This window comes from Limanda limanda, chromosome 14 (assembly GCF_963576545.1).
Source record: "Limanda limanda chromosome 14, fLimLim1.1, whole genome shotgun sequence".
NCBI classification, from domain to species: domain Eukaryota; kingdom Metazoa; phylum Chordata; class Actinopteri; order Pleuronectiformes; family Pleuronectidae; genus Limanda; species Limanda limanda.
This window is the reverse complement of record NC_083649.1, coordinates 13,106,419-13,178,507: the sequence shown is the minus strand read 5'-3', so window position 1 is coordinate 13,178,507 and position 72,089 is coordinate 13,106,419. Positions and strand designations below refer to the sequence as shown.

General features: G+C 41.2%; 3 protein-coding genes across 3 annotated transcripts in view; 1 reads left to right on the top strand and 2 right to left on the bottom strand.

Annotated features, from left to right (window-relative positions):
• LOC133020000 (15-hydroxyprostaglandin dehydrogenase [NAD(+)]-like) overlaps positions 1 to 2,374 on the bottom strand; it is a 5,133-nt gene extending 2,759 nt beyond the window's left edge. Inside the window, exons 1-3 of the mRNA XM_061086599.1 lie at positions 2,223 to 2,374; positions 1,261 to 1,399; positions 164 to 287 (exon numbers count right to left, since the gene is read on the bottom strand). Coding sequence (XP_060942582.1) covers positions 164 to 287; positions 1,261 to 1,399; positions 2,223 to 2,335 — 376 coding nt within the window. The 5' untranslated portion in view covers positions 2,336 to 2,374. The remainder of the gene's footprint in view (positions 1 to 163; positions 288 to 1,260; positions 1,400 to 2,222) is intronic.
• A 10,857-nt stretch (positions 2,375 to 13,231) lies between these two features.
• Positions 13,232 to 56,943, top strand: larp1 (La ribonucleoprotein 1, translational regulator). The gene is made up of 21 exons (XM_061085276.1): positions 13,232 to 13,880; positions 30,667 to 30,731; positions 32,749 to 32,814; positions 36,978 to 37,049; positions 40,047 to 40,191; positions 41,920 to 42,054; positions 42,442 to 42,594; positions 45,396 to 45,558; positions 45,967 to 46,111; positions 46,243 to 46,417; positions 46,633 to 46,811; positions 47,654 to 47,752; positions 48,119 to 48,445; positions 50,121 to 50,244; positions 50,449 to 50,654; positions 50,789 to 50,895; positions 51,577 to 51,734; positions 51,937 to 52,081; positions 52,269 to 52,378; positions 52,592 to 52,719; positions 53,455 to 56,943. Exons 1-21 carry the CDS (start codon positions 13,493 to 13,495, stop codon positions 53,662 to 53,664), a joined length of 3,300 nt encoding a protein of 1,099 aa, XP_060941259.1. The 5' UTR covers positions 13,232 to 13,492; the 3' UTR covers positions 53,665 to 56,943.
• Positions 56,944 to 58,013: 1,070 nt separating this feature from the next.
• Positions 58,014 to 69,265, bottom strand: faxdc2 (fatty acid hydroxylase domain containing 2). Its single transcript, XM_061086598.1, has 9 exons — positions 69,176 to 69,265; positions 67,430 to 67,470; positions 64,360 to 64,457; positions 63,967 to 64,070; positions 63,403 to 63,524; positions 60,661 to 60,866; positions 59,799 to 59,904; positions 59,440 to 59,606; positions 58,014 to 58,927 (listed from the first exon to the last, which is right to left on the bottom strand). Exons 1-9 carry the CDS (start codon positions 69,195 to 69,197, stop codon positions 58,771 to 58,773), a joined length of 1,023 nt encoding a protein of 340 aa, XP_060942581.1. The 5' UTR covers positions 69,198 to 69,265; the 3' UTR covers positions 58,014 to 58,770.
• Positions 69,266 to 72,089: the final 2,824 nt, after the last annotated feature.

Below are 72,089 nucleotides of genomic sequence, written 5' to 3'. Positions count from 1 at the left end.
AAAACAAATCACAAATTGTGGGTGGGATGAGTCAGCTCATGTGTTTCTAGGTATGTATTTGATTCAGTGAGTCCAGCTGCTTTCAGGACCACAAGTTTGGAAAAATCCTAAACTGTGCGTATGCGTGTGCGCGCGTGTGTGTTTGTGTGTGTGTGTGTGTTACCTTTGATATCCTCCTCTGATTCCACGTCGCAGTTGACGAAGAAAACTTTATCTTCTCCATACTGTTTGATGAGAGTTTTCATTAAACCCTTTGCTGCTGTTTCATTCACGTCCAGGAGAGCGACCTGCAGGTGAGGGTGAGTCAGTTTACAACCTCCACTGATCTAAAACTGCTGTTTTCTTATCCAGACACAACAACAAAGATGCAAGTTTCTGTTAAAATATGTTTTGATTCATCGTCATGATTCTTCTGGAGGCTGTAGTTTATGGTGCTGTTGAATTGCACTGTGTTGTATTGACATGTCATATTAAAGCAACCTCCACTGATATAAATGAGGTGGACACATTTTTTAACTCCCCTCAGTACCTCAAAAGAACCCTCCCCCCTCTCAGTCTGCAGACTAATTGAGGCAATGACAAAGATTCACATAGTTGCATAGCTCAAGTGCATGTGTGCTGGTACTGGTTCAGTGTAGAGCCACCTCCCCTTGCCATCATGAAGCCAGATGCCACAGGCGTTTGTCAATAACCTTGTATCTGTCGTGCATAGGCATGTTGTCCCAAGGAAGCATCTGGGACATGCACGACCCAGGCACTGGTCCCACACACAGACCCAACAGGTTAATTGCTATCTGTGGGTTGAAGCAAGTTGGGTCATTGACTTCTGTAGAGCCAGGAATCTTTCATGTGCAGTTTAAGCCACAGCTAGGGGACAGTCTTCTTCCATATTTTATCTTCCATATAGGCTTAATTGAATCGCTTCATTCTCAAAAAGGATCAGGGGTTTCCATGTCAGAGACAATTGTGTAACCATGCTCTTTACCCAACACTGTTTGTTGGCCACACAGTAACAGAGATATGTCCTCAAGCCACCGAAACGCATGCCCTCATTCTGTGAGTTATCAGAAAAGTTAATCTGTTATGTATCTGAACTGTTGCCACAGCATGCCCACTGGCTGAAACACCACAAAAAATGTAAACACATGGTGGCTGAGGGTAAATATTTCTCTACAGGATTTGGTCTCTTTACATTACAGATCATGCAGAAAACCGACAGTTTGGATTAGAACCTCACTTTATAAATTGACAAAACTTTACCTTGGCCCCATTTTGCAGAAGAATCTCCGTTATTGCTTTTCCTATTCCCATCACTGCCCCGGTCACCACCGCGTTTTTACCATTAAGAGCCATTTCAGCTGTTGGGTACTGACAGAGAAGGACGTCAGCTGTGGGATCCCTGCAGGAAAAGGGGTGAAGTCAGACGAGCCAGTGTGGCTTTAAACTCACTCTGAGTCCGCCCATCTGGAGGGGGAGTGTGTAACATATCTGAACAAGCTGCCAAGGAGGGATAAAGAAAGGCCATTAAAACAATTGCTCAATATTCTGTGGTGCAGCTTATAGGAAACAGCTTTGCATGACAGGTTGCTCTTCCGGATAAAATTCAAGAGAAATGTTTTTCCCAAAATAATGTGAGAGGTCAGCGTTCACTGCAACAAAGGGAAAGGCTGTGAAAACTCAAAGTTTCGAGGCAACTTACTGCAGAGTCTTCTTGGCGCTGCACCTGCACAGATCTTAATGACATTTGTGTGCTGATTTGGTCACATGAAAACAAAAGAACAAATATGTGTGTGTGTGTGTGTGTGTGTGTGTGTGTGTGTGTGTGTGTGTGTGTGTGTGTGTGTGTAACATATCTTATATGCAAAGTAATATATTAAGATATACTGTACACTTCAGATTTACATTTATTATATATTCTCTATATGTAATATAGAGGAGATATACTAGCTTATACAAAAACTATACCTATTTAATATAAAAAAGAATGTTATACCATGATATATAATGTAATATCCAAAATACAATAGTATCTATTTATTAGTGATGCTGTATTAGGACCCTTTCAATAGATGAAAGTACAATGTATGGATCAGGCTGTGTCTTTATATGTGTACAATTTGTTCCAACCCCAGGACGTCTGATGTCACCAGATGGATCTGAAGGGTTACCAGATGAGAACTAGGAACAGCATCAAACCTGTTTTGCCACACAAACTGTCTCACATGATTCCTGTTGTCCTCCAGTCCCTGCAGCACTTTATGTCCGGACATGTAAAGAATATGTGTCCCTGTTTGGTGGGAAGAGGCACCTTGCCTGAAGGGGTCTGATAAAACATAGTTGACAAGACTGTGCACGCTGCTGTAACTTTCGTGCTCACCTGGGATAAAAATCTGTGTGTGAGAAGAGGAGTGCGAGTTATATCACAACCAAATAAAACCTGCACAAGTGTTGCAACAGAAGAAAGCATGTAGTCGATTTATGAGGTTGATGCTCGAAATATTGTACTTTTTTGCTCGGCCTGTTGGAGTTCAAAGGTCAGCACACTCTGGGGCGCTTCTGAATTGGCACAACTTTTGTTTGCTTTTACAAGAGCCTGAACTGGTTTGTTTTAGGGGAGTTGTGCATGTGGTCTTCAGCATATTCAACATACAAATACAAACTCTTCTTTTGTTTTTAACAAGAAAACTCATGCAGAGTGATCGCAGACTCTCAGGGCTGACTGCTGCCCAAAGACCCAACTGATCAATTTAGTTCCAGGCTACCTTATCATAATTGATTTCTGATTCTAATAACAATTGATTTGGAAGTTTTGATATGCTCTGCGTGTCTATTTGACAACTAGGATCTTCCACTTTTAAGACAGTGCAAGCTTTATGACAGAGAAAGTGCTTTAATGGCCTTCATCAGTGCACAGAACGTATTCCATATAAGCCACACAGACGTTTGTGGGCTTGATGAATGAACCAAGGAATATTTTTTATCGATTTAACCTGTACTCAAAGAGTCATCTCCAACACACACATTTAAAAAGGCAATGTTGTCGAGACCAAGGCTAGCTGGTGTCTCCATATACTTGTAGGAATCAGGGTGGAGTAGAGCAGAGTAACTTTTTTTTTACTACTCATACATAGTAAACACACAGTCAGCATTCTATGTAAACGAGAATCAGATGAGTTGATCAAGAAGGATGGATTACATCATCGATTGAGCAAGTGCCACTCTGGTCAAGAGCTCACTCAACTTGTCTTCTGGGAAACTGTGCTCAACTCCCTGCACGATGACTTGGGAAACCTTGTAAAGTAAAGAACTACTGATCTACTGAGGAGCAGATTTATCTGGCCCAGAATTGCTAGAGATAGACTAGACTTGTATTTTTCGAACATCTCCAGAGCCACTCGCAATACGTGGTGAAGCTGAAGGAAGATTTGCAGAGAGCCTCCCAGCTGGCACCAGAATCCACTGGTGAGACTCACCAAAGAAACAAGAGAGCGTATGACAAAAGACTTTGTTTTTCAGTCCCTAAAGTTGTTGACAGAGGACTGCTCATGTGACAGCTTGATGGGAAAATGTAGGCCCTGTGAAAGGGGACGTAGCACTCCTCGTCTTCTCTAGATTAAAAATGTCCCGACAGTGTACAGACAGGACAACAAATCCAAAAAGTCCCTCTGGCCCTCTCTGATCTCACTCCTGTAATATCATTCAGCATGTTGCATCTGTTCCAGGACTGACCAATCACAACCAAGTTGATCAGAATCTGAACCTCAAGTAGGCTATGAACATACAAGTGTTAAGTGAATAAAAAAAACACATTTAGTTGAAAATCGGGGAAGATAAAGCAAATTTCAGAGTGAGTAATGAGAAAGATGAAGTGCAAGAGCAATGTGGTGAATAGCGCATAATAAAAATTTATAAAAAGAAATGTAAAAATGTTTAAAGATTTGTGCATCATGAAATGTGTGTGCATTATAATAGAGGCTTTGAAGACGACGTGCAAAGTTTGAAGGTCCCAGTGGGTTAATGTGACAAGTGCATATTGTCCTTTAGGGGTCAGTGTTGACAAGCATAGCTGCAGAGGGACAGAAACTGTTCTCATGGCATGAGCTCCATGGCCCCACAGGCTTCTGGCAAATGGGCGGGTCTCAAACAGGTTGGGTCGGGCAGGATGGGAGGCGTCGACGAAAAAATATGCAGAGAAAAAGAACCCTGTCACCCCAATATCCATCTGTATTCTGTTAAAGGTCCAGTGTGTACGATTTCAGTGAAAGGGATCTATTGGCAGAAATTAAATATAAAGTAATCCTTGTGATGTTTCACTACTGTGTATTAATCCTCTACATTGTACGAGTTTGTTTCCTTTACCCTAGAATGCGCCCCTTATATTTAATTATACCCGGACTGGACAGACTAAAAACCTTTTGAGTTGTTATGACAACTGAAGGCTACCACAGGTTTTCCTTTGTGTTTGGGAGAGAGTGAGATGAGGGGTGCTCAGCTGCAACAGGCAACTTCACCACTAGATGTCACTATATTCTACACACTGAACATATAACTACTACACTGACGTTACACATAGTGAGAAAATGATACCAGGGTTGGCTTGTTTGCTTAAAGCGTCATTAAACATCCAATATCAGTTTCTCTTTATTATTTACTTTCTTTAACATAACCAGCCACAAAATGCTTTATAAAAAATAGTATTAATAATTACTATTGAAAAAATATCAGTAAAATGAGAGAATTAAAGATAAGCAAAAAAAAAAGCCCCAACAAGATTAGGGTGGAACAGAAACTGAAAACCAGAGAAAAATTATCAAAAGATTTAAATAATAACCATGACAATATCTTGAAAGTTACAAAACAGTAATAAATAAAGTTATATTAGTTTGAGAATTATCAGCTTTTGTTTAAGAGACATATTGAAAAACAAACTATTACATCGAAATAAAGTCACAACACTGGGTTTCTGTGGATGGAGGTGTATAATCAACTTCATTGCCCGAGCTCTGGACAGGAAGTATATAATGATCACTGTGCTCATGTGAAATTCCTCACTAACTAAATGTGGGAAATAATTATTTCTGTACAGTTGCATTCACCACAAATTACAGCAACATCCAGTTCTTATATGGCTGTGCTGTATATGGAGCTGCCACTAGATGGAGCAAACTGTTGCCACATGGTGACTTATTGCCTGTTGGACTTGGTCTGTTACGTCATAGTTTATCAGATAGAGCATGTTTAAACAGCTTCTATATACAGTCATGGCTTAAACCCATACACCTATAGAAACTGTAAGGTTCCAACAATTGGTTTCAATACATGAACACAGACAAAGGTGTTCTTTATCGTGTTATAATGTGTAATAAGTTTCAATGTGGAAGATTGTTTCACGTCTCTATCATGTGGTGTGTCTTCGTCTTGTAACCAGTGATCATATCTTTGTGAGGCAAGAATAAAACACATTGCAAAAGAAGCATTATAAAGAAAGCATTGCCTTGATGATAGCTCTAGTTACTTTTGCACTTTGGTTTGTTTCCATCCTTAAACTCCTATAATAAACTTAATTCATAGAGCACATTTCTTAACTAGGTTACAAATTTCTTAATCTGAAAAAAATATGGATAAATATGAGAACAGTTTGGATTCAGATATTAATTAATAGCACGTATTTAAAAATTTAACACATTTAAAATCTAAGGTTTCTCCTCATCATATAGGGGGTTAAGTACAGAGAATGTCGCACCCCTGCTCATATTAAATAAAAGATTTGAGGCAAATTGTCAGTTGTGAATTTGGGCTATACGAAATAAAATTTGAAACTTTTTATCTACCAAGGACATATGCTGTGTAAAATTACAACAAATGTATAATCAAGAGGACTTTTTTAGCTGACATGTATGTGGTCACAAAAAGGTCTGTCCCTCTAACTCTGTGCCCTCTCACAGACCAGGTCCACAAAGGGCCCCCTAGCTCATCTTGCTTACGGTGCAAATCGACCATTTAACAGCTTTGAACTGTGATTTGCTGACCAGCTGCTGACTTGTGTTTTTATCCCAGTGGCCCATTGCCATTTCACTGGTGATTACACTGCTAAAGAGCCCGAGAGAGCTGGACAATGCCTGAGAGCTTTACGTGTCACCAGTGTCATCGACTGCAAAGAATAGGACGAATATCTGCCTATTTACAGTGTGTGTGTGTGTGTGTGTGTGTGTGTGTGTGTGTGTGTGTGTGTGTGTGTGTGTGTGTGTGTGTGTGTGTGTGTGTGTGTGTGTGTGTGTGTGTGTGTGTGTGCGTGAAGACTTCAACTGGGAATGCAGTGGCTTTGGTGCATGTGTGACACTTTGTGGTCTCAGGGTGTTTGACAGTTGCTACAACTAGACAGAAGAAGCTATTTGTTGGTTGGCCAACGATGACTGTGATACACCTCACGTCTCCCACACACACACTCACACACACTTGATGGTGTTTGCCTGAGTTTTTTAGAGCTACAAACTCTGGTCTGTTTCCATTGAACACCCTGCAACAACTATGAGTCAAGTACAAGACAAATTAGAGTCATTCAGTATGTGGTGTGTCATCTGGGGGAATCTGTGTGTGCTGCAGGGACTCACACTGTAACATCAGAGGTCACATGTGTCCCATCAGTCGTGTTTGATGATTAGAATAAAAGATCAACCATCAAACAATCACAACTCTCACAAAAGGGGTTTTTGAAAGAAATAAACAGCTTAAGTATTTGTCACAGAGTTTATAAATGTGATGTTTGTTTGGCCGCTGAGTCCAAACACTCAGATCTCAGAGCCTCTCAGGAGATTTCAAAGCACCAGCAAGACTCCTTTTTAAAAGTAGGTCCTAAATGCATAACAAGCCATTTTCAAACATGATTTTTGTCTTTCACATTTGAAAAACAATGGACAAAGGAAAACATCCTGAACATCCAGGCGAGGGGTGCCATGTGGGTGGAGCATGCATGAGCAGGTCATGACGTAGAAATTCAAAGCCTTCGTCCAATATTCTCGAGTCTTGTTGCCTTTCCAAGTTGAAATCTTTACCTGCGTTTTCTACATGTATGACAACTCCTGAAATTTTTGTATTCCTCCAGTTTTGCATGTTTGAAAGTCATCAACACTCCCACTCGCTGACTTGGATTTCTTCAGACATTTCCATGCTGAATTCTCACATGGGTTCAATTTCAGAATGTCAAGAGTGACCGACACACAAGTGGTTCAGTACATTTGCCCTAAACATTTTAATTTAAAGGAAAATTTTAAACACAATGAGAATTACACTAATTCGTCAAGACTTACATGGAAAGGTTGAGAAATGGTTTTGCAGACAGTTACATTCTGGTGTAAAAAGCAAACAGATCTATAGTTAAAAATCCTGAGAATGAATTGGTGAGGAGACTGCCATGTCAAAAAGTATGTTGTATAATTCATCCTCCTGCATCCTTCTGAATAAATAGACATCTTCAGCAGCAACCTGCGAACAGTTTCAATCAGACAAGAGGAATCTGGTAAGGTCAAAGTAACACAGACTTAAGCTTCATATTGTGTGTAATTGTGTGTGTGTGTTGTCAGCCGTGTGTTATGGTGATGTTGTTATGAACAGAACCAAACAGTAGCCTGGCAGGGACAAAAGAGAGCGACGTAGAGAGAAGGATGCAGAATAGAGGGATTAGGAGGGAATTGTCACCACAGGATGGACACTGATGTGTCATGACTTGTTTTTCATACAAAACTGAAAACACACAAACACCACTGTGTGACAAAACACACTGACCGTATTTCCCTGTTGAACCCTGACTGTTAAATTGGAAATAATAATCAGAAAATGATAATAAAATGAGAGATGCAATCTTGAGACAGCGCCTCTTCATTGTATAAATTGCTGGTCACCTTTGCTCTGGTCCTAAATTAATACAATATTTGAAATAAGCACAGGGATAGAACAGCTGCAAAGGATTTACCCAAATCCTTGTATCCACCCTCTTCAGAGTGGTGCAGGTCGCAGGTTAAGTGTTCAAAGCAGCTTGGAGAAGTGTTCTAACTTCACTTTCTGTCCCCTGAGGTACCACAAGTACCCATGCTTGGTCCCATTCTCTTCTCAGTAAACATCAAAAAGCCATTGGTCTGTCCAAATAACTTCTCAAAAATGTTTTCTCCACAATGATGCACAACTCTACCTTCAGATCCAAGGGACACCACTTTAATATCTCAAAATGGAGGCTTGTGTGCCAGCCTTGTTAGTCTCTCAGACCCAACTCCTGGTGATACCAACCAGTCTTAGATCACAAGTTCCTCCTCCCTCTTTCCTTAGAAGTGTACAAGAAAGTGTCAAACACTTGATTATTGTGGAAAATGTTGGATTTTCTGTCTGCATGCTGGGATTAGGCAAAATACTAACAAAAGTTAAAATTGTAAAATATTGAAGATGTGGCCATTACGAATGATGAGTCTCGACAAATGACTGTACATCTCATAGTGTTAAAATGTTTCCTCTTAGGCACCATTACACGTGTTATTTTTGGCTGTCCCACACAAAAGTTGAAAATAGTGAGAGATACATTGCACATTCTTTGGCTTTCAGATAATAAAACAAATCTATGAGTGGGAGTGTGATGAGACTCGTCCACTGACAGACCATTTGGGCCTTTAAGAGACCAAGACAGACGGCGTCGGCAGATAAATGACTGCATATAAAGGTAGATGACAACTCCCCAAAACTGAAGCCAAAACAGTTTGTCCAGCCCTCGATCGTGAATGTGATATCTCAGGGAAACCGTGAGAAAATTGGTTAGGGTTGAAGGTCAAGTTCACTGTGATCATTGTAGTGAGAGAAAGTGATGACTTTTTATATCCCAAGGACACTGTGAAAATCATAGTGTTCAGTAATAACACTTTTCTTACGAGAAATGACTCAGGAGATTGTGACATTATCTTCTGCAGCTTTACTGGTCGCCGGAGGCATAAAACCACAAGGCAGTCATTATTTTCCAATGTTGTTTTTCCATACCTGAACACTTCTCTTTTTGTGTAACATGTGTTTAGGCAGGATAATGACACTTGACTATTTGTATTTCTCACCTGGAGGACTGAATGTGTAACAGTCACGTGATCAGAATGTCAGTAACAGCCGGAGGCTTCACAGCAGCCAGGGGAGAGTGGCCGGTCCAGTCTTGCCCACCACACCCCACTCAGTCAGAGGATTATGGTCGTTATCTGTGGGGTTTGGGTGGTGTGTGGGTGGGTGGGGGCCACTGCTTCTACAGTAGGAAGCAAATTGTGGGTTGGACTGTGCTGCAGTGAATTTTGCAAGTAGTGCATTGACTCAAAATTATATATACCTACCTTAGAAGTTAATACTGAACTACAATTAAAATATAGTTCTGGAGTTCCTTTAACATTAGAAATAAGTGAATGGGTTTCTCTGACGATAAGGCTTCTGGATGACTTTAATAACAGGATGTCAGACATACGTACTCATTTATGGAAAAATCTTTTTTTACAGACACAGTGTTGGTATGGTTGAGGGCAGGCTTTATTTCTTATGGGATTCATGAATCAGCACCACCCAGGAGAGATGAAGAGGTTTGATAGAAGACTTTGCATCAATGGATGTTCATTTTTTCCCCTTCCACTTTCTGCAGCCTCCCTCCAGCATTTTCTGCCGCCCCTCCCTTGACATTTCAATCATGCAAACACTCTCAACTGCACGCTGCACCTTTCACAATAATGCAGCCATTTACAACACGCTATAAAAAAAATACACACGTATCATGATCGGCATCTACTAGTGGCATATTCAAGGCTTTAGTCATTAAGCCACGAGGAATCCTGCCAGCCGTGTGCAGCAGTGGAAGCTACTGTGCAGATCCTTTTAACATTTTCAGTATATGTCTGACATTTTTCATTCAGACACAAGTTTAAAATGTGTGTTGATATGGCAATAAACTTAGTTTTACACTTGATATTGAACTTACTTAACAATCTGAGAAAAATAATGTCTTAACACTGTTCCTAAATCTGTTTCTCACACAAACAAACATTAAATGCCTCCATACTGCTCCAGCCCAAATGTCATTTGTTGACTCAAACACTTCACCCACCCCTCCATCGGCATAGTGGTGTGTAGAAAACGAGATAGTTTTCATTTTTGGATGGACTATCCCTTTAAAACTCCCCCAGAGTCGGTACTTTACTCTGCTACCCTGTCTTAATGTTCCATTATACTCTGCTTATTGAGACTCTGTATTGGAATCTGAAGTTTGTAGTATGTGCATTAACTGGGGTTATTCTTTCATAGCATCACTGTATTGTGTTGGTTTAACCTGGGTCAGGAACAGAGCCTGGATCATGTTGATCCATTCATACTAACAGAAAACAGGTTGTTCCGGGCCACTGCCAGTTCATAGAAACCTCATTTGAATTATGAATACAGGCTGAATATCTGAATTCAGGCTCTGAAAGTGTGGAGTATGTGAGATTGTCTGAAAATATGTGCTCTTTTCTCAATTTGTAGGATCCATAATGTCTAACTTGTCACCAGCTGCTCCACCATTCAGAACAGGCTATATCACCTCTGCCTTAAGCCCAGTGGGCACATAAAACCTTCATGAACGACTTTGTCTGAAGTAAACCGAGGCCTCATAGCGCTTTAGATAGTTGTGACCAGCCGCCCTGAGGCCAAATCCGCTCTTCAAATAATCAAGCAGTCGTCCAATCAGCACCTGCCAAGTCCAATGAGGAAAAACTTGGAAGTTACTGTGCATGTACAAACACGATCTCTATGATTTTATCTGAATTAAAGAGGAGTTAAAGGTTTTGACACACTTACAGGTTTGCACAGCTATCCTTATCAAGACTTTGCATTGACTTCCATTAATTGTGGACGGCCTAACCTTAACCTAATCACAATTCTCAACTTACTACTAACCTTAACTAGGAACTCAGAAATAACATTTCGCCCCATTAGGACCAGGCTTTGGTCTACTGGTCCTGATAAGGTCAGTGTTTACATTGGAAAATGTCTTATAGGGGTAACAAAAACAAGCACACACACACACACACACACAAACAAACACACACACACACACATACACACACACACAGACACACACGGGGGTATTTATAACCACTGATGTAATATAATATGCATGTACTTACACAAGTACAAATTCAATGCAGGTTTTTACTCTCCTAATGACTCCAAGAATCAAGAATATGGAAACTTCTGTCATCACCAAACTTATATGATAATTTGGCACAAACCAAATCCTAAATCATAGGATCATAAATCATAAACCTATTTATGTTTCTCTCATTCACAAGTTTAATTTAGGTTCAGTGCTCTTTAAAGTCTGGATTCCCAGTAACAACTCTCCACTGGTTTTGTTCTGGGTTGAAATCTTAGAATTTGAAAATTTCTCCCACGTCTTATCTGATGAAATGATTCTACATAAACCGGTGACTGTTACTAAACCAGGCTGAGCTGAGTTCTTGTAACATGTCTTCACGGGTCTGTGTGAAGAAAACTGAAGTTTGTTTTAAGAACACAGAAAGCAGTAGTCTCTGGAGGAACAGTTACTTCATGTGAAGCCTTTTTTTCTTATGCAACTATGAGACAGAACTCCTCACTCTGAAAACACACACACACACACACAGTAGCAAATGGGACAAATCCGACCTGAACTCCGGTCTATTATATAATCAACCTCAAAGACTAAAAAAAGCTGGTTGAGCCACACGTGTGTTGTGACTGCAGAGACACAACACACCGGATCACACACTGATGACGAGCACACGACACGGACACACACTCTTACAACTCCTGCGTGTGTTGTGGGGAAACTTTAAGAAATTAATGTTTAACATTTAAAAGGAAACCTGGGCTCGGAGCGTGAGCGCACACGTGTAGCTCCGGTGTGGACACGTGGGTGGAGTAAAGGCGACGGTGAATAGCGCTTTACGTAAATGTTACTAACGTCTTTTACGCAAGTTAGAAAGCAGCAGCACGTTGAATGTGCAGCTGATGGATGAGTTAACGGGACGTGAGCTGCATCGTGTTTATTTGAAGACTAATTACAGAGAAACATTATGTTCTGTGACAGACATTTAACGAGGTAACGTGATTTGATGCGTTCAGAGGGCGAGACCGACGTCATCGAGGGTTCCGTGAGGCGTTCAATATGATCAGAAAAAAGGAGAAACCCAGGAAATATAGTAACCCACGTTTCTAGCTAACGTTAGCCTACATTTACTGTATTTTTAATCAAAATTAAATGTCTTTTTGTTGATCCACTTCAAATTCCTCTGCATCTCTGAAATGTTTTGCTCACAGGCATCTGGAAAATGTGAACCACAATTTGAATACATATCCCTATATAATTTAAACTTGTCAGTTGTAGTTTTCTGGTATGGTATTGTATTGGACTTTTTATACTGAGCTCTTTTTTACGTTTTTCTACGGTTGACCCTTGTGTTAATTCGTGATAAATAAAACTGGAAAATGTGTTGCTTTTATTCATCTTTTCCTCTGACTTAATATAAACCCAACTATTGCAACAAACTGGTCTTAAATATTAAAATATATTGAAGTAACTGTTGAGGAATATTTTTGACCTCCTGGTTCCCCGAATGCTGTAATTTGATATGTGGGGGGAGAATGGAAGTTGAAGCTACACTTATGATTTGGCACTATACAAATAAGATTGAATTGAATTGTTTGTTGTTTTTCAGGATTACACAAAGAGACACATGAGGTTACCCCTTGATGAAATCATTATTCTCAGATAATAAGCAAAGGATATTGATGAAAACTCAAAGGCATGTTTAATGGACTGATATTTATGAGTGTGTGCTATTTTGCGCTGATCCAATTGAAAAAACAGATCTAGTGAATATAAATGTGGCTTCATCAGGGTGCGTTTGGGCCTTGGTGGAGGTAAGGTCCTTGTTTACTTCTGCTTCAGTAGAAAACTAGATTTGTCAAATTGGTAATTTATCTTTCAACACTATCAAACAGCAAACTTAAAAATTCCATCTGGATATATTAGGTAACTGAGAGCACTTGAGTGTGTTCATCCAAGGGGCCACTTTGAGCTTGAGAGGATTTATGATCAGGCAGCACTTGAACGCAGCATCTCGATCTGGCCCAAAAGCGCGCTCCCGGCTTTACGTGGCTACGCCCCCTCTACGCTGTACGTGCGCGCACCCTGGTATCGCGTGGTGGGGATCATCCATGTTGCTGCTGGTGCTGGAGATAAGGTTGTAATCCTGAGGCCCTCGGACACGTTTCTCTCCTTTTCTACATGTTTCAGCGCAGCGCCGACTGCCCCGCGTCTTAGGCTGAAGCTCTGCGGCGAAGGAGCGACCGAGGAGCGGCCAACTCACCGCCGAGCGACTCCACGTTCCCCGGAATTGAAGGCGAATTTCGGGCCGGGGGGGGAGGAGGACTGGTAATCCTGAGGGGGGAAGAAAGACGGCGGTGGGAAATGGCCACTCAGGTGGAGGCTCTCCTGCCTGGCAATCCGCTCGCCCAAGCCGAGGAGCACGGGAAGGTGGCCCGAGTGGAGCCCGAGGAGGAGGAGGGCGGCCGGGGCGACGGGGCCAAGCGGCAGGCGGGTGTCGACGACCCGGGGAGCAGCTCCGGCGGCCCCGGCCAGGGAGGCTCCCCCGGCGCGGAGGAGCAGACCTCCAGGCAGAAGACCGAGGAGGACCAGGGGGGCTGTGACAGCGAGGACAGGCAGCCCGAGGAGGAGGAGGAGGGGGGGACGGGCAGCAGGAAGGAGTTTACTGAAGCCCCCCCGCCCAAGGTGAACCCGTGGACTAGGAAAATGAACGCGGTGACCGTGGTCAACGTGAATGGACAAGCACACCACGGTGCGTACCCCCCCCCCCCCTACATGTTGCTTGCTTGGCTGTCAGTGTTGTGTCGGTGTGTGTGCGTCCAGGTGTGGTCCTCCGGGGGGCTGTCACGGGGGGGGGGGGGGGGGGGTCACATTGTGTTTAATGTCGGGAGGTAAGAGGTGCGGGGTAAACAATCCCTGTCTGTGCTCCCTGCACGCTGGTTATATTTGGAGTGCATGCACCCCCCACTTCTCCTCCACCTCCTTTTGGTGAGGGCTATTCCTGAAGTTCAGGGTGGCGGTGGGGACCCATGGGGGGGGGGGGGGTCTGGCTGCACAGGAGATCACTCCCTTTAAAAAGCACTTAAAAACCCTCCGCATCGCTCACATGATTCCCTTTAACTTAAAGTTAAACCCCTCTGGGTTGTTTGAGACCCTTTGTTGCCAGTAAGGAAAACGTCCTGCACCAGTATGGACGTGCTGTAGTGCAATGGTTGTTAAGTAGCTGCACTACATCCCAGCAGAGAAGCTGAATGCATTCGGAAGCAGAAAGCCTTTTACTGAATTCCAGGGTGGCTGGTTTCACAAGGGATCACACCCTGAAAAAACACGTACAATGCTCCACATAGCTTTTTATAAACCGCTTTTTTTTTTTGCTTTATGCTTTAAACTCAGGGTTAAATAACAAGATAACTGGTATTGACTGACACTTCTGCTCTGCTTGAGACTCTCAGGAGGAAGTAGGGGAATTGTCCTGCACAAATATGGACATGTGTTGTGTGAAGATGCTGCAGTCGTGTCATCACATGGATGGTTTCGTACTGTGGTCACTGGTTGCATTCCTCTGCTTCTTGACACGTCTCTCTGTCGTGCATCCCCCCCTCCTGCAGTGTCCTTTAAACACTGGGAGACAACAGGACATGTGGCTTGAATACAGTCCCCATGTTTAGCTTGTGTCCCATCTCCTGGCACCCCCACCCCCCACTCCTCATCCACCCAGCCAGTCAGACCTGACCTCACACACACACACACACTACACTCCCTGTGTTACCCAATGTTTAAACTGGTCTTTACTGTTGCTAACACGTTTGTTTTCAGGGCAGGTTTCAACACACACTAATGAGACAACCACCTTAATGTATCAATAAGCTGTAAACACACGATCTTGTCTAGTTGTGTGTGTGTGTAGCAGCTAAGCCAGCTAACAATAGCGCATGCACACACTTCTATGGCCTAGTGTTTCGTCCAGCCCTTCGCACACATACACACAGACACAGACAGAGGGATGTTAGCTTAGCTTCCACGCTGCTACATCCCACCTCCACCCACCCTGTTTTAAACGCACCCCACCCTCTGTACGTCCTCCCAGCATCGATTCCAGACACTACAACGCCATCGATCATTAAAACACAACATTGTTAAATCGCTTTTAACGAAAACGAGCTGGTTTGTTGTGGGGCGTCACGTGTGCACTCCACGTGTTCCCCTGGAGAAAGGCATGGCCGCTGCTAGCTTGTTAGCATCATCTATGGTTAGCATCGTGTGCGCCGCATCCGCGTCCACACACAGAGCGGATCGAGGCTGGGTGTTGTTGTTGTTTGTGGGCCAGGCGGATTGTTTCGTCGGTAGTAACACGGTTGTCACGGTGTGTGGACGTCGGCAGAACAAACCGGGCCCCTTGCTGCCTCCCTTGTCCAACCCATGCTAGCTAACGTTAGCATGGGGAGCTAGCAGGCAGCGTCATCATGGCTCCTCGATGATCTCATTGATCCCAGAGCAGACGATGTGTAGATGGTTATGATTTGTAATTAAAATGCATATCGAGGGAGGTGTTTTAAATCAAGGGCTCATCGATCGATTGTTAGGACTGATTGTTGGTGAAACACGTGGGTTCCCTCGCCTCCTGCTGCTCTGTCAGTGCATGGGGGGGGCTTCACGTCTCCTGAGCCGTGTGTGGTTTTTTTGTATGTCCTGGACATTGTCAGGCTCTGCGGCTCGTCAGCGGTTTGCGCTGCCTTTTTGTTTGCAGGCTGGTTTGTTGACTGTGCTGCGTGGACTTCAGGGAACAGCCTGTACCCTGAATCCGGACCAGTCTGGGTGGATGTGGTCCAAAAGCTGTCACATCAGCAAAGCAAGCCTGGCTGGGGGCCAGAGGTTGAGATAACCAAAGCTCCAGTGGTTCAATTCAAACACCAAAAATGTACTATTGTCAAAATTGGAAGTTTAAATGAAACAACCTTGAATCTCAAAGTTTTTTTTTTTCATAGTGGATCATTACCCCCTTATATGGCACCACTGGCTGAGAGCAAACAGCCTTTCTAGTGAACATGGTTCAGCCAATGATTTTGGAGAAATGTGAACATTTCATCTGAAAGTTATGATAATTTTTTATAATGTTTTTATCTTTTCAGTTACTTGAGTCATTCAACATAATGTCTCAAGTCTGAAAAATCCCCCTAAAGCCCAAGTAGCTTGGCTCAAAGAACAGACTCTTTATTTGGTAATGAAAAAGAACAAAAACCTCCCGAAGCTGAAATTAAAGACATGTTTTTTTCTTGAATATTACCTTAAACCATTATTTAATTATCAACACAATTGAAGATTAATTCTATACTGATTACTTAAGCTAATATTGACTAATTGATACAGCTCAGAAAAACGGCTTGATACTGTAATGGGAGTGTAGACTGAGGTGTAGCGACACTCACGTTTTATCAGTGTTTTAAAGTTATTTCCTAAACAGATCACAGCATTTTCTGTAAAACTCAGTCTTGCGACATTTATTTTTAGATAGAAAGATTCAAGCTCTCCAGCAAATATGAAAAAAAGCTTTCTTTTTGTCAGGTAGGCTGCTCTCTAATCAGTATTGTGTACCCAGCTTGTCCTTGAACAAGATCCCGGACTCCTGCCCTGGATTTAAAAAAACAACAGTTGAAAGAAGGAAAACGTATTTCCACAGTCCAGGCAGCTTGTTTTAGCCCCACAGGCGGAAGGTATCGCAATATGGGACCTCAGTTTCTGCAAAGAGTAGGAAGTAATCAGTTTGTCTGTTCCCTATTGTTCTTTAAGTGATTACCAATCTGTAAACATGCTGATGAAACTCATTTCCTTCTGGGCCAGTGAAGAATTTATCTATTTTTTAGAGACTGAGTTTATTACTTATGTCTCTTGTTTTGTAAAACCAAAAATGATATTGGTGTGTAGTAATAACTGTCTTGGTTTATTGTTAGTGGTTTGGCAGTTAATCAACAGGACACAGTAACTAGCATGTCAATAGTTAGCAATAATTTTGTATATTGTTCCAGCCCTTGTGTCCAGAGTTGGTGTTGTGTTTTGTTTTTCATGCTGTAAATAAAAACAAGCTCTGACACACCGGCATCCTACGGCAGTATTCCTCTGGCACGTCTGTAAAACGTCCCGGTCACATATTAAAAGGTGCCCTGCGGAGTTTTCATATGAACAAACAGAAGTTCTGTTTACATTCAGAGTTTCTCGCCCAGCCACTTATCCACGAATGCTCGAGGCTTAACGAACGTGCTATATAGATATGCTTCCTCGTTTGTCTGATATCTTATGCAGCGTTTCCATCCATGCTTGCTTGGTAGCAGTATGCCTCTTTGCTGCTGTGGTTGGAGAATAGTTATGTTATTGTTATGACCATTTGGAATGTGCATGGTTGCCTGCATCCTCCTGTGCATGCATGGTCTGCTTTCTAAAAACATTAGTCCAGAGTGATGGGAGAGCCCACAGGGCAACTTTAATGTGCGTTTCCACCGGATTTTGTGGGAAAGGATGCTTTAGCTCTTGGTCTTGAGTTGACTCTGCCTTTGTTACTTCATGCAAAGGGCAGTCTGATTGAACTTTGACTGGGAAAATGGGGTGAGAGAGGGGGTCAACTCTACCCACTGGTTACAGAGGTCATTGATGGTTTAGTGTTTTGATAAGAGAACGTGGGACTTCTCACTTTGTTACTTTTGTCCACACTTTCGTGGACATGTTTGGCATTGACAGCATCACTACTGGCTCAGTTTTCCAGTCATGATATTGCAACCATCATTCAGAAGGTTTATGGGATGCACAGTTTCCTCACTCTTAAAATAATTATCTTAATTCGTCTTTTGCCTTTTGTATCTGTAATTTGTTTTGGTGCTTTTTTTTGTCTTGTCACAAATCATCAAGTAGCTGGTTCCAGGCTGAAAACCTTTTCAATCTTTAAGTGTCAATAAACAAATGAATGGTAATTTACTTTCTGAAACTTAAATTGTCGTGAATATGGGAGACAACTGTTAGGCTTCATTGAGACTCATTTTTTGTTCCCCGGATCAACAGTATGGTGTTGTGTATGTCTACCCTGAATATTAAAATTGTTGCAGAACTGACACCAAAATCAAAGTGGAGCAGTCAAACAATTACAAGGCAAATACAAATGATGTAGTCACAGCCTTAAGTTCTTACGACTTTCCTCGGTCATGTGTCTTCATTGGGGCTCAGTTAAACATCTTAGTGGGTTTTTAAATATGTATGATGCTGAATTTGAATGGTGGGCTCAGTGTTTCTGAGAACAGCTTGAAGTCCTGATTCGTAAATGGATTTTGGCCCCTGAGGAAGTTAATGGTGGGTTAGTGATAAATGAGAGCAGTTGTGCGACAGGCCTTCCTCTGAGGGGTCACCATTAAACAAGAGCAGCACTGTGTTTACATAAGCAGACCTTCTCTACTTAAAGTTTTGTCCCAACTTCTTTAACATTTAACAGAATTTCGGGTGCTAATGAGAACTCGCTGGGTAAAACATGACATAAGTCACCAGACTGTCCTGTAAACAAAATGAACTTTAACAAGGCTTGACTGCTTCAAAATGCTGCCATTTTGGCTCAGCAGGTTAGTTTCCTGTCTGCCTGTGGCACCAGTTCTGGCAAACTGAATGTAAAGAAAGGTTCCAACCGTAAACTGTAAAGTGCCAGTGCTGGTGTGTTTCTGCAAGTGCTGGTGAGAAGAAGAAACATGGACCAACAGGTCAAGCTTAGTTAGAGATCTAAGATGCTGTGGTGTTCACAGTAGAAACGGCCAAATAGTTTTAGGCTGAAATATGGTGAAATTAGGACACACAGATCAACTTGACCCCTTTGGTTTCCCGTCAGCAGTCTTGCCTTAACACACATTGGCCTTTTTTCCTAGAATATGCTGGGATCTTTTTTTTAATATTAAAAAAATATGATGAGTTTGGGGATAAAAATGTACGTGCTTTGTCAGTATCATCACAAGTGAAGTGTAATCACACCTGAACAGTTGGTTCTCTCCACCCTTGTCATCAAGTGTGTGTGAGTGTGTTTGTGCATGTGTGAGCTCTATTGGTGCGCCAGCATGTTAGATACAGTTATCGGCCTCTGGCCTTCGCACACAGTTTCTGTGAGAAAGATTACATTTTTAAAATGTATTTATGCTCTACTATGAGAGTAGAACTGAGTCTGGCTTTATTGACACTATGGTCCGAAGGCTGTTAAATACTGCGTTTGGTCTCCAAGGAACCCCAGCCTCAGCTTGACAGTTGTCAGGATGTCTCAGTTCTTGGTTGTGTATGTTCATCTTCACTTTCAATTGTGAACAATGCAGACTATTCAAGGACTAAGGATTGACCAACAGGTTTACCAGATGAATAATTGCAGGTTTGGGTCCATGCATTAGCATTTCCTTACAATGTGTCTTACGGCGCGGCAGCTCTAAACAAAGTTGTGATTTCTAAGTACTCTAAGGTGTGTGTGTGTGTGTGTGTGTGTGTGTGTGTGTTTCGAGCAGCTTGGGACTCTTGCTGCAGTCTTTTCTCTATTGGCGCTTCACAGAAGTAGTGTTTGGCTGTTTCAAAATTAGCATGGACACCTTCCTTGTCTCCTACATTTGTCCCTGTCCTGTGAATCTCTTCCTCTTTGCTGTGCAGGATCAAAACCACACCCTCTGTCACCAGATCCCCTCAAGGGTGTTTGTAGGATTTTATGAGGTGTCAGGCCTCGACAAAGGTCGGGAAGCTGGAGGGGAGTGCTGATGTGTGAAGAGGTATGGTATGTCTTTAGCCGTTTTCAAACATGACCTGCGGGTATAATTCGAAGAATCGGCTACGTAGTTTACCCACAGTTTGTGTTTTACACATGCACACCGCATCAGGGAGTGGCACAGGCGTGTTCACAACAGCAACAAATCCTATGCATTATTCAGTTGAGAGGTGGAGCAGTCGGGTGCAGCAGACAGAGACAGGAAGTGACATATTAACTCCGCTGCGGAAATCATGTGAATTTCTCAACGCCACACTACCATTAACTCTCAAGACATCATCGTCAGGGTCTGCGATTTGTATGACACCGCATTTCTCCCCAGGATATATTTGTTTACTTTATTTTCATTTTTGCATCTGTCACTTGTTAGAAGCGTCATAAACCCCCTACTAGATTGCGTTGAATCCAACTTCACCTGGATTACTACAGACTTTATACTAGGAGCCTAGGCAGAGAAAATCACCAGTATTTGCGCAGAGTCTCATTCTGGCATTTGCGTTCACAAGCTGCGGAGTTCAGTGCATGTCTGAAAGCAGCTTTTATGTTCCATGGGTATTTAAAGTTAATATCTAATGGCCATGGTTGTCTTTTTTTAAATTGTCCGTACTCCTGAGCTGTAAAACTTCAAATATTTGTTCTTTTGTAAATTTATCATTTGTCAATAATTCAGTTTTTGATTCATATTTTGGTTGTTTAAACTTGTACAGACGTTGAGTTAATGTTTGGATATCACTTTAGATGAAACGATTGGTTTATACGTCTTTCAACAGAACGTTAAACTGATCGATTATTAATCAAGCCAATATGTAAATAGTTTTGTTTTCAGCTTCTTTTTTTATATCTTTGTAAATTCATTATTTGAAGGTTTTTGACTGTTGGTCAGAAAAAACTAAACCTGAAGCTTTTCACTCTCAGGTCAGAACCTCAGAGCAGATTATCACACACACACACATACTGTCAGCTGTTTCTAATTAGCCCTCTACTTAAGCTGTCAAGTCCGACTTGCTTTATCTGTGTCAGTGTTGTGTCTGGACTTGGCGATAGAGGCACATCTCTCAGACTCTGCAGCACGGCTGTTCGCTCAGGGTGTGGATTGTCTGCATCAAGGAGGTGTCCCCTTCACTGGTGATTTAATAAGTGTGACTATAGCCAAACGCTCAATGCACATTAAATATGTCACATTTAATTTGCATAATGTCCTGTTTCTGCAACTAACTCGGACTGTTTAGTTTTCTTGTCCTTTTTTATAAGGGATGGAGATTTAGTTGAGTTGGTTTAAGTTTCAAGGTAGGACACAAGTCATTGCAATTTCAAACCGGCTGTTCCCATAAGAAGATGTTTTTGTTAACCTCAGCCATTTTTCTATGGTTATGAATTAGTTTGCTTCTCTCACACTTGGCTGTGCCAAAACTTTTGGCTCTGCTGGAGCCTCACAGCCACGGATACAGCAGCCAGTACTTTATGCTTCGTCAGTTTGTCCAGTTGCTTCAGAAACCCTTCCTCACGACAAGTTAGTTGTTCGACTTGTTGTTCATATTTGCCACAGTGAGAAATTAATCTGGGTTTGACCTCTTCTCTTGAGCTCTTTTTTTATTAACTTTTTAAATAAATAATGAAGTGACAATTATATTGATTATTTTATATATCATATCAGCAGATGTTTTTGTTTTGATGTGATATAATTTTTTATCATATGGCCCAGTCCTAAGTTCTGCTTGGTAGCCATGTTGACCCTGACCCACCTATGACCCCTGTCAGACCAAGCTTCGACTTTATCTAAACTGTTCAGTTTATCATGTAAATGCCTGTGCTGGTGTATATATGTGTGTGTATATCTTTAAATTAATATCTGTGGGTCTGCTTTTTTTATGTAGCAGCTACAGGAAATGCAGTGTAGTTTTCATGTTTGATTTGAAGAGCTGTAGTCAAGTGGTTTGTGAGACATGTCATCAAGGTCAACAGTGTTGTTTACCTCACCTGTGAATTCAGCACTATGCCAGCAATACCTCAGCCAGCGGCAAATATGTCCAACCTACTGAACAACATTAGAACAGACATGAAATGTGGCACAACTTAATATCCTAGGGAAATTATTTTTGAAAGTACTTATTTAAATTTAAAGTTAAAATCATGAGTCATTGACATCACGCAGTCTTCATTATGATTTACTTTGGAGGAGTTGGGGATGAACAGTTAGCGTTCAGCGGGAATGTCCATGATGTTAAGAGAGATTTGATATTTCGTTTGGTCACATGTTGCATGAACTCTGTAAAGCATTCTTGCCATGTGTGTGTTGTAACTGTTGCTCAGCAGACGTGGGGAGAAAACCTCCCAGCCTACTGCTGTGTGATCTTTTGACTCCGCAAGAAGTGATGTCACCAGGCTGAGCATGTGACGCCGGGGAGAATATTCGACGCGTGTATGTGTGGAGCAGGGAGGCAGACGGTCTGTGGCGTGCACCCTGACTGTCGTTTCCTCCATATTTGGATCTTAAAGGCTTCCCTCCTCTGTCGTCACTCTGCTCTGCTGGGGATGTGAGACTGACAGGAAGCAAGCAGCTTGTGAATCAAACTGCAGAGCAACCCTTCACATCAGAAGTTATTTGAGATTTGATTGTGATTATGTCAAACCATTTATACGTAGATGTCAACATGATTATCGTGCCTCCTCATTTAGACATATTTCCCCCTCTCAGCTCTCTTCAGTGCCTTTTAAGGAACTTTGTGTGTCCCATGTTGAGCATTTAAAGAAGTCCTGGCAATGTTTATCATTCCGTTTATCGAAAGAGAATTTAAAATATGTTTTGAAATTTAAATGCATGTTTATCTAATAAGGGGTTGTTTTAATTGGACCCTGACTTCTGTGGATTTTGTTAATCATCATGTGAGGAAGTTGTCAGACTGCTGCTTTTTCCACTACAGTCACAGGGAAATCCCAGAATCCAAAACGTACCTAAATAAATCAATCTTTCGAGTATGATCTGACTTACAATACATGTGGGAGTATGAAGAAAACCCGCTTGACAAAGCCAAAAAAAAAGTCCCAGCATCTGGTGGAGGACTGGGCCGGTTTCCCAACACCACCACTGTGTTTATCTAAGCCTGCAGAGCCGACGTGGCACAAGGTTTATTTAAAGGTTTCAACAGTGATAAAGCCTTCTGGGTTTGGAGCAGGTATCTGCCCAGCTGTGTGCTGTAACACCCATGGGAAATTGAATGTGGACTTCACCTGAGCTGTGAGCTTGTTTGTGAGTTGTGGGAAGATGAGATGGGACTGTGTGTGTTGGGGGTTGGAGATATCCGAGATGGTATTTAATGGAAAGAGAGGAAATATCTGACAGAGCATTTAACTAAATTAGGTGTATGCAAGTCGAGAAAATATCCATCAGTTTCCCTTTTTAGATTTTGTTTAGTTTTGATATAAATGTAAAAAAAAAAGGATAGATGTGTAGGTCATCTGATATGGACCCTCCACAGCAGTATGAAGTGAAGTCACTTAAATTGAAGTGTATTATGAGAAAGAGGAAGAGGTCATATTAATGGGAACTGGCAGGGGTTGGTGGCAGTTAATGTTAAGGGTTGCCTCTGGCTATGACTACTGAAACAGAATGCTGTGAAGAAAGATGATGGGGGGGGAAACACAAGATTAGGAGAGAGAGACTGGGAGAGAGTTGATACTGGTGGAAGTCACAGAGATGAGAGGGTTACGATGGACGTAAGTGAGAGGAGTCTCCACAAGACGGGTCAGCAAGGCAAGCAGTCCCTGACCAGTCACAGCCAAAAATAGACCGCGATACAGAAGTAGAAGTGATATTTCTCATTAGGTCTCAGAAATATTGCAAAGGGAAGTGAACAAAGTTCAGACCAGAGAAGTTGGTGGAGGGTTATCCTTGATATGCTGGTGGTCCTTATCCTTACCTCTAACCTGGTTAGGCCTGAGTTTCAGGTAACTTAAAGGGGATTTTCATCGAAACTAATGTTTCTTTCAAGCTAACTTTGTGGGTGTGCTATCCTGAGTGCGTTATCTGAAACATATGCTTCGATGGCCTCTTTTTCCCCCTCATGTTTGCCACTAAATAAATAACCCACCAATATCTGGCTTCAATGCAATGGGAATGGATCCATCAGCACTTATTCCTAGGTCAAATGACTCTGCAATACAGATGGATTTTGTATTGCTCTTGATCTGATTGGCAGTGATGGAAACGTGTCACCTGGTTGAACAAACTAATCTTGCAAGACATGGAGGTGAGAGAGAACCTTAGATTTCGGTGTCCTTTGACTGTGGGGAAAATAGGGGAAACTGGTTTGATGAAACAAAGTTTCCCTGTTAATGCAAATGATCACTACTTTTCTTGCCCCCTTCTCTTTCTTTACTCATTCCTTCTCCTCTGTGTTCTGTCATGTGTCCATGTAACACACACTGACACATGACCTGTCCTTGAGTTTTGAAGAATACAACACTCTTATCGTCGCTCTTGCAGAATTGAGAACATAACGCCCAGATAACACTCAGCTGCCTTCACTTGTACCTGTTAAGTTACACAGTTCTCAACCTGCTGTCACAGTCAGAGCTCTGTTTTGAGCAAAAATAACTGAAGCTGTAAATCCCACAAATGACAGATCTTTAGTTAAACTTTGACGACAACAAGTTGATTTAGAGTATTCTCGGGTGTTATTGCACCTTAAGGTTTGTGAAAATTTGTTAAATGTCTTAAGTTGGAGATCGGTTACGCAACCTGCGACAGCCACAGTTTGAACATTTAGATTAGACCAGTCACCCACCCATGTATTTTGTGGTTGGGTTGGCAGGAAGTACTCTGTCTGAAAAAAAAATAATATTGAGGTAGATTTCTGTGGATGCCAAGTTCCTGCACATCCTTTTTAATTACACAACAGCATTTATAAGCATAGTAGCAAGTTATACTACGACTTTTATAGTTTCTCAAAAAACATGGCATTTAAAAAATCTGTGCCAAAGTAATAAAACTGCTATACTCCAACAGAAAATTGAAATTAAGTCATTGCTTGTGACTTAATTGTGCTGCTTCAGGAAAAACATGTTAAACAATGTGGCTTGATTGAATGTGCTGCTGCCTGTGACTGGCTGGGGCACAGTAGCCTATAGTTTGGCAGACGTCCCGGCCCTGGGAGGCGCTCGTCTGACCTTAAACTATCATCTGATATGCAGCGAACACTGAGCAGCCCTGTAAGCAACCGTGAGCGATGCCCTACATGCCCCGATTGGAGGGATCATAGCGCATGGCTCAGCTGATCATGAGCTCGAAAAACATTGTCATTGAACAACCGTTGATTGTCCACTGGCTGCAGCTCGATGCACCACAAAATGAAATTATCAGTAACATACAGTTTAAGGAGTCACACACTTGTCAAGCCCAATTATTGGCTCATGACCGCTGGTGATCCATGTTAGACTCCCACATGCCTGGTTCAAAAGATCTGTCAACAATTCTAATGATTAACCCACCAAACATCATAACTGTCACAGAAAATCACAATTAGGATACCACCGCGGTGTGGTGCAGACCGGTCACGTCCAGTTTGGATCAATTCCACACATTAACCTTGACATTTTGGGAACTGAGTTTCATGTTTATCTCAATCCTAAAAAAATGTATTTATCTTTACGTCAGGACCAAAGTAGTGAATCAAATCCCTAAAAGAAAGTGTCACTGTTAAGTTCACATGAGTAGAGCAGTAAGACAAACTGTTTCTTGCCAGTGAATCCCTGTTAAGCCCTGGTATTAAGAGATGCTACAATCACAAATGGTCATCTGTGTTCAGGTGTCAATGCATCCAAGATGCACTGAGGATACATCTTGAGAGACGCGATCACTCAGAGGACATCCATTAAGGGTCTTGCCCGAACATGTTAAGACATAGACACAGTTTCTAACTGTAGGGAACAAAACTTTCACATATCTCTGCATTGAAATGATCTGGGAAAAGAGAGAGAGAGAGCTGTAGTATTGAATTACTTTGCGGCAAAGATCTGACGGCTGCACCACAGCTTTGTTACCCGGGATATGTTCTTGCCTGTAAAATATGTTCTGTCATGAACTGTAGGTAGCAGCATGAATTTTGAAACCTTCAGTAGACTATTAACACCTTGTGCTCAAACTAAGCAGATAACGGGGGATAAATACTCAAGGAAATCAGGTTGAATCCATGATTTGATTTAGCACAAAGCTGCTGCATCGTTCGAAGTTTCTACATGAGAAACTTGTGCTGAGCTCAGGATTTTTTGTCGTTGTACGAAATGTGTGTTTTCATGGCCCAAATACTGCTGTGCATTCACACGCAAACCAAAGGGTGACATCACTAATTGCAGCGATTCCATTACAATTGATTAATTGGACTGTGACCATGCATTTTGGATTGAAAAGTTGAACAATACTTAGACGTATCAGTTCCCAGTAGTCTACTACATTGTTACATGAGTTATCAGTTCTCAACAGTTCAAAAACAAGTTATATGAAGGTCATTCTCATTTTGTATGTAGCTTGAAATTAAATTTAATAGTGGTGAGATACTTTGTGCCGTTATTGATCTTTGGGATTGTTTGGGTCAACTGCACCACGATGGGCTGCGTAATGGTCAATAGATTTAAGTTCACTTCACCAGGTTTTAGGTGTGACTGAAACAATGTGTCTTACAAATGCAGCTTATCTTAATCTAGGTGGTGAAACAGTTGCACGAGAAGTGGTATTTGGATTCCATCAGCCACTAGAAGACATTCCTTGTTTAGCTTGAGTGTTGCTGCTCTTAAACACCCAGAAAGACGTTTATGCTGGAGACTTGATCCACAATCTAAAGATGTAGCCTTGAATAAGATCCTGGACCAAGAAAGTCTTGAATTTTGGTGAACATCAAGCTTTGATACTTCCTTTCATTCCCATCTGTCATTAGTATTTTTTGGCTGAATGGCAGGATGATGTGATGCCAGCAGCTCTGATTAAGATGAGCAGCGTTGAAGCAACATTATGAGTGTGAGAGGCCGGGTTAGCGACTGGAGGGTGCAGCAGGGTTTAAGAAGCTTGTATTTAAAATGTAGGCAGGTTAAGAAGTTAAGCTGCCGACGTCACAAAGCAAACATTTTAGTGTTGAATTAGTTCACATGGTCTTTTTATCCCCCTGAAATATAATGTGGGGGTTACAATGATCAAGATGTCGGTCATTTCCACTCTAATCATTTTGCTTTCGGAGCAGAACTCATTGGAGTTCTTTCATGGAACTTTTTATGAGGTATTGAAGTGTTGCCTTTTGATATTTTTTAGTTTCATGTTATTAAGTATTCTAACGTCGGGTAACTGCAATAGCACCAAATTATCTGCTCTTTTAATTTTATGGCTGTCGAGGGATACATTCTCTCCTAATGGCTCTTTTGCATTGAACCAAAAATATTGGCCTCTAGCAAGATGATGGAACGTGTACACAAATGTTAGTTGACCTTAAGGCATAATCAAAATAAAATTTGACGTGCCTTTTGGGGATTTTCTTTCCTGAAATGGATGAGGCTCTAATGATCCAATTTCACAGTTGTTTCAATGTCCTCCTCTTATTCAGACGCAGTCAACACTGTTTGAGCTGCAGCTGAGGGGAAAAAAGAGACTTTATATCCAGTTACATTTCACAGTGTGTTTTGTGCTCATTCTTTTGTATTTTGACTGATAAAGATGCCCCACTTATTGCCCTATTGGTCGATTTTATCTCCTCGATACTTAATGCTGGGCAGCCTTGAACACAAAAAAGTTTTTGGATTTCTGCTGACAAAATTCCTGCAGACATGACTGTAAAACTTTTGAGCAAAGGGCAGAGTTGTTGGTGTCGGGAAGTTTGAGTCAAATCTTACTATTTCTCAAACTAAATTCATAAAATAAATTGTAGAATGCGATGTCCGTAAAGAGTTTCATCCTGCGAAGGAAGGTCTGGTATAAAGTTCTTCTAAATTGGAGCTGATTGTGAGCAAAGATCAATATGGTGCTGTTCATGTGTTTTGACTCCATTGTGTGTTCATGTTGAACATCTCCATCCACTGGATTCTGTGACAGTGCTTCTTTCTGCCTTACAGCATAGTTGTACAGTCATGCTCTCTGCAAATATGAACTGTGGTGTATCCTTGTGCCTAAAGGATTGTTAAACTGTAAAACCGCTTTCAGACATGCACTGAACCTCTGTCATTTTTCTGAAATTATCCGGCTGTACATGAGAACACCAATATCTGAATCCTGTGTTCTGGCATCCCCTAGTAAATTGTCCAGAGGATGTCTGAGTGAGTTGGCGCGTTGATGATGTTTCTAACATGCGACGGAAGCAAAACTAAAAAAAAAATGCCCAAAATCTCAGGATATAAAAAAGGTGTCATACACTTAGAAGATGCCAGCTTAGGAAGATGAGATTCAGGAGCTTTTGGAGATAAGGGCCGCAGCCGTCACAAACATGTGATTTTTACAGTGGAATGTATGTCATGTCTTGCCGCCTACATACTCAACTCATGCACCACCCCTTGTCTTAATGCTCTAGACATTCTCCTGTTGTAATAATCTCCTTCTCTGGTTCCTGCGCAATCACTGGACCTTCAGCAGGCCTGAAAAAGAAAAGGGTGATTTTCTGTCTATATAAAGTTCCCGATTCTGCTAAAAAGTTTGACAGGAACCGTGCAAGTTCCCCCACAGTTTGTGTAAACTCTTGGTCAGTAGTGGCTCCTCGGTTCAGACAAGATATTCATGTTCACTTGTATTCCCTGCCAGGCAGTTGCAGCATCGTTACCCAGCCTGCCCTTCAGTTATTTATGATTCTGTTCTTCTTCTCTCGGTGTCTCGTCATGGGAATGTGAAGAGGGGTTGTGCACCAATATAACCTGACCTGAACACACTACAGTGGAGTTCAGCTCCAGATATAAAGTTCTGTGTGTGGTGCAAAAAGGTGCTGGATAGCTTGCTGTGTGTGTCACACTGGTGCACAGACCTTATCTGGATATTAAACCCTGCATTTAATACAACTCAGACATAACATCATGTGTTCTTTTCTTTCATGTGTCAGCTCCCTCCTCATATTTGTTTTGATTGATGTTTGATCAGTTAAAGGTTCAGGACCCCTGGACCAGACTTATGTCTGACTGGTTTGTTGTCAGGTTAGAAATCAGTCCCCTTAATATGCCTGATTTCTTGTCCCACCAAAAATCCATAAATGTTCCTTTTGAAATGACGACAATGTCAATTAAATAGTCAATATTACAATGTTAAACCTCACTCTTATCCATGCCAATCAAACCAACCAATGGACAGGGGTGAAAACACAACGTCCTTGGTGAAGGTAAAATCTGACATTAAAATAATTATTTTAAATTAAGAAAATAATAGTTTCAGCTAAAGTCAGTTGAATACCTGGTTAGTGGTTGTTCCTGGAAGAATTCTATGTAAATCAGACCATCTATATGAATAAATTACATTTTAGTTTGCCAACCCATTCATATTCCTGTTATGTCGAACAACATTCTTCCCAAATCTCTTTTCTAATAATATTTTGCACATAAGACTACATATGTTCTCCCAACTCTGTAATTGCACCCTGGGACGTTGCTGCTCTTGGTGTTGTTAGAAACGTAGTGTGCCAAAGGATTTTGTTCCCTGCTCCCTCTCTCTCAGGCATTTTCCCTTGACATGATCATCCTTAAGGAGCTTACTGAACACTGCTCCTTGGTGTAAATGGCTCGGCAGAGACTCAGTGAGCAGCTTTCCCTGCCTTGTATTGCTGCATGTGGTTACACTGCAGCCAAAGACACCACGAAGCAGGATGTCTGACTTAAAGACACAAGCCAGATTAAAATGGTGTAGTGAGCTCAGCTGCTCTGTTTTTGTGTTTATGAATATTTTTTACCCAGGATTGTTGCGTCTTTTTATGAGAAATGCTGTATGTTCCCGTAGACCTCAATCTTTTCAGATTTATTGAAGCCAAAAAAGACACATCTCATTCAGTATGAGTAAAAATTTGCCATCACCAGAACCAAGGTCAAATTTGCAGTGGCGGCATCACTGCTTCAGGATCTGGGCAGACGCACACTACGAGTACAGTATCCTTGTGATGTGCCGTATTACAGTGCCAGATGTAATCTCTCCCCTCTCACCCGCTGACCTGTGCTCACTTTACAGGATAACAATAAACACTAGTTATTAGGGCATAAACGGTACTTAAAGTTTACTTTGTGTCTCTGTGATTCGCTCGAGTCGTACTCCGTTGTAGTGAGGTGTTTTAACTTCATTTCTGCAGAATAAGCGACGCCCCAGTTATGCTTGTTCACGTAACTATAAAGATCAGTTCTTCGTGTGAGTGATTAGAAAAGAGCAGAGGAGCGAAGTCTATTAATTGGTGCCAAGTAATGTGCATGGATGCAGTGGCGCTGCCAAGAATGGTGTTTGGGGGGGGTTAGGTCTACTGTAAAAAAAATCCTAAGGGGAACACCGTCAGATAATTTATTGAGAGCCTGCCTGCCACAGGTAGATAAGACAAGTGATGGAAAAGTTAATTAAAACTGAGAAAACAGGCAAATCATTTAACTGAGACAAGCCAGTGAGTGGATATGGGCAAAACTGCCAGAGAAAAAACAATCTCCTCTGTGTTTAATCTCATGTGTTGTCTGATTAATGCAATGCAATCATCATTGTAGATGAAATCAGTTGTTTTTCTCACTACAAATGGTCTATTGTAATGTGTCTAGAGCCCGTTTTAATTCTGCTGATCTCGATGTGTTTCCACAGAGTCGACCGGCCCTGCCAAGGTGGTGAAAGCAGGGAACCCGCCCAAAGCCAGACGTGGAGGAAAGGTAATGATGCATGCTTGTGTGTCTCAGTAAATTATGTATTCAGTAACGCTCCATTTAAAGTTAAGATGCATTTATAATAACTAACAGCACCAGCATGGCTTCTTGAGGCAGTTACCAAAAATGGATATATTAAGTAACGGCTGCAATGTGACCTGTGTCAGATTTACAGCTTCAGTTTTCTCTAAGACACTTTGAGGATTAATAAATTTACTTTATGCCTCTTCTCTCAGTATTCTGGTGCTTTTCTAAAAGATCACTGTCATACTGTTACATCAGTACTTTTTAGCTTGGTCACAGTTCCCTGTTCTCGTTACCCAAGTGTTCATTTTTCAGCTGACTAGATAAACAAACCACAGATATGTTTTTAATATTTTTTGTGTGGACTGAAGAAATGAACTGCACAATAGGGAAATCATGGTGGCAAAACTATGTTAGATGCTTTCTTGTTTCTAGTCTTTATGCTACGCTAACTGCTCTCTAACTCAACCTTTAAACTTATTAACACACTTCTCTGGTGACGATCAAGTTGACAACTCCATGAGTACCATACAGAAATGACCTACGTGTGTGTTTGCGTGTAGAGCTGAGGACTGAGATCTGATCACAAGTGGCCACAGGTCCTGCATGTGGAGAAACATTCTAATGGCAGGTGTGAACTGACACACTTGGAACTGTCAACTTGTGAGTGGATCACCAGAGACCGGCGTTAATACCAAGTATATACCAGGCCTTTATGGTCAGATTCTAGCGGTTTTTAAGAATCCATAAAGAAATACAGTGCAGAATAAAAACACACTTAAACCCTAAGTGCTGTTTTAAAATCCTAAAACCTGAGGGTTTTCTGAAGCCTCCGACAGTATTAAGAAAACATACAATATTCTCAGCCTCTAAAACAGATAAAGACATGAAATGAAAAAAAGTTTGATAGCTTAAACATTTGGCTTTCATTGCGAACCATTGCAGTTTCCCTAATTCTCATTAATAAAGAAAACTCAGGGAATCCCCTCTTCTTCCTCCTCCTCCTCAAACACATCTCTTATGGGTTGAGCCTTTATCATAGGGTCGACGGGCTCATTTTCTGGGTCTGAATCCTCATTGTTTTTGTTATCTGTGCCTTAATCTACTTCAACATCTATCTCCTCGCCCAGATCCTCCTACTTTTCTCATAATACCCATTGCAATTCCTGCAAGTATTTCAGCCAATCACAAAGTATTTCCTCAGTCACATGTCTTGAAAAGGATGGCCGGGAGGAACACAGACGTCACACCCACTCTTAAAGCTATAATGGGTTAAACACATTTTCTGAATTAAACAAAGCTTTATTTACTCTATGACACCATCTGATATTTTTAATCTCTCTATAAAGATAACTTATCTGTAATAATCGTTAATCTATTGTGCAGCCTTTGGAAAAATTTCTTCATTATCTCAGTGCAGGTATATACGTCAGAGTGTTTATCTTTCACACCTCGAGCTGTGTGTAGTATCCTCCCCTCACACCTGGTACGATGCAAATGTGAGTTCCCGGTGAGCCAATGGCCCGGCAGATAAGACAAACACACTTCGCTCACAGCAGGTCATTCACAACTTCATACCTTCTGCTGGCAGTGTGTGCTTTACTACTGCAGGGCTGTTAAACACACCTTCACCACAAATGTTATGACTCTCCGAGGTAACCCCAGTGTTGCAGGAACAAAAGAAGGAAGCTCTCGGCTAAAGGCTTGAGGAAAGCAGGGTAGCTAGTTGACAGCAGGCAAGACAGGAAAAAGTGTATTTTTGTTTTCTGTGGAGGATTTTACGTATGCACATTTCCCCATTTCTCTTTTTTCTTATATTGGTTTGATCCGTGAACTGAGGGTGAAATGCAGAACCGATGAAAATACTTGAGGTCTTCTCTCTCTCTGTTTCCTAAACCTGCTCACACAAAATTTAACAAATGTAACCAACCAGGTTCGTCCTTTTTGTTTTATTCCACATACCTGTGGAAATTCTGCTCATTCAGCTTACTTTGTGTAGGTTGGAGATTTTGCTGATGCAAACAGCTGGCCAACTCCAGGGGAGATGGCAACCAAAGACATGCAGGTAGGTGGTGTTGCTTGTTTGACAAATATTGACTCACAGAGTAGTAGATGCACACTCAGGACACACTAATGAGATGAGGGTGGAATCATCATGATTTCGACAACAGGCTGTAGTGAACATGTTCTCAGACTGTTTACAGTTTGCCAGGTCACAACAATTGGATGCACAACAGACAAGCTATCTTTTTGCAGGCCTTTTAAACAGAAATGGTCAGATGAGGCGACCATGGACTCTACTAGAAGTTACATGTTCCTTTTACATTCACATCTATAAGAAATATCTGACCACACAGCCAACTAAATAGTGCCTCCGGACCTGGTGTAGTGGAGATTTATTTTGTTGACTTTTTTTAGGTAGGCAAAGGCTAGGTTAGTTTTTTTTTTTAGCGTTGTAAAACTAAAACCTCATTCTTCGTATTTTTTACACTGCAGCCAGTTGAAAATATATAGAATGAGGTAAAAAAAAACAAACGGGTGAAAAGTAAGTGCAGGACTTTAGTTTCTTTGGACTGAGAAGAACGAATCAGGAAGCAGGTTTTGCCCACCCAGGTTAAAAGGCAGCTCCCAAGGTTTTAAACTAAAACATGGTCAGCAGTACTCAAACTCCACAGCAGTGTAGACGACAGGTGTAAACGGCAACAGTGACATATTTTAAAACTAAAATGAAATAGTGTGGATGTAACCAATGTGTCCGGGTTCCTAAGTGTGACTACAATTCAAGACATTGTTAGTGAAAAGACAAACTTCAGAGTGAAACACAATATGTGGGTGAGGTGTAGTTACAAGGGCGATTTAAATGATGTGTTCGGATCAGTCAAAGTGGGTGTGACTCAACAAATACAGCATTGCAGTACAGGGCTATAGTGACTTACTGAGCTGAACTGCTTGTTTCCTTCCAAATCTCATTCCTTTATGTTGCTAATGTCTAAACTCGCACACCTGACACATGATACTGCCACTGCATCCCAGGAGCAAACGGGAACACTTCTGTATAGTGGGTGGGGTCGGCTACTCCCCTCAAACCACATTTGATTGGATAACATGTATGTAACTGCCCCTGAGTTCAAGATGACTCATCAAAATGAAAGGGATAGAAGGGAGGGAGGTTTTGATATAAAGAGGTCACAGGACTCAAACTGGTTAATTGTGTTTTTGTTAGTTCACTTTGTCTGTGGGATGAGAAAACAGAAATGGGTGTCACTCCTGAGTCTGCAGGGGATCACGGGATGGTAACACCGGAGCTAGAGCTGGGAATCCTAATGCTTTTGATTTGTTACCTCAGTGATTATGTGACCGTGACTATGCATTGGGTGCATGACTAAGCACTTCCATACAACATTAAGTTGATTTGTGATGGTATGATGTCAGCAAGAATTACTTATTAGTGATGGGAACAAGATAAAGGCAGAGACGAATTAGTTTGTTTCTCCGTTTGTTCCCGATTGAAGTTACGTCAAACATATGTAAGAACGGATGGAGCTTAGTCAAGAACATCTCAGAAGTCTTTTATTCACCAATCAGTCAGAAGGAGCCGCTCAGCTCGTCCTGCTACTTCACTGTAGTGGGCGTGTCTGTGCAGTTTTCTACAATAGGTATTTCAGTGGTTTTGGCTGTAATTACACACCAGCTCGACAGACAGAGCCGTTTGCGTCTGCTGACCCAACAGCATGTTTCTTTTTTAAGTGTCAGGGTTAGCGCAGGCTCACCACCACACCAAGGCCTCTTGGACTCTGAGGGGACAAAACAAAGATGGCTGACCACACAGCAGGCATCAGGCCCAGTTCTCCAACTCCATGGTGGTGAAAGAGGAATAATAACTTATTAGAAATACTATTAATTAAGAAGTGAAGAATTAATGATGAAATAATTCATGATCAGAGAATTCAGTTCTGATGGATTCAAACCTCAATCCTTTAACTGAAATGATGATCGTAAATAACACCTTGAGTTAACACACACATACACACACCTTATTACAGATATAGGAAACGCCTCGACAGCTTTACAACATGCAAACATTTAACAACTTGTTTGTTTAATTTATTCAAATATGTGCCCTATGAGGTCATGGCCTCATCCAGCTCTCCACAGGTACATTTTAGAAAATGTGGAACTATTCCTTGAAACAGAGCAACAGCGAAGTCAAACATGGTCTCAGCTGTAAACACTCAGCACCTGTTGCTTACTCTGGAGCCTCTTAGTTTAGGTGTCATGGCAGCTTGTGCCATAAATCCAACATATGGATCCTTCAAAAAATACTTACAATCGTACGCTACAGCTGTTGGTCCGAACGGGGGATACGTCTAATTTGCTTCGTCTCAAAGTAGCAGGAGTAACGAATCACCCCCACCTCAGCCAGTTTCTATTTCTGATCTCAGGACGATAGTGCGTCACCTAGAGAGCCACCATGGTAACCCTGCACTATTTTAGGCAGCCAGGTCTGGGGAGAACATGAAGAAGCGTCCGTGTCGCGGAGCAGGAAAATGTGGGTCACATCATGATAGCCAGGAATAACCGGTGGGTACGGTGCCATAGGCAGAGTATTGAGATGTCAGCCAAGCCCTGGGAAGGGATGTCCTTTTAGGATAAACAGCCCCTGGACCTGTGTTGCTGCTATTCTCAGAGCGCTGGAGTTCACTGTCCATCATGTAACATTTAAACCTGTAACCTGCAGGGTTGTGCTGTTGAATTGAATGCCTTGGTTGAAGTTAAAAATAGATATTTCCTGCAATTAACCTGACCAGGTTTATAATTTATATACATTATAATTTCAAAATGAAATTGACTAAATGTATAATTCACTTGTGGCTGTTCGCCATCAGCCTCATCCATCAAACCAAGTTCTAGCCTCTCAAATGCCACAGTGTTGACTACCTCAGCTTTTATATAAAGGCAGAATAAATCTGACAGAAACTAATTGGAACTTATTTTGATAATTTATTAATTGCTTACCTCATGTGTATTAAACAATATAGACAAGAGACTTCAAGAATCTTCAAATGTGAAAGACAAACCCCTGCAAACCCAGTTTTCCGGACATTTCCAAAAGTTGTCTGAAAACAGATATAGTCGTGTTTTAATTTTAAAATCTTTAAAAACCATCGGCTTCTCCTTTAAGTAGTATGATCAGCATTTTTTTAGTGGCACCAGGAAGTAGTGAGTGTAAGGAAATGGGTGCATACCAGAAGAGTTAAGTCCATATTGATTTGTGTCAGTTTGACTCTTGTGTATGATTACAATCGAAAACCAGTTGTCTTATCGGTTATTGCTTTATGTAGTCGTCTGTTTTGTGTCCAGAGTAAAACTTGTGCAGGGTTTAGGTTGCTAGGTTGTTGATCTGAGGTTTTTATCACTCAAACTTCAGCCGTGATCAGGATTCTAAATTTCTGTGGTAAATCCACCTTGACAACAGCTCCGTTGGTACCTTCCTGTGTTGGAGGAAGAGTGAATCAGCATCCTTGTGATCTCATCATCACTGTCTACATTTGCACGATTATACCACATGTCTTCATCTCTTTTGATTCAGAAAACTCGCGCACACCTGAGCTTTGAACGCAGTCTTCTACTCCAGCCACGATTTCCGTCATTTCACAATTCCCTGCCCTCGCTAAAAATAATTGCCTTTTATTCCCATCTGTGTAGACTCCAAAGCAATAAACATAACAAATGTGTTGCCTGCCTCCATGTAATGACACAGCATTAGCCATTTAGCTGCTGAAATGATATTGGATGTACTTTATAAAACCCAGAGGGAGCTCAGTGGAGTGTAGATGCAGCGTATGCTTCTTATTATCCACAGCTTGTGCAGCGTTCACTTGGCATTTTCACTGTTTGATGGCAACAGGAAGAAGCATATTACCATCATTGTTGTTTGGGCAGAGCAACACAACACAGATGAGATTTTAAAGATGCAACAATGTGTTTACTTTTTTTCAGTTCCTCGTTGCATAAAAAAGACCAGATTAGGACTCCTTGATAATTCAAACCAGATCAAGTCCCAAACATTGACATTTTAAGACTCATAACTCCTGTTCATTTCTGTTAAGCAATAGAGCATGTTGTTCATTTTCTACATTCATTGTGTGTGTGCATGTTTGTGTGTGTGTGCTCATCATGGTCCACCCCATTGTCGTCTCTAAACTGCTCTTCCCTCCCTCTGTTCAGATCGAGGCAGTGACACGGACCGTGTCCTGCCCACCGACTGTCAGGCAGGTCAGAGACTCATCGAGATTCAGTGTAAGTTCAACCTGCAGCCCATGAACCCTGCAGCCGTCCCACCTGCTGACATCAGTCTGATTTATAATTTACTAACAATAATTTGTTAATAATTTACATCGGGAGTGGGTCCTCTCTAGGGAGGCCGCCATGTTTTTGTACAGTAGCCCAAACTGGACAAACCAAACACCTTTTGAGTTTTTATGACAACTCAAGGTGACCACAGGTTCTCTTTCATGTTTAGAAGGGGATGGGAGGGTAAGGTGAGGGGGACTGACCTGCAACATGCAGCCTTACCAGTAGATGTCACTAAATTTTACCCACTGCACCTTTAATTAATCCAATGACTCATGGACATAGTGTCTTAGTCCTTACTGAACGAATAAACAGAATATCAAATATTTGAGGTAGATCAAATTGTAGAATTACAATAACTCAACTTGTAAGTTTACATTTTTTAAACATTAGTACTCGTTTGACTATCATTTATGACCACAAAGTTTACAACTCCAACATTGTTCAGCTTGTGACCGGGAGACGAGCTGTGAAGTTCTGTTGTGCACTGCAGACTGGAATCATACTGTTTAACCTATTACTGCTGAGACGAGACCTTTTCCCTTCCAAATTTAAATTTTACATAAAGTTATCTATCTATAAGTAGTGATATAAATTGTCCCTTCAAAACATAAGAAACGTCTGTAAAGACTTGATATAAGGACTCCATATGATTTGGAAGTCCAGGTGCCTCAGTTATACAAATTGATATCGAATGTAAAACCATAAATTAGACTATATAATCACTAATCCCCCCTGGCCGGTGGTTTCATGAACCAGTTAAACCTGTTGTTAACCTGCTGCACTGTTTAAAGCGCCAGACTTATTTTTAGCAGCTCGGCTCATTTAGGATTTTTTTCTGTTGGTAAATTACAGTGTGCAACCCTGTCTGTTTAAACCTCTTTCTTCCTCACCTCATTTTTAAACGTAATTTTTCAGAACACATTTAACAATATTACATTAATATTAAACTTTATTGAATGAGCCATTAAAATCATAATGTATATTTACATAGTTAAACAGCTGGATTAACCAACGTTAATTGTTCCAAAGGGCCGTAGAGTTTCACTACGCATTTTGCAGAAAGTCATGTCTATAGATACATTGAAATAAAAAAATAATTGTAGGATCCTCGGGCTGTTCTGATTGTAGCCTGGGCGGATCCTACATCACATTTCAGTTGGAAGTAATTATAGAACATTCAATTAAAAGCCTAAACATGTCATTAGACACCGATTTATCTCTGTAAACCTGCAGCCGATCCAAAAACGATGAGCGCAAGAATCAGACGTGTTGCAGCCTGTGACTGATACTATTCCAGATTCTGTTAGATCAGACATGAATTGTCTGCCCCAGGTTATTTTTTACATATTTGCAATATTGTGTCCCTCATTTCCAGAATTGTTGCTTGTCTCATTTGTTGTTTGTGTGGTGAGTCATTGTTTAACAGTGTTGAGAGCTACAGTGCATGTTTTAAGTGAGTCTTTATTTCAATGGCTGAGCTCGTCGAGTTGTGAGGGCGTGTGCACATGGAGTGCATGGTTTGTGGTATGAAATGTGTCATACCTCAGGAGTACTCATTCGACTTAAGACCAACGCTTTGCATGACTTCTAGGTCAAACCTCTCAGGCCTATCGCACTCTGCAGATCTGTGTGTAGCTGATAGCTGAGCTGCTGTAGCACAGAGGAGGAGGCTGGACTCTGTTTGATTTGAATAAGTCACATATTGGCTCTGTGAGCAAAGATAAAGACCGCGGGCGATTCCCTGTGTGGTGAACTGCTCTGTGTGTAACTGCTCGCTGTCCGAGGCTCGGCCTGAGAACGGAGGTGGAACTTGTGGGTGTGTGTGTGTGTGTTGCATTACTGCAGATGAAAATGAGACTGAACAAAAGAATGAAAAGTCATTACCACAGGCTAAGACTGCTCTTTAACCCAGACACTTTTAATGTGTCCCTGAGGAGTTGCTCTGTCAACTTGAAGTGACAAAATACCCCAAACACTCCATACTTAGTACAAAACATTTAAATGTTTTATTTGATTATAAATTATTATATATTTATAAAAGTCTTTGGTTATAGACCGATCCCACTTTATTCCACAAACTAGATTGTTGGGAATGGTCCACTTACGTCTTGTTTTATTACAAATGATCTGCTCTTTCGGTTTATTTAGTTTGCACTTTGCACAACAGATTTTTGAAATACTACACTTTATGTAATGAGTACTGGTTGTATACTGCAATTACTGCAGTAACATGGTTGTAAAGATTTTGCATGGTTGGTTATAGAGCCATAATCGTTTATCAGTTGTCCAATTTGAAAAACGAGCCTATCACAGACAAATTATTAATGTCTGTTTCCTGATGTGAAAACGTTTCTTTCACAGGAAGCTGGTGAGTTTTAAAACAAGAATTATTATTATTGGCTACATACATTGTAATATTAAACTACGGACGCTGCAGCTGCACGTCGCATGTGAAAGGTCAGCGAAGTGTCAGGTTATATAAAACCTAAAAGTGAAGACCACCTGTCATTACTCAGTGTTGGATACTGAGTATCTCTCGCACCAGAGCTTCATGCCCACCATTGTGACATAGCCAGCAATCCAAAGCTTGACATTATTAGCATTGCATATATGACTGATAGTTAAGGTTATTAAGCTTTGATTGGACTACTGCTTCCTGGATGTAATTCTGTGCAACTTTATGTTTCAAAATGTCCAGAGCATGTTTAGAACTCAGATTTCACTTTGCTTAATCAGAAAAGAACCCTTGTACATTTCTACATGTGCTCATGTTTTCAGTTTAACTTCCTGTATAAAATAAGTGTTTCGCAAAATAGTTTTGCGGGAAATTAATAACATGTTAACCTCTGATTTTGATATTCGTGTCTCCAAAGGTTCACTTCACAGTCCCTCCAGCTCGTTTTCTAATCATGTGTCTTTGTGATCCTGTTTTGTGTCCAGGTCCCGAAGAAAACAATGACCAAGAAGGAGTCAAAGGACAAGAGCAACGAGGAGAGCAAGGAGAACCTGAAGGCCAAGTCAGACGACTCTGGAGAGGAGAAAAACGGCGACGACGACTCCCAGAAGAACGGCCCGAAGAAAAAAGGTGAATCTTTTTGAACAAAATGACTCAAGTACTCAACATTAGCACACCCGTGTTTGTACTTCTCATAGAAAACTAAGTCTTAGCTGGTTTATGTCGAATATAGATTTAGTTAAACACAGTGTGTCCTCCATAGGGAGACGAGAGATTTTTGCACTTGACATCGGTAACGGCTTCTTTTATACATTTGAGGTGACAGAGTAGAAGCTTTTGATGGCTGTGTTCGGGTCTGGCAGCAATAAAAGTTTTAACTACAGCAGCCATCACAGGCAGCGAGTGTTTTCTGACCTTCACTACATGGTTACCCTCCGTGACGAATGTTGGGTTCGTTGTGTGGGGGTCTCTCTCTCTCTTCTTCTCTTTGGTGGTCGTCAGGCTCGTTTTTCTTTGCTGAAACAAAACTGGCAAAGAAATGCATCGGGGAGGATTTCACTTCTGCAGCCAGAGTGTTTTTCAGTCTCTACAGGGAGTTGTTTTTAGTTCACTTTGTATTTTCCGAACTTCACTTTGTGACACTGATGCTCAGACATTCACCTTTCACATTGATATATATACTTACACACTAAAACCAAATATGAAAGCACACAAAAGTCCTAGAACGAATATCTGTAAGTGACAACCACAAGCATTTATCTTGTGTCAAGTTTTATGCAACACTACAACCTTGACTTGTCTTACATGGACTGGACATGTGACCTGCAGACTTGCTGTAGAAGTGATGAGAACTTCATGTCTCTTCTCTGACTAAACATCAATGGAGAGAAATTTCAAAACTCTGATCTCAGCATTGAAGCAAAAAGGAAAAATCAGGAACTGGCAAACCCAATCAGCTATTTGGCTAATGGCCTGTTTTTGGTTGGATTTATGAAACTGGTAGTTGGTTTGACATTTCTGCCATCAAAAATGTGCTACTGAATAAACTGTAGTGAGCTCTTTTTAATATTTGACCAAGTGACCTCTGTGTGATGTGCAGATCCATATTTGTTTTCACCCCTTTCTTTTTACCTCAGCCAATGAGGTCATGGTGAAGTCTATTGCTGATTTGGTAAAGGTGCAGATTCACAATTCTTTGTTTTAGACATTTTTATCGGTTTCTGAGGAAATAATTTAAACCTATAAGATTGCACAGTTAGGTGCAGAAAATCCAGATTTGGTGGAGGAAAATATTTCGAATTGGCTTTGGCCATGTGCTCTTCTAAGTGCCATTCTTCATTCTCCTTTGCTCTGCACCTCCCTCCCTCTCTTACTGTAGTTTTCTCCCTCTCTCTCCGTTACCCTCTCAGTCAGACACAGGGCCACGTCACTTTAAAAAGTGGCCAACATTTCCTCTTTGCTATGCATGTGGTATCTGTCACACGCTGACCCAAACTTACACTCATCATTCCTACAACCAGACACGGGTTTACACAGCAGATCACTAATGCATCCTGCTGGCCAACCGAGGTAGTGCAGCTGACTTAGTGCTGTGTCACCACTAGAAGACCCAGGAGTATTGAGCACCATATTTCCTCATGATCACGGTTATACAGTTTGCCACATCCAGTGTCTGAATGCTGCTTCAACGCTCAGTTAACAAGTTTAAAGTGATCCAAAGTCATAGTATTAATACTCTTGTTAAAAGATCACTGGGTTTAAGTCCATCAAATGTTTTAAATTTACTTAACGTTTAATCCACACTTTAATTGGGACTAAAGGAATGATCTCTAAATGTGTCGCTGTCGTTACAAACAGGAAACAAGCAGAAATGGGTTCCCCTGATGATTGAGGTGAAGTCCGAGGGTCCCAGGGAGCGCTCGGCCTCCAGGAACAACAGCAGGCAGAACGAAAACCCCCGCCTCCCTCCCAACGCCAGGAACGACCTCAGAGGTGAGTGCAAGGCCGTCACGTAACATTGACCTCACGGCGAGGCCGCATGTTACTGCATTTAGCTGTTAGAGGCAGCGTGCATGACTCAGCAGCAGGATGTGGAGAGATCAGGGAACTTCTTTTTACTTTGCTGCTCGCTTTGATAGTTTAACAGTTTAAATTGACATATAAAATCACTTGTTTTTTTTACATTCTCAGGGGAAACAAGATTGGCAAACATTTGATCTTTTCCTCTGCGTAATAATTTCAAAGTCACTTTTAATGACTTTGAAATTATTACCATGCGTTATGACTTGATTGGATTTCCTGCCTCCATGTTAGTATTGATGGTTCAGTGTGGTGATGTGTTTGTGTAGATATACAGATTTGTGTTTGTTGTCCCTGCAGACTGGCACAGTCAAAAGTACGAGCGTGAGTGGCGTGACGATCATGACGAAGTGTCAAGTGTGAAGAGCGAAGGGGCGCCGTTCCGCGGTGGGTTTAGAGGTCGTGGACGTGGAAGAGGAAGAGGCCGGGGACGAGGCAGAGGTAGCGGTAGAGGTATGTTTTATTTATTTTTATTTCACTCAAAGATGGACACAGACAGGAATTTAAAATGTATTTTCTTTTGTGGTCCTCAGTATTTTTTCTTATGTTTCAAACATAACTGGCACAAAAAGATTCAATATGAACATCACACATGAAGTGGGCCTACAGTGAGATGTATCAATACAAGTGTATGTTTATGTAGCCTTTTTTAAGCTTGTTTATAAAATGCTTATAAATAAATCGACAAAAGGACAGAATTAAAATCAAATAAATGGCCCAGATCATAATAAAGAAAAGATTTCTGGTAGAAGTACATTTTGAGGCACTTCTATCTGTGTAAATAAATTATTAAATGTTTTCATTATTTCTGTTGTGTTTTTTACTACACACTTTAACTGTTGACATTGTTTAGATCTAAGCTGCAGACATGCTGTAGAAGTGATGAGATCCTCATGTCTCTTCTCTGACGAAACATCATGGAGAGAACTTTTCAAATCTCTGATCTCAGCATTGAAATACAAAAACAAAACAAAAATCTCTTGACACTTAACTGGGCCAAGATCAGGCAATATACAATATTTAAACACTGATAATCTAAGAATATACATATTTCTACACAAAACTGAACTATCAGCTTACACAAACACTTACTTGTCATATGCATGGAGAATGTTTAAGGAGAAATACAAATTAATTTGCAGAAAAAACTAAGAATGTGACATTACAATTGGTGCATTGTAATTTGGGTCTATATTTTTTCACTTTTTGGAAATAAACATAAAATGTAATTATGACACGAAAAAGGAAACACCTCATGTCATTGTGCTGGTGTAAAGAGTAAATTTAGCTGGACAGAGTTGTTCAGTTGAGAACTCTCCTGAGTAATGGACGTAAAATCAACAAACCTGAAAAATAAAGAAGCTGTTATGGTTAAAAGAGGTAAAATGACGACAGATGTGGGGCAACATGTTGGCCTCTAAAAAGCCCCATTTGAACAAGCATCGGACAAGACATGTAGGTTAAGTTACATCAATATAAAGTAGGGACAGAAAACACCAAAAATGTTCAAACCTAGCGAACAGACTAAAGTCAAACTATTTATTTAATCATATATATGCTCTTATTGCTACCAAGTAGAAATGCTTCTCTTTGCCCAACAAAATCGAGCAGGTTTAACAAAGCAGTGTCTGACTAATCTGGGAGAACTGTAACTTTCTTTGTGCTGCGTCGTCGTGGTTGCGTTGGGGCTCCACCGAGGCTCCAACAAAGACATGCAATAACCAACCAGAAAGTGTTTGAGTGAGCAAAAGGCCTTGGGTCCAGCAGAAGAAGCAGGTTTCCTGTTGGTTTTGGCAGGATTCTCCCTCTCTCCTCCCCCCGTCACTCTTTTTTATACACTCTGATTTCCCTCCCCCTCTCCACTTTCTCTCCGTTTTTCCGTCTCCCTGCTCGCCTCCCCTCGCTGAGGGAGAGAAAACACGGGAAACATTTAAAACTGTGATAGGGAAGAAAAGTGAACAATGTGGAGGAAGAATAAGGACAAATTGTCTCAAAGACTCATTATTGATGAGATGGTGCATTTGTTCACTAGGGCTGCCACTAACGACTATTTTTCTATCGACTAATCGGACGACTATTTTATCGATTAGTCGATTAATCTAAACGACAAATTTTCCTCCAAAAAAATCAAATTGATCATTCATTTCAGTTAATTTTATTTTGACAACAACAAACTGTATGTCATCGTATAATGCAGCACAAAACAAAATGTAAAGAAAGGCTCAAATATTAAAGTGCAAAACTGTAGGTTTAAACTAGCAACTCCAACGTGATAAAAATAAATAAAGAGGGCTTATAAGTTAAGTCAGCAGTGCAACTCAAAAAGATATCAAAGTTTCTATTTAACCCCTTATCAAAATAAAAAAGTTAGGTCTGCATATTAAACAAAGTGCAACATTTTTAAAGTATAAGAAACAATGGTGTCCAGCACAAAATCAAACTCAAACGTCAGTTAGACATGTGTGTTGTAATGTAACAATGTCAGCATGTCCACATGTTCGGGACTCAGTCTAGCGGCCCCCCCCCCCCCCCCGCGCGAACGGAGGCTTCCCCCCGCGGGCGCCGTAGCTGAGGTGACGCGAGTAGGACCCGCGCCGGGCCGCCGTCCGCACCTGCGACGGACACCGGCCCGCGGTCCAAGAGAGAGGAAGCCCCCGCCCCCCCAAAAAAAAACAACTTGAGGCGGGCCGCACACCGAGCCTCCGGCTGCGTGGAGGGGAGTGCGCCGGGGCGACTGCTCCCCCAGCCGCGGCATGCATAGTCTATGGCGGCATGTGCCCAGCGGTTTAAAAAAAAAAAATGCGTCGACGCATTTTCAGCGTCGACGTAATCGATGACGTCGACGAATCGCGGCAGCCCTATTGTTCACCTCATCTGTGTGTGCTCAAAGGGACTCTACACAAACACTCACTCTGTGGCAGACAGGAGATCATATTTCAATAAGGGGTTGATTAGACTCTGAACAATTTATCTTCTTGTAGCCCTTTTTTATTAAATCAAAATATAGTAATGCAACGTTGACCCATCAAATAACAACCAGGCATGTGTGTGACTGCAAAACAAAATGCATCAAATATTCATTACTTAAGAAAGACTGAAAATACAAGTTAGGAAAAGTTAGGAAATACAAGCAGCTGTTTGTATTGTTTTTGTAGTTTGTGGGATCTGCACTCGAATAGGCTGCATACAATATAGCATTAGAGTTAAAGATTCAAATCTCTGCCTCTTTAACTGACTGTGTCTGTCCCATCAAGGCCACTACGACTACCACTACAGCTACAAGTCCTACGACATGAAGGACGGACCCCACGGGCAGAAGTTCGGCAACGCTATGACCTACTACTACGACAACATGAGCAGCAACGACATGTTCTCCGTTGACCAGGACCTGCTGAAGGACTACATCAAGAAGCAGATGTAAGTTTGGGTTCTTTTTTACAGCAGAGATACACAGACAGCGTCAAAACTCAGTTTTAGCTGCATTGAATGTTTAAAACCCTTAAATCAAATGTCTGTGGCCCTCTGTCTTACCCGATGTTTTATTTCAGTGTCTCTCCAGAAGACACAAATGGCCAATATATTTTTTTTCTGAAAACAAAAAAGTTAGCTATCCATAAGAGCAAATTTGTCATTTAAAACAAGGTTTAGAGGAAGTCACACATCTCCCCTACCTGAGAGTACCTCTCACCTGCATCTTTCCCTCATGTCTTAGTTCGTCCCATGTTAGACAGATAGGACAAATGTGAGGAAACACTTAACTGCAGACTTGTCACTATGTCCTGGATAATGTTGACCATGTGTGTCTCATGTCTTCGCCCTCTGCAGTGAGTACTACTTCAGCCTGGACAACCTGGAGCGGGACTTCTTCCTGCGGAGGAAGATGGACGATGAGGGCTTCCTGTCCATCGCACTCGTCGCCAGCTTCCACCGAGTGAAGGCCCTCACCACCGACGTCAACCTCATTATGGAGGTTCGCACATTACTTTCCCTCACTTGGATTCTGCCGATGAAAGTGAACAGCAAAGTTGCCGATAGATGATCTGAGATTATGAGAATGCGATTTTTAAACTCTTCAATCCAACCCACTCTTTCTCCCACCAGTCTTTGAAGGATAGTAAGGAAGTGGAGGTGATCGACATGAAGATCCGTCGGAAGGTGGACCCTGAGAAGTGGCCTCTCCCGGGCCTGAACATGCCAAACAACACCCACACCGACTTCTCCCAGCTCATAAACTGCCCCGAGTTTGTCCCGAGACAGATGCCAGAGGAGCCCCAAGGTGAGCGCTCTGACCTGATCTTAATGAAGCTCGATTTCCACTGTGGTGATTTGTCTTATTTGAATACAAGTTCAAATAATTTTACTCCATTGGCCGATTCTAAATATTAGGCCTCACTAAGTCTTGTGTCCTGATTTCCCGGTTTCAGTGCTTTCACTTCATCTGCAGTCTTAATACTTGACACTTTTCTCTGGGACCCTGTGTGTTTGCTGCAGGTTCTCCAAGGGCCTCCACACCAGTGCACAAACTGAAGACCGAACCGGACATCTCCAACCTCAAGACGATGCCTAAGGGCCTCTCCGCCAGCCTCCCTGACCTGGACTCCGAGTCCTGGATCGAGGTCAAGAAGAGGCCCAGACCCTCCCCGGCCAGACCCAAGGTCAGCACAGAGAAGGTGAGGTTCAAATCAGACTCGAGCGTTTAGAGAGAAGGTTTTGAAAGCAATGAAGATGAACTGAGGTTTCAGAGCTGTGAATCCTTGAGTGTTCACATCGATGACATAGAATCGTCACTCACATGATCATTACATTAAGTTTTCCATTCAGATCTTCCATGGACCATGATCTATTGTTGCCAAATTTTAGAATTTTTAGATTACATATCACGATAGTAAAATTGTGTCCCCTCAAATAAATCCATATTCTTTCGTTACTTTATTGGTAAAACTTGTTATAAAGTCTGTGTGCTTATCCAAACTACTAATGCATTAACCAATCACCAAATATTTGTATAATCAATTCATAGTTTAAAGTTATTGATCAATAAAAACTCTTATTACCTTAATTTATTTTCTATAGATATGTGGAATTGCCGCTTTTCTGTTTTGTATCAATTTAAATAGAAATAAATGTTATTGCATTTTAAATTAAAAAAGGTGATTTGCAGTTAATACTGATGAGCTGTTATCAGACATGGTTTATGTAGAACAAATGAGATTCAGACTCTCAGGCTCATGCAGCATCATGTTTAGATTTTAAGCACTTTTTGTTGTTGTGTGTTTTATTTTTCTTTTGTAAAAGAAAACCTCAGTAAGACCAGTTTGCCTTCTCCTCATCTTATTAACTTTCCACATTGTTTTTTTCGTTCTGCCATCCTCTCCCCATATCTCCTCCTCCTCCTCCTCCTCCTCCTCCTCCTCCTCCTCCTCCTCCTCCTCCTCCTCCTCCTCCTCCTCCTCCTCCTCCTCCTCCTCCTCCTCCTCCTCCTCCGTGTGTCACTGCTGTTTGACTGATGCAGGCCCCTTCGTTGCAGCAGCAAAGGGAGAAGGACGAATTGATTCGTTCCCCGTTGCTGCAACCCGGCTCCTCACCAATGCCTGCTACCTCAGGAATTAAGGTGTGTTTGACTATTATACTTTTAAGTCTTATTCCCCTGGAAACCACATTTTGGGATACAATTTTGGGCAACTGTTCAGAAAGACAGCTACATTTTATCATTAAGGATATTAAATGTCATTGATATTTAATTTACAAAGGATTTATATTAGAGAACCTGCCTATCCTCAAATTTAAGAAGCTAGAACAAAATACGTTTTAATTGATGAATTAATTTAAATGATAAAAATTGATCACAACTGATCACAACTGTTATTTCAATTCAGTAGCTGCACGTTATCGACCACATGGGGATACAGAATGAAACCACCCAATCAGCCAACACCTTCTCATAGTTTATTTTCTCTTTGTTTTGTTCTGTGATCAGGACGGAGCCGAGCCGGACGAACCGGAAGAGCTGGACTTCATGTTCGATGAGGAGATGGCGCAGATTGACGGCCGGCGCAACACCTTCACCGACTGGTCGGACGAGGACACGGACGGCGAGATAGACGACCACGACGTCAACAAGATTCTGATTGTGACGCAGACGCCGCCCTACCTGAGGAAGCACCCAGGGGGCGACCGCACAGGACACCACACGTCGCGCTCCAAGCTGTGCGGCGAGCTGGTCAAGGTGATCAACGACGGGCTCTTCTACTACGAGCAGGACCTGTGGGACGACACCTACGAGCCCGAGTACGCCACCATCAAGGTGAGGCCACGTGATGTGTTGCTGATGTGGTGATAATTCTGCCTTTTAAGAACTCAATTTTAGTCAAACCAGGTAACGTTTTATGTTCGAATCACAAATATTTACAAAAAAGGCTCATTGTTTTTGGTCTTTAATGATTCTCTCCAGCAAAACCCTTTTTTTCCTGTAAGATTATTTTAAACAAAAAAATTAATTTAAAGGAAGTTGTCATTTCGAGTAGTTTTTTATTTAGTTAAGTTCTAAATAACCTTCTTTATTAAATGTTGTATTCAGAGTTACAAACAAGCAAATTGTTGAAATTGTTTATTTTAAAAATCTAAATCCCCCCCCCGCCCCCTTTTTTTTTACATAAACAAAATACCAGGTTATTCTGGATTATTTTGGTCGTTAAAAACAATTTCCTGATCCTTTATGACACAAATGAGACTCGACCAGAATGTCTGTGAGCAGTGTAACTCAAGGTGGGCTCTTCTGACAGCTTCCATGTTACGTGACTGTGTCTCTGTCCAAGTCCAGATGATACATTTATTCTTCCCCGGTTAAAGCTGTTTCTGGACATGGAAACCCGACACAGAACAGAAAGTTTGTTTTGTTTTGTTTCTCTTCTGTTGTCACCGCGGCCCATTGTAACATTGTTGAACTCTTTGTGGGACCTTCACGTGCTCGCCCGCACACATCCAGCGGCGTGTGGAACAGGGGACGCTTGTTTATAAATAAACCCCACACACAAGGCCTCGGCCTGAGGGGGTCGAAGTGACGGGCTGCAGGGGGGAGTCAAAGATGGACGCTCTGAGATCTGAGGAGACTTGGTGGAAGGAAGGCGAGAGTGTGAGTCGCACCTTGTGAACCGATGAGAAGCTGCGCGAGACTCGTTGTGTGTTTGTGGTCACATTTCTGAACTGAGCTGTTGTTGCGTTTGGGGACAGTAGCTGTTGTTATTAGGAGGTTGGAAAATTCAGGGTCTGTGTGGATGTGACTCAGCTGGTGAGCGTGTCAGTGTCAGAACAGTGAGGGACATGAAGGTGAAAAGAGTGTTTTTGGCAGCTGTGTTTTGCTGCTGCATCTCAATCTCCAGGCTGCTGCAGATAAGGTCTGTTTATCCTCCATTTGTGAATAATTCCTTCAATGTACCAGGTTTATTTATTTTTATTTGTTTATTTATTATCTGTTAAGTTTTTCGATGGACACTCTTTCAACTCGCCCCTGTGTTTCTGTTTGCCACTACGATTACATAAAAGCTATTGAACAGATTACACACAAATTGGTGAAAGGATGAGAGGAAAGAAAGAGCCTGTTACGTTTTGGAGTGATCTGGTTAAATGGGCAGATCCAGGAACTGTGTTTCACTTTCTTTAACATTGCTGTTTGGGATGTTTTTGACATTTTCACCAGTTTCCCAGTGAATAATTAATGGATCCATTTAGAGGACTGATCTCTGTGTGATTTGGTGCCGCTTCATTGGAAGACTGTTGGGCCTTGGCGAAGGTGTTCCCTCTGCTCAGTGCCATTTTAGTTTTTAGTTTCGTTTCAGAGAAATGTCAAAATTCGGGGATAAGCCTTTACATTTTAGGCTTAGACATTTGCCACATTTCCACCCTAAACTTTGCCCTGGACCTCTTAGATTTGATGGTTTCCTTTCTCGTCACATTAATGCTGGATCTTCTACCTTCTACAGCAAGAGGTGGAGAACTTCAAAAAAGTCCACCTGATCACCCGTGAAGAGTTCGACTGCCTGACCCCCGAACCGCCTGTCGACCCCAACCAGGAAGTCCCGCCAGGCCCACCCAAGCCTCAGCAGAGTAAGAGCACGGAAACACACAAGGCACAAAAGAAACAAACGCATCAAGTATCGTCTTTATTTGGAATACGGTGAATCTATTAATGTTGAGGAGTAGTTTTTATTCAGTAGAATAAAATTTACTACAACATTCTGTAGAATATTTTCAATAACCTGCTGGAAGTTGTTTCTGTCTTATTTAAAAAAAATTCTCTTCCCTCCTCAGTTCCCACAGATGCTTTGGCTAACAAACTCTTCGGCGCCCCTGAGCCCTCCTCCATAGCTCGCTCTCTCCCGACTACTGTGCCTGACTCGCCCAACTACCGCAGTGCCCGGACGCCACGCACGCCTCGCACCCCCCACCGGAAGGACTCCACCATGACGCCGCGCTTCTACCCAGTGGTGAAGGAAAGTCGGCCTGTTGATGCCAAGGTAAGATGGTTGCCTGGTGATGGTGAAATCAGAAGGTTTTAATGTTTTAGAGGAGCAACACTAGTTATTGGAAGACAGTTAGTGACACTTACTTTCAAATGATCTTGACAAAAAATGTCTCAATCATTTTTCAGACGCCCAGGAAGAGGAAGACCCGACACAGCTCCAACCCGCCCATGGAGTGTCACGTTGGCTGGGTGATGGACTCCAGAGAGCATCGCTCCCGTACGGCCTCAGTCAGGTGAGGCTCACTGCTCCGGACTCTGTTTGTCTTAAATTACCAGGACTACCAAACTTCATTTTAGTTGTGGGATTTTACAGTGGAGCTGCCAAGAAATTATATAAGTCTATTTTTGTCTCAATATTGTCTTTAAAAAATCACAATTTAAGACATTACGATTATTTTGGGACATGACAGACATAATACAAATCAAGGATTTGAAACAATTATATGTACCAATAAAAAGGATGGTCTGGATTTCAGTTTGAATGAGGGTATTTTAAGTTTAATAGGTGGTTAGTTTAGGTCAAACCAGAAGAGTTAAATATTTCTTAATGCGTCTGCGCAGCCCTTATTAATCTATAAAGAATGTGAAGTCACAACCGTCCCTGACATGGCAGGTGTGAGACGTCCCTTTTGTTTGAATGAACTGAATTCAGTTCATGAGCTGACTTAACTGTACTTCGGTCTTTTAAGTTTTGCATTGAGATTCTTTCAGGGTTAAAATTGCCTTTTTATATTGTGTCCCGAATATCAGGCTTTTCAAAGTGTAATTGAAGTGAAGGGTTTCTTCAGCAGAGAATCACCTCAGAATCAGGACCAGCTTCACTGCTCCAGTAGTTGTTAAACTTAATGTGCTTTTTCTCACTCTCTCTCTCTCTCTGTGTTCTTTACCTTCTCCTCCACCTCTCTCCCTCTCAGCTCTAACGCCAGCCCATCAGAGGGCACCCCTGCCCTGGGTAACATCGGCTGCACCCCCCAGTCCCTCCCCAAGTTCCAGCACCCGTCACACGAGCTGCTCAAGGAGAACGGCTTCACGCAACACGTTTACCACAAGTACCGCCGGCGCTGCCTAAATGGTAAACAAGCACACACATTTTCCGCCTTCTCCTCTATTGTATATTTATTTGATTCTGTCCTGAAATATCAAATTAAGATTTTTTCACTAACATATAACTGAAACTAGATCTTTTCTTCTCTCCTAGCCCATTGACATTATTTTTTTTTCTTTCTAAATAATAACCATGTCCACCTTCCCTCTCTCCTCTCGACTAATCACAGAGCGAAAGCGACTGGGAATCGGCCAATCGCAGGAAATGAACACACTCTTCCGTTTCTGGTCCTTTTTCCTGCGAGATCATTTCAACAGGAAGATGTACGAGGAGTTCAGACAGCTGGTGGTCGAGGATGGGAAGGAAGGATACAGGTAATAACCACTTTTTGAACTAATCTGCCCTAAGCTTGTGTGTTTGTTATTTACTTGTTGCTGAAATGTATAAGACAGTGAGCTCCAGTTGAGTCATTTCAGATTTTTAGCTTTTTCCCGTATCTCAAACATTGTATAGGTCCCTCAGATTGACTCTTCATTCTGTGTGTGTGTCGTCATGTTGCAGGTATGGTTTGGAGTGCCTCTTCAGGTACTACAGTTACGGTCTAGAGAAGAAATTCAGACCAGATATTTTTAAGGATTTCCAAGAGGAGACCATGAAAGACTACGAGGCTGGTGAGTTAATCAGTGTGCACAGATCAGAGCAGCCGAAATGGGTTCTTCATGAAACATCTCGGCTGGATCTGTTTCCTTATCATAAATTAATCCATGAATCTATTTGTTGATTAGAAGAACATCTTAAACACTGCAGTGCTTCAGTTTTCTTCTTTTTTAGATAGTGATTCACTTTCATCTCCTGCTAATTGTATCCGTGTCTCCTGTTTAAAGGTCAGCTTTATGGACTGGAGAAGTTCTGGGCCTTCCTCAAATACGCCAAAGCTAAAACCATGACGATCGATCCCAAGCTGCAGGACTGTCTGAGCAAGTTTAAACGTCTGGAAGATTTCAGGATCGATGTAAGTACAATGTATTTGTAAAGGTTTATATATATATATATTAGGGCTGGGCAAGTTAACTCGTTTTAATCGAGTTAACTCAAGTGATGAGTTAACTCGATTGTTTATCCGCCAATTATTTTCTTTTTTCCTGTTCTGCAGCAGTCAGCAACAGACTTTCACAAAATAAAAGCCTGACTTTCACAATAAAACAGTAAATAAATAATCAAACCTGAGTGAATGCGAGATAAAATAATTAATCGAGTTAACTCATCACTCGAGTTAACTCCATTGAAACGAGTTAACTTGCCCAGCCCTAATATATATTCATAGATCTATGACTCGTTTGTTTGGTTAATAGTTTGAATAAGAAATGTTCATGACAGTTTTTACATTGTATTTGTCCCTGAAGTAGCGACCACTGTTTCATTATCATCTCTCAGCTTTGAAGTTATGTTGCTCTGTAAACTCATTTAAAGTAGGATGTTTCATTTCTTAAAGAAAGTCCTCTACAGGTCAAATGTATGTCAATATATTCAAATTGATCTTAAAAATTAAACCTTGAGGTCACCACCGCCTCTCAGTGACTCAGTATAGTGACCCGATCACTCAACCTCAAACACAAATATACTCATATTTGTTTCATAAAATTTCTTTAAAAGAACAAGTAGCTGCAACAACACTGATGTCATGGTTTGTAGTAACTGAAAGTCATTTTCATTATCTGATCTCCACCCTGCTTGTGTATGTATCTAGCCGCCTATGGAGGAAGGGGGACGCAGAAGACACTCGTCCAGCGGCGACGGTCGCCGCCGGCACCCCTCCCAGCCCTCCAGTCGGCCCCACAGCCAGAACAGCTCAGGCCCCAGCCCCGCCCCCACCGCCAGGGATGATGCCAAACCCACCTGTCAGAAAACCCTCGCCATGGCCGACGACCCCGCACCGGACACCAAGACGCTGAAGTAACGCCACAAACACACCGGCCCGCATGGATCAACTCAACCACGTCTGGGAGTCGCCGGTTCTCTCTGTGCAGCGGGAGGGGGGTGGGGGAATCCAGCCCTTGGTTCTCACTTAAGTTTTTTTAGTTTTTTTTAATTGAGACAGAGAAGAAAATATTGAAAATTATCTCTTTGATCATAAGTTTTTTCAGTACTTTTTTTATTGAGTCAAAGAATGGATGAGGTATCCGGCTTCTTTTCTCACATCATTGCTGGTTCACACGGTGGATGTTTTGGCAGTGATTTACTATCCTGGATTTTTTTTTTTTATGTTTTACCCCCCCTCTCCATCACTGGAACCCCTCTGTGATCGTCACGCTGGCTGAATGATTTTTGATTCCTTGCCCAGATCTCAGATTAATGATTATTATTTCTTCGGCATGTGGTGGGATAGGAAATAGTTTGAACCGCACTGAGCATCTGAAAAAGTCCCACGGTCGACTCGCTGGCGGCTGCTCCTGACGTCCGACCGGACCAAAGTGGGTTGAACCAAGCGACTGACATTTTCATCCGCAGAGCCCAGAGCGAGCGCTCATCTTAGGGCTGAAAATTAGAAAATATTTGTTTTACTTTATGGCTTGACACTGAGGGGAGAAACAATTAAGAGCCAAATGATAAAAAGAAAGAAAGGAAAAAAAAGACTTGTAGCGCCCCCTCAGTGTGGACATGATCATTGAAAGTTGCCTTATTTTCATGGTTTTACCGCTTCGAACTTGTGCCCGCCACCTTATTGTTGATTGTACAGCATTGAAATCACCCATATATCTGGTCACAGTATGCAGCAGATGCCACTAAGTGGTGCTGTTCCTACCAAACTGCATCCCCCTGCCTCGGCCCCCCCCCCCCCCCACCCCCTTCACCTTTTCTCAGCTGTCTTCCAAGTGTCATTGGGTCTGTTACAAGTCCAGTAAATCTTCCCTGTGTTTGCGAGTCGTGGCTTTTTGTGCTGAAAACACTTCAGTCAGGTTGAAGTTTGTCGCCCCCACCTCCCCCCACTAAAGATCTCTCTTTGGGTGCTTCCTGACTCTCTCTGAGCCCCTTCACCTTCCCCGTCACACGAGTTGCATCCATCCGTTAATCCATCCGCTTGACATCCATCCATCAGCTGACCATCAGTGACACTACAGGACTGGAATCATCCATCTGAATTACTTGAAGAAACGATGGTTATGAGGAAGGGCCTTCGCTCTCTGTGCTAAAGCTCTGGATGGAGACGCTAACGAGGTTCAAACATTTGGCTTCAAACTTCAACGGTGGCCGACCCACTGCTTCAGGAGGCCGACTGGGCCTCCTCTGTTTCACACACATGTTCACACGTCAGTTACAGGCACGAACACAGGTACAGATGTAGCAGCCTGAGCAAGATGAAAACTACGCCCGCAGCTCGATGTCTTGCCTCGTTGTGGACAAAAACTCAGAGACTATTGTTTGCTCACACCCTGATCTGTTCGGTCATCTCTCTTCCTGCAGTCCCCTGAGTGGATCGTTCAATCTTCATCCACCTCGTACTGATGATATCAAATACTGATTTTCTTTTCCTCCGATTTATGTAAATGTGAATTTGACAGATGAAGAGAAATGATTACAGCTCCCTGCTACTTGTTTTATTGTTTATAGAACAGATTATATATTTGCCTTACACGTGTACGTACTCTAACTTTTTTTTTTTTTTATGGTCTCATAATTATCTTTAATGCTTTTTAATTTCAATTTGCAGTGTTTCTAGCGTTGCTATGATAAAGGTTGGGTTTGTATCAGGCTGTTTAAAAAAAAAAGAAGAAGAAACATCCGTGGATTTCAGAATGGGGAACATGGTTCACATCACAAAAGGGAAAGTTGACATCAGGTTGTTGACGTGTGTCTGTTAAAAACAAAACCTGTTCATAGTTTTACCAATGTTGAAATTAGTTAATTTGCTGTTTTAGCCAAAATGACAGCGACTTTTCAACCATCCGTTAACGTGGCCCAGAGAGTTATCAAATCTTCAGCCTCCAGGTTTTTGACAGTGTCAGCAAAGTTTAAAATGGTTAAAAATGAATTTGGAGGAGAGTATTGAGTCTTAATACACACGTTTATCCTGATGCAGATAAAGTGACCCATTTTTAATTGACACAACATGTTTGCTGCCGAGTACAGACACAATATGTTCAAATGCTTTTGAGAAATAACTTAGACAAAGCCTGACATTTTAGTTGAATCTGTGTTGGACACATGTGCCTGTTATTGTTATTGTTTTTTTAAGTCCAGGTCCTATCTTCCTTTAGCCTGTTGGTTGACGTTCCAGCAGATTGGAGGTGGATCTCACATCGTCTTGTCAGTGTTTCGTCACTCTCTTCCTCTAAACCCCAAATTGTTGGAAACGTGAAAATGCAAAGCAAAGCTATATTTACTTTTTCTTTTACTTTCAATGTCATGTTGGTTTAACTTCAGGGAGATTTGGATCAGTATCAGAAACTTACAGTTGATGCATCAAGTTGTTTACTGGAGGTTTATAGACAGAAAAAAAGCTACAAACTGTTGAGGAAGGCAAAACTCTGTGAATTTCCCCAAACCAGCGAAAGCCTGGAGCTGATGTGTGGCTGCAGACATGACGTTCTGCCAGTAGGGGGCGCCTTCCTCCTGGGGCAGTCAAGTGATCCCTCCTTCTAATGTGATCATCACCTGCCATCAGACATTTGGCCATTTCAAGTGTTTTTGGAGCCGTCAGCCTTCTATATCAGCTTAGAACTGCTGTTTGCTGCCCACACTAAACTGTAGGGGGCGCTACAGCCTCCATTCAGCAGTTTCTCATGGACGTAGCCAGATGGCCAGACAGGAGGGATGAATGATGGACGCAGGGAAGAGAGGGAGCAACAGAAAAAAAGAGAAAAAACCTGAGTGGGGTTTGTGACGTTGCTGAGGAATATGGCTGGTTGTGATGACTGGACACTGAAAACAGGACGAAATTCCATAAAGCCATATGAATAAGAAATAACTGTATATGAACCATTAAAATAGTTCATTACATTACAATATCCTAGGCTTGTCATGAGGAAAAAAAGATGAAAATGAGGAAAAGAACAAAAAAATATATAAAATGGAAAAATGTAAAATACTTGAATGAGATCTTGTATAATATCATTTAATATTCATAATATCTGCTTTGTAGGCTGATGTGATTCGCTATTAGTGTTATTTGTAATTTGTAGTAATTATGCTTTCCTTTAATAAAGAAAAAAACCACAAAACGGACAAAAAAACCTCAGACGCGGCTGTTGACTCTTTTATTTTTGAGTGTAAATGTGTGTGTTGACTTGTTCTTACTGTAAATCTTTGAGGACCATGAACAGAATATTCACAGGCACTCTCTTTATAGGGCGGTTTGTGGGTTAGGGTTAAGGTAACAATTAGGTTAGGGGTTAGCTCGTATTTACTGAAAGTTTTTTTTATACTTTTAGGGTTAGGGCTCTAACTAGGGTTAATGGGCTTGTGTAGGTCAGTCACCTGTGAAGACCAGCATCATTTACCCCTGAACCAGCGCGGAGAAATGCGGTCCCTGGGCCGCAGGGATGAGCCAGCCCCACGCCACTACGCTGCCATGGGTGGAACCAGGACACCAGTGGACACAGGAGCTGGGTCCGAACTCATGGGTAAGTTTGGAAGGCTGTCGTGTTGGCAGGACTTCAACCAGCTATTCATTGCACAATATCGAATAATATGTAAATTTAAAAACAAAAATGAACCATAACCATTTCAAATTAAGTATATAAAAAAACCTGCAGGGGCACATCCTGCGCAGAAACCCATTGCGCAGGAATTGCATGCACAGTTTTTTTTTTTAATTTTAAAAATGTTTTATTCATTTAATTTCATTGAATTTTTCTATTTTTAATTAATTTAAATTTACATAGTTTTATTTATTTTGCGATTTATAGGTGTTTGAAATCCTGCCAATTTTAAGAGTTCAGTATTTTGACGGCACGAAGATAAGAAAGATTGGGGATCAAACCCGTGACTTTTGTGTTGGAGAACGACCACTCTAACCACTAGGCCAAACCACCTGCTGTCCAAATGTTATTGTAGATGCCTGACATTTTGCGTGTGTATGTTGGGGGGCACCAATTTGAAATCTCGCCTAGGGTGCCAACATTGCCAGAGCCGGCCCTGGGTTCGAGGGAGGGGAATATGTAATATGCGAACCAGTGTTCTCACTAAGATAGAAGTACAAGACTGTGTGTTTAGAGTGATCTTTTGGATTAACCCTTTTTTCCTGTTACCACAGCTCATCTTTATTAAAGTTTTAAAACTTAAAAAGTCCAGTAAAACCATATCAACCACAGTAGGGAACATCATCTTTATTTTTTTATTAATTAAACATTTATTCCCAACATTCAGTCCTTTTAATACAAATGTTATGGAAGTCCTCTGTATTACACCAAGACACATTTAACATTCAGTATTTTAAGTCTCATGGAAAAGAAAAGTGCAAGAACCCAAACCTTGTCTGAGCAGCAAGTGAACATGAGTCTAAACTGGTGAGATGTTACTAAACCAGACTTAAAGTACTAGAGGAGATTTGTGATTTGTTTTATCACCACAACAGAGTTTTACTTAACATTAAAACCAGAATCTTTTTCTGCCGAAATTATCCAAATAATCCAAAATGGATAAAAAGTAAATTGCACATGAAAGTAAAAGATCCAACTTTAAGTTTTAATCATGTATCACTTCAACTAATAAAAGCTTCTTCAAACTTGTTCACTTATAGGATGTTATAGATTATAACCCTGAACTACTGACTTCTCTGACATAACTGACAGTGAACCAATCAGGAGAGGCTTTTAAACTGCCACGTCCACAGAGGAGGCTAAACTTCAGCATGAAACCTGCACATCCGGTTAAGTGCAAAAACAAAATATTTCATCTTGTAAAAATAAAACCACAGATCACCACAGTCTGATCAACAGCTTTTCTGGATAAAAATTGTAATCGTCATTTTATGATCAATTTGGAAGATTCATCTTCAGGTGTCGCGGTGACATTCTCAAACTTGGTGAGGCCTGAGGGTTTAGAGGTCAGGGGTCGCGGGTCATCACTGACCCTTCTTGGGGGAGTCAGGGATGCTCTCGTTCAGCGGGGTGAAGCCGGCGAGCACGACGTGGCGTTCGTACTGCTTGGTCTGCCGGAATTTGCTGTCAGTGCCGTGGAGCCGGTCCAGCACACCGAGCACTCCGAAGTTCTGGTTGAACCTGGACCCAGGAGGGTTGAGTGGCAAGAGGTTAAAGGAAAAGACTCTTTACACAGGAATTAACAATCACATTCAAAAACCTGATGTCCCTATTACCTCTGATAAGGAGATTATGTTTTTTCCCTGTTGGTTGGTTGTGCGGTTTGTTTGTAAGCAGGGTTACTCAAAAACCAGTTAGTGGATTTTCATGAAACTTATACAGGAAGTTCCTTTCACTGTTTTTAACATTTTCAGATGAGAAGTTTTTGACATTTTTATCAGTTCCCCAAAGGATGGTTCATGGATCTTGATAAAAAAAAAATCTGACATATTTAGAGGACTGATTTCTATAAGTGTGTGAATTTTGGTGCAGCTTAATTGGATTTAAGGTGACTGTTGGGCCTTGGAGGACGTGTGCATTCACCTGCAGCTAAAATCAGAACCCAACAAACACGGTATTTAAGTAACATCAGCTAAAAAGTAACCAAATGTTTGATACATTTAGTAAGTTTTTGAGTGGGCAGGGGGACTCACTTGAGGTGGTGGAAGTCGTGGAACTCCGGGGAGGGCAGGAAGGGGAGGTGGTATCCACAGTGGGAGATGGTGGTGCTCCACAGGACCATGCATAACCAGAGGGAGGTGGTGGTCACATGGGAGTTAAGGAGCATGGGTCCCATCACCACCGGCAGCATGTTAGAGATCTACCGGCAGAGAGGAGGAGCAAACCGGTTTAATGGCCGGAGAGAAATCCAGAAGAACACTCAAAATCAAACTTTCGACAGCTGAATCAGATACGAATGATTCAGGGATACAAGATAATTTAGAGTCAGAATGCACTGATGTCACATTGAGGGTGAGGTAGAGAATGAAAGGGAGGGGGGGGGGGGACTCACCACATGCTCCAGGGGATGAGCGTAAATGCAGACGAGGCCGATGGGAGCGGTCCACTCGTGGTGCTGTTTGTGGTAATGCTTGTAGAGGCTGGGATGGTGGAAGAGCCTGAGAGAAAAGTTGATAATCAGAATATCAACACAGTTTTAACCTCCTGATACCTCATCCTACCTAATATCTGCAACAACAGGGTCTATATAAGTAATCTAGGTATTTATAAAGAGGCAACACTGCTGAGATCTTTGCTGAGGTGTGAGCAGCAGTCTAGATATTACTGGGTCAGGTTAAATGACGATGGAAGACAAAATAAAGGGAAGACTCCATGTTTGCCTAAAAGTTTATTGAGAGTGAATATCTCCTATGAATCATGCAGTTGTCGCCCAGAACCTCCTGCAATACATATCATCTGAACAAATGCTTATTTTTATTCTAACCAAGTGAAGCAGAGCAAATTACAGAGGTTTTAGTAGAGCTATCTACAGGCATAGTCTCCAAATGGCTGTAAAATCTATGCCATTTGAGATGTATCCCTGTAAACCCCAGTTTCACAACATAAGATACACAGGGTGATATCATAGCAACCCATTGTATTTTATTACCTTCATTTATTATTTCTTCTTAACTGTTTAAACTCAGCTTCCAAGCAAAAGGTTTTCACGTGTTTGTACTCGTATAACTTGTATAAATTGTGTAAACATCTTGAATTCTGCCAGTGGCTCCTTATATTCATGTCCTACCGTTTACCACTAGGTGGCAGTAATGTGTGGTGTTCAGTGTTCCAATGACGATAAACATGCCTCCACTTTTCACTGAGCACAGAAACCTTTCTTCAGCATAAACGTGATAAACCTGAATGATCTGTACCTGTGTGAGTAGTAGAACATGAGTTCCTCTACGAGGGAGAAGATGGCAAACTGCATCAGGGCCCAGTGGAAGGTGGGCAGCTCGGGACCACAGGGGTTCCCTCTCCAGCTCATCACCAAGTAAACCGCCACCATCATGGCCCCCGAGATGATGAACTGGTTGAAGGCCACGGTCTTAATTGCATGACGAAGCTTTGCTGGATCCACCTGGAGGATGAGGGAGGAGTCATGGGAACGTCAATACTATATAAATATGCATATAATCTTAGATGTCAGTGTTAAATATAGTTGCATTTCTTCCACAATAAAATTAGTATGTATAACAGTTCTATATATATGGTTGTATTGGTGATTTCCTTTTATTTAGTTTCTGGTTGACCTGCAAATAATCAAACCTGACCATTTTTGTTCCCATATCTGCGATACTGATCTAGTATCTTTTCTTCTTGGTATCCTGATATCAGCCGTTCCTCATCTTGATTCATTGCAGGTCAATGATGATAATGTAGAAACATTATCCTCATTAGATGCTACAAAATATTACTTGTCTGTGTTTGTCTTGTTTGATATCGTGTCCAACCTTTTAAGAAATGTGCTGTGAATGAAGATTATTATTAGTATTGAGGGTCGGAGTTAGTCAGTAACTGTTTCTAAATCGTTTTGTTCTCATTCGTTCTTATTATTCTTATTGTTATTTATGCTGCACTAATTATCTTCTACACTAAAATTCAAATACAACTGGATCTCTCAGTAAACTTTGAACCCTGGTTATAAACACACAGACATATCCTGACCTTTAGGTGCGCATGTGCATGTGTGTGTTTGTGTCAGCACATGTGTGTACATGTAAGTAAGATTACATGTAAGTGTACTCAGATGAACTTTTGCACAGTTTCTGTATTTATACTATTGACATGTGTGTTGACTGAAGTACAAACACAACAACCGAGGATGATTGGACCTGTTCCAACAGATATTTTGACTTGACTGAAGCAGAAATTAGTTTATTATTCATTTAAGCTCCAGTCTGCTTCTTGATTTATTTACCACATTGAACCGAACAAACACCAATACCTGTGAAACACTGGAAATGTAAGAATCTTTGGTTTAGTGTGGAAAATGGACAAAAGTTCCCCCAAACATCAGATATGTCAGGAAACAGATCCTGTCACTAATTTGGTTGAATTTAGACAAAAACAATGAGAAAAACATCTATGTCGGACAAGTGGCAACAGTCTCTGAATGGATTATACAGGTAGATTAACTGATAAAATACACAACCAGTTATGCAAGTTGTATTGTTGTTATATAATAGCACATCCTGGCTTTGTTTATGACCCGTGCTGCCCAACCTGTTACTGTCGGTCAGTGAACTGAGGTATCTCTCTCCTGAGTATTGGGCCATAGGAAACACTTAGCTTATCACTGCTGATTACAACAAAGAGAAATGTTGTGTAAATGTAAGTCACACAAACTTATTTGATGTGTTGCACAGCTGTGCAAAGCAGATACAAGAAAAATGGTTTGATTTTGGAAATAGTTTGATTTTTAGTAAACCCTGAAAACACTTAACGCACACTGCCTTCTTTGTTCTAATCAGTGAAAGGTAATCCATAATCCTATCACATTTCCAGAGTCACCTCGAGCTCTGGTTATCAGACATGTCAAGTCTTTATCTCTGCAGTGTCCAACAACATCTGTTACTCAAACAGGACTTTGGTCAAATGGACATTAGGACATTTGGTCTGAGGGACCACATGTCCTCTCTGTTTCTGCTGAGGAGAGTCTCTTATCCTTCAGTGAAGAATTGGCCCTCCTGTGTTAAATAATTGTTGTGTTCCTGCAATTTATTGGTCCGTGCAATCGTCACATCAGACCCTATAATGATTTTCTAGGTGATCTTTAGGATGCTCTTAATTTTTGTCTTATGCTAATTTCAGACATGCACCAACGTCAGACATTTTCCTACCAGCCTCTTGAGTACCATGTCCACAAAATGTCCAAATGAGCCCGTTTGAGAATACAGCAGGAAAATATCCAGAAAAATTATAGTGAGCGAGAGGGTGTTTGGATGATGTTTTCAAAACGTGACGGAGGTTAAACTGGAAGAATGCTAATATCTCAGGAGTCATGCACAGAGAAGATACTGAGGAAGATGTCAACTTGGAAAGACAACTAGATTCGAGAAGTTTTGGCGGAAATTCTCAAATATTCTGCTGCAGTAAACGCGACTGGCCGAAGAATCTCCAGCAGTGTTCTTCTAAAGTCACACACACACAAACTCCTGAAAACTCCCAGACTGAAATTTCCAGACAGTTTCCAGATTTCCAAAGACATTTAACATGGGGGCTGGAGGGAAAAATCCCAGAAAAGTTGGGAGAAACTGACGTTCATTTGCAATCTCACATACTGCCCCTCTGAAAAATGTCAGGAAAATGTCCAGAGTTCAGTGCATGTCTGAAAGCAGCTATAATGAAAATATTGGCGGTAGAGGTTGAAGTGGCGTAGTTACCTCGATATAAAATTAGCAGTAGTATTAATAGCAGTAGAGGCAGTAGAAATAGTAACACTGGTGCTGGTGTATTGAGTAGTGCAATAAAAAAAGGAAAGAATAGAGAAACATCTCTACACTTACAAATGGATAATAAAACTGTAGGAAAAATTGCGCAATACATAATAAATGAAAAACAAAATAAAAACAGTATATAGACCAAACTTCTACTAATGAGGCTTTTTATCCTACCGGGCTATTCTTGTCCGGCTGGATGCGGTAGCGGGTGATGAAGGACGGTTTACCGGTGGTGTCCGCCAACAGCAGCAGAAAATTCGGGGTCCAGAACGCCACGGTGGGGATGAGCGCCGTCCCTGTTGAAAAAACCAAGGCCACTGTCACAGTTACATTCTTTTATATAATTACTATTATATTATTACTTAAACTACATGTTTCTTATCTTGTAATACAACAGAGAAATACAGAATCGGTCGGACAGTTTATGACACGAACGCATGATTTCTGCATGATAAACGTTGACAGCAGAGGTTTCAGTTGTACCTCATCCGTGACTGATACCAAATCAAAAAATATCTTCTGTGAAGTCACATCATCTAGACAACAAACCTCTGTCTGTGTCTCAAATGAGATGAAATCCTGCTTGTTTATTTATTTTTTTAAAGCTGCTGTGAAAACTTCCTCTGGCCGCAACGAGCTTGTTCCTGCTCTGACAAACCTCTCTGTGTTCAATCAATAACCTCTGTTGCTTTGCAGCACGATCATCTGGAGAAACACAACTACGCAGTTGTTTCGTACCCAAGAAGAAGAGAGCGGTATCGTGACCCTCAAAGGCCACGTACAGCCGGTTCCACATGTCCTGCCAGAAATCGCCTGAAGCTCCCCAGAATCTCTGAAGATGCCTGGAGGGAGAATTAGTGTTGGGTGTCAGGTTTGCAGGATGTTTTAAACATGGTGATATCAAACATTTATTCCAAACACAGGCCCAGTGCTGCTCTGTCCTGCTCTGCAGCGTCCTCTCCAGACCCCTCCGTCTACTTCTCTCCAATTCTGTTTCACTTATTTTCCTGCTTTTCTCACCAGCTCTACTGTGTATTGATTTGATAACCTGCAGGTTCTCCTCAGGCTTATTTCAGGGCAAACTGCTGCTGTGTTGCAATGTTGATACTGTTTGGTTTAAAGCGATCTTACCATGTCAGCGAGTTGCCGAACGCTGCCAACAATAAGATTCCAGATCCGATGACAACGGCAGCTTTCTTCACAGAGTCCCACAGTCCTGCAGGGCCGTCCTGAGCAGAGAGACAGCAACAGTTTTGTATTACCTTTGTTGATGCTGCGCCACATCGACGTTTCCCACAAAAACTTCCTGCAGTGTGGATATGTCTCTAAAACCAACACTGAGGCTGTTACTCAATCCAGTGCCTGTCCATGGGGAGGACAGCACTGTGGCCTCTTGGGTCTGTTCACATGTAGGTGAAACGCACCATCAGAATGCATAACACCAGTAGGAAATATACAATTGATCTACAGTTGAGGATAGACACATTAAGACTAGCATTGATTACACTGACAGGTCTTTAGTGTATTCTGTTAATCGTTCCCTTTAACATAGATAGAAACCAGAATCACATGTTTAAGCATGCTGCCCTCATGATTGGTTTCTCAGAGATTCCTCTATGTGTTTCTCGTCCCCCCAGGGAATGATCGGACCTGTTAATGGATGAGTATAGAACATGGGTCATGTCCTTATGACTTCACCATTTCATTTACATTATATGCTTAGACACATGCAGTCATGTCCTGCTAAACCATGGGATGTGGGACGTTGTAATGGGCGTAGGCAACCTCTCTATAATGTTGGCTTGACTCCTGCAAATTCAGGCTGTCATTATTGGTGTGTGATGTCTCCGGTTATCTAGATGCCCGTCCTGATCTGTGAACTTCCTTGTAATAAACTAAACTACTAAACAAGCTAGTTCTGGGTCCGCAGATCCTTCCTTCAACTTCACCATCATCGACATCTCGGCTGCTCAGAATACACGATATACATATAACAACATAGAAGGTATACTGAGTTCACTGTAGTTCTATATTTCAAAAAGTTATTGTAACAACACTTCCTGCAGACATAGAGTTTAAATGATAAAAGTATATTGTTTGACCACATCATACATTTGCATGGTTTACAATTTTTCGTGATACAAGAGAAGACGGTATTTTAGTAAGATGAGCAACAGGATTTGTCCATTTATTGCTTTGACTTTTCAATTTAGAAACATGTCCCATTCACTAACATGGAAGAGGCAGGGCTTGTGACGTGTAGTGCTGTCGGCCACCAGGGGGCGATCAAGCAGCTTGTCGTCACTTTAGGTGAGCTGTCATGTCTGTCATCTTTGTGTTCAGTCTATGATCAGATATTAATTGTTTGCTTTTATCCCTGCGGAACAGACTTAACAATGTTGAGTCTTACTTGTTGCACTTGAGATTTTGTCAATAGAAGCATTAAAGATTAATCTTCTAGATACAATATTTCTTTTGAATACTGAATCTAAAATGTACAGATGCACAGTTAATTTAATCAAAGCAAAATCTGCGCCAGGCCGACAAACTGGATCAGTTCACTCAGCAGGAATTAAGACCAAGGATTGACTCATTCACCAGACTCTCTTAAACACCAGGCATTACCCCGGCTGCCCCTGGCTCAACCATGGCAACAGTTACAGATATGTCACACTGGTGTTAGTACATTACTGTCAGAGCCACAAATACATCCATCCAAATAAATTATCACATTTTACAGATAAAAAAGTACACAGATGAGTGCAATTCTTTCAAATCTAACGAATAAATTCTGTAAAATCCCCAAAAGAACACAAAAGTGCACTGTCAGTGTGCTGCAGCAGACAGTAAATATTTGTCTGCTTGTCATGGCTCCCTGCAGAACTCCATTAATGAGCTCAGAGAAAAAACTAGAAGAACAACTTCTAAAAAAAAAAAAATGGCTTCATTAGTACCTGCAGTTATGTGATGAATTTCAAGAGAATCAGACTCTCGGCCAGACGTCTGCTATGTCTATATGACGCTAATGTGAGCTTTGACTGATGGTCGGTTGGTTAAGATAAATGAAAAGCTGTTAATCATATGATCATGTAAAACATTAATAAAAACCTTCATCTGAATGTTCAAACTAAACCTCAGCTCAAAATATTGACTTTGGCATCGTAATGATGTTGTCTTACATGGGAGGTAGTTCCAAAGTTTGTGGCAGCCGAACCTAGTGTGTGCACATTTCTTGTCTTCTGGTTAATGATAATTTTATAAAATGTATTGATTGGTGTACTGGTTAGAGAGGCTCTCGTCGTGAAGGAATATTTGACCACGCTCACGCATTACATCTGCACAGCTCCATTAGGAGAATAGACACAATAGACTCATTCCACACATACTCCCTTTTCTCTCTGAGCAGTACCCAAGGTCGGGTTAGAGATAAAGGGCCAACGAGCAGTTCAGTGTAGTGTCTAGGTTAAAGGACTTTCTTACTCAATTCAGATGCCCCAGAAAGAGAGGCATCACCTCAAACCCTATCGTGTATTTCACCAGTGGCAAGACGTAAGGACACAACGTGATTTAGGAATGCATACTTTAGGCTTAACTATCCGATAGGATGCGAACACCTACATGTAACATAGAGAGTGATAGCAGAGCAAGCCTTTTGTGGATGTGCTGTTGGAACGGGTGACGCAAGGGGAGGGAGACTTGTTGGTGACAATTGCTCATGTTACTCTGTAGGCGTTGGTTTATCGTTTCACCTTCTGGTCTCCTTGATGTGTCAAGACTACATTAAACTCTTCTGAATAAGACATCGGCTGCTCTCTGAGTTCTCCTTTCACCAGCTTTCAGAAAACTTCCATCACACTTGTGTCATATTGTCTGTAGACGACACTGAAATACTAAAAAAGTTCTCTAGGACTTGACAACTTTGCCTCAAGTATATATCTTACAGTTTGTTTTCAGTGAGATGCCAAAAAAGGTTAATAGTTATTTTTCAAAGTAAAACGCAACCTCCACTGGAAGAGTCACGACGAGAAACAACCAAAAACCAAACCAGGAAATGAAACTAAATTATGACGAGGCGAAAATGCACAGCAGGTCGTCATCGTGGGTGTTGGCTGTGACTCGTCGTGCTGGGTTGTTAGTGTTACAGATCTGCTCGGTATTGTTTCTATTGAATTAATGTCATAGTAGAGTGATGTGATCTCACCTGTCTGCTGACACTGCCCTTCATGGCAGCTCCACTCGTATCTGTTGAGACAATTTAAAGATACTTATTTATCATTGTCGTTTTCCAGGTATAATCAGAACACATTCATGCAGAATATATTTAAGCGAGCAACCTAAATATCTATTGAAACAAATTAAAACAAGTGAAGTTTAGCATCACAAATTTAAAACCCTCTGATTTATGTTTGAAGCAACAGTGGAACTGTTCCAAACTGACTGATGGTGGAAGATTAGAGATCACATGCTCTGATGTTCAGTATAAAAAGAAGGTGGCCTAATCCGAGCTTGTTTCAAAAAGAAATGGTGGTTAGAAATCTGTCTTTTCTGTTGAAAAGTTTAAGAAAGTAACTTTAATGCAATAACTTACAAAAACTTAGTAACTCAATTAAATATTCTGTAATATTTGTCTTGAATAATAAACTCATATCTATACAGTTCATAACATTCTTATCCTGAACCTTCACTGATTTCTCCATTCAAATTTGAAATAATAAAACTGTTTTACCACAAGTAATATATGTAGCCCTCTCTTACTGTTTTGTATCCCTCCATGGGAAAATAATCATCTTAGTGCAGTGAAGCCTGATGCAAAATTTACAGCTAGAGGATTAAACATAATCCTGTTATAATCCATCTTTAAAATGTGAACTTTTACTGTGAGAACCTGCTCCACTCTCATCCCCTCTCTCCTTTAATGGTAGTTCAGAAAGAAAAGACACTGCATATACTTTCAAGGGCTGATGCTACTGATGTTTATGTTATGTATGGATGAGTGTACTCACTCAGTCATAATTTAACTTGTTAATCTATCACAAATCGTATTTTGTCTGATCAGCATCCAAATGTATTCAGTTTATTATCAAGAAAATAAATATCTCTCATCTTTCTATGGAAACAGTTCATTAATTTGCTGATCACTGAGGCTCTGGAGACTGAAGAGTAACACTGATTCATAAAATTACAGATGATGATCAAACACAGGGAGGTGGCGGTTTATCTGAGTGACATAAATTATATTGGCTTTGATGAATTACTTTAATTACCAAGGTACAACTTAAGATCAAAGTTTAGGCTTCAATAACTGGACATACTCAAGCACGCACACCTGCCAAATTATGAACTGAATTACGTTTTATCCGTCAAGTATTATCTGATCAGCTGACTATGCGTTAAACACAGTCCAGGAATTATTATAAAATATGTGTTTAATCATTATCAATAGAGAATAAACTGAGTTAAAGACTACGTTATATTATTGAAAACTATACTATATTCGACCATCCCCCAGCTTCAGAAATCCAATGATTATGATGTTTTTTCCCAAAATAATTTCCCAATAGTTGTATAAAGTACTTAATCTGTTGATTAGACTGACTAAGAAATTAATGTTTTTAATGAAGGAAATGAATTGAAAAAAGTTGTCAAAAAAATCCACAGCAAAAACAATATTTAGCCTCGTGCTCAGACAGATGTAGTTTTTTTTTCGTTGACTCCCACAAACTATATTTAAATATATGCAAAGCACAGGAAAATTATAGGGATTTCAACAGAGATCGAGGTAGATGATGAACGAGTTGAGAACAACATATGAACTGTGCCTTGATACTGAACACCTCAGAACAACCCGAACCTACACTGCTGTTGTTTTTAACTGAATAATTGTTTTTTAATCTGAATTGAGGAAACACACTCACGGACATGTTATGGAGACAAAGGTGGGACTTACCACGAACTGCTGTCTGCACCATGATCAACCTGCTGCTTCCTCTCTCTCTCTCTCTCTCTCTCTCTCTATCTCTATCTCTCTCTGCTGCTTGCCTCACCACTCTTTATTTACAACACTGCAACTCTTCTGATTGGCTGGTTGTGGGTCAGCTGACTGACAGGTTTTTTTCTCCCTCCAGTGTTCGTGGATCCAGGTGAAGGTTAAGGCTCAGCATGGTCATCACCATAGACTGAGTATAAAAACACTGGAAACAGATGACACTGCAAAATAAAATAAATAAAAACATTCAGTGAAACGTACGCAGATTACAGTGCAATACTCTCTACTGCAATTAGGTGCTGTAGTGAAATATAGAAAGTATATTTACTCAAAAGTACTTTACTCAATCACTTATTTATCATGCAATCTTATACTTCTTCCCTGCCCTCTTTATATGTGAATAATATTTATACATTTTTTTTATATTCCTTAGCATGTTACTGAGACTTTTTTTACTCTTGCTGCTGTAATACCACAAAAATGATTGTGTTATATGTACAGTATATGGGTCGACTTCTTCAAATATGAGGATTTGCTGTTTTTCTCCCTTTATTTTAACAATTTAATGACATTTTACAAGACAAAAATTGTGGAAATTTCACTTTGGACTTTGGCCCGTACATATGATCACATTTTTTACAACCCACACATTTGATGTTGATGACTTTTTATCTTCAGACTCAGGGTCCAGATAGAATCAGAAAATAATATATCGATACTAATAAACAATACAAAAATCTATAATGGCAGTATCTACATTGACTCTATCATTTAAAATGAAAATAATCATTTGTTGCTGTCTTATATGTTATAAAATAATCTACTACAACCAACCACAGCAGTAAAATACTTATGTCATCTTTAACAGCATAACAATCACAGGTCACATTTTTGTTCATTGTATTGGCAGGATTCATTTAATACTTAAAATAAAACGTATTTTTTCCAATTATGCTCCCTTACTTTAACTTTAAACACACACACACACACACACACACACACACACACACACACACACACACACACACACACACACACGTCTTCTATTCATTAATGACATCTCCTTCAGCTATCACTTGACTCTCTCCCTGACCCACACCACGTCCAGTCGTCCTGCTGCTGCAACACGTGGCTCCACTATCACTCATTATTACTGTACATGGGGTCACCACAGTGGTTGTGTAAAATTAGTACGACCTTGAACACTGATGTGTGACAGATAATCAGACCTGCAGACCCTTAAGAGAGAGAACTGACGTATTTTTCACTTCACTCTGGACCTTCTCTTATCCACAGAGACATGTTGGAGAATGTATCAACAGTATTAATGTCTTTATTTAGTGTCTGAAATTCTAAATTGTTGCATTCAAAAGACAATGCATGACAAAACAAACTCACATTCATGTTTAAATCCTTGCATCTCTAACCACATTGTACACATTGCACACTACAGCAGGCCTCAATAGCCCTGCTGTAGTGTGCAGGATGCTGGGAATTATCTGTGCATGTGATGGAAGAATGCACAGTGGAGGGTTGAAATTCAACATGCAGCTTGTGCTGCATTCCATACATCTTTAAAATAGTGTTTTGAATGATGTTTTTACTGCTCAGCGTTTAATTTGCTTAGTTGTTTTTTTTTTCAAAATTCCCAAAATTCCCGAGCTAAACTTCCCATGGAAAGTTTTGCCCCTTTGCAACCCTATATGTTATATGTTATATGTTATATGGTATGTCATTTTTTAAATTTTGTAAAAAGCCTGTCTACTGCGTAGATGTTGCCTGCCATGTCATAAGAATTTCACTGCTCTGATGACACTGTCAATGGTGCATGTGACAATAAACTTTGATTTGATTTGATTTGATTTGATTTGATTTGATTTTTCTACTTTCTTAAACGTTGCACCTTCAACATTTTTGTGAATTTCTAAAGAAATAATGCAAAGATCTTTATGCAAAGAAAAATCCGGCAAGTGTGAAGTGCTTATATCAATTGAGATTTGGTGCAGATCTGGACAATGATCTAAATATATTTGATCTTAATATATGGATTTGGATAATGGTGATTAAGTGGCTTATCATCCTCGGTAGAATCTTAGATTGTCCAGGAGGGGGCAGCAGAGATATTAACACTGTAGGAGAAGAAGTTACATAACTAAACTCACACAAATAACACCGTTTAATGACGGGATGAGAGCCAGGTCATAAGATTTACTGTTGACTGGTCTACATAGAGATCAAATTAATTTTTGTTTGCTCTACAGTTTTGTGATATATCCTTCTGTTATACTCCTTATACTGAATGTGTATGCTTCTCTATCTGTTGTTTTTTAGGAGGTGGTTTTGAGAGTGGTATTAAGTATCTTTTTTATTCTCCTTTGTTTAACTCAGCAGGTAAATTTGCTCTGACTATAATGGTGCATTTGTTGCACGGCTAAAATCTGACCTCTAGTGTGAATCTGCTGCCACTGCACCGCTGTGCTGCAGGTTTTTGGCACACATGTGTCACATGTCGTTTCTCTGCAGACTCACTGACGGGTGGGAACTCTGCTGCTGCTCAGGTGCTCTGTGGAATTACAGTAACAGGAAATAGAATTAGACCCTTTTTCCCATTTATTTAATAATTAAATATTTTTTTATTTATTAAAAATAAAATCATGCTACGGGAGACCAAAAACTGACACCAGGAAATAAACTACAGCTTCTATTTTTATTGATTTACTGAAAGAGGAGGAAGTTAATCGAAAGGTTTGTACTGTTTTATTCAGGTACAATGTGATGTCACGTTAACCCATACATTTAACTTTGCCTCTTTTTGTCCTGGTTTGAGAAGATGTGTGTTTGTTTGTCATCCTTGTGTATTGCAGTTGTTTCTATA

Coding starts and splice junctions, on each gene's coding strand:
- larp1 (XM_061085276.1), top strand. CDS start 13,493: ATGGCCACTCAGGTGGAGGCTCTCCTGCCTGGCAATCCGCTCGCCCAA. Junction 50,655..50,788: donor GTCGGCCTGTTGATGCCAAG/GTAAGATGGTTG, acceptor ATCATTTTTCAG/ACGCCCAGGAAGAGGAAGAC. Junction 50,896..51,576: donor TCCCGTACGGCCTCAGTCAG/GTGAGGCTCACT, acceptor TCTCCCTCTCAG/CTCTAACGCCAGCCCATCAG.
- faxdc2 (XM_061086598.1), bottom strand. CDS start 69,197: ATGGTGCAGACAGCAGTTCGTG. Junction 63,525..63,966: donor TACCGCTCTCTTCTTCTTGG/GTACGAAACAAC, acceptor TTTTTTCAACAG/GGACGGCGCTCATCCCCACC. Junction 59,905..60,660: donor ATGTTCTACTACTCACACAG/GTACAGATCATT, acceptor CTTTTCTCTCAG/GCTCTTCCACCATCCCAGCC.